General features: G+C 57.1%; 2 protein-coding genes across 6 annotated transcripts; both read left to right on the forward strand.

Annotated features, from left to right (window-relative positions):
• Nucleotides 1-463: 463 nt before the first annotated feature.
• STARD10 (StAR related lipid transfer domain containing 10) lies at nt 464-7,691 on the forward strand. Of its 2 annotated transcripts, none has more exons than XM_041469558.1 (6): nt 464-734; nt 4,646-4,793; nt 5,017-5,120; nt 5,301-5,418; nt 6,194-6,246; nt 6,322-7,691. In XM_041469558.1, the coding sequence occupies exons 1-6, from the start codon at nt 552-554 to the stop codon at nt 6,547-6,549; spliced, it is 834 nt and encodes a 277-aa protein (XP_041325492.1). In that variant the 5' UTR covers nt 464-551; the 3' UTR covers nt 6,550-7,691. The 2 variants fall into 2 exon arrangements, with proteins under 2 accessions (XP_041325492.1, XP_041325493.1); XM_041469559.1 differs by having other exon boundaries at nt 498-768; nt 4,651-4,793.
• Nucleotides 7,692-9,533: 1,842 nt separating this feature from the next.
• Nucleotides 9,534-44,942, forward strand: ARAP1 (ArfGAP with RhoGAP domain, ankyrin repeat and PH domain 1). Of its 4 annotated transcripts, none has more exons than XM_041469543.1 (35): nt 9,534-9,628; nt 16,708-17,459; nt 23,513-23,661; nt 25,193-25,260; nt 26,163-26,266; nt 26,818-26,988; nt 28,586-28,655; nt 28,934-29,054; nt 29,170-29,375; nt 29,733-29,839; nt 29,921-30,120; nt 30,217-30,302; nt 31,428-31,610; nt 32,583-32,757; nt 33,792-33,926; nt 34,189-34,324; nt 34,826-34,928; nt 35,016-35,211; nt 35,539-35,584; nt 35,793-35,956; nt 36,260-36,472; nt 37,435-37,540; nt 37,794-37,941; nt 38,145-38,228; nt 38,387-38,455; nt 38,617-38,734; nt 39,565-39,678; nt 40,081-40,223; nt 40,855-40,887; nt 41,727-41,809; nt 42,290-42,340; nt 42,729-42,792; nt 42,985-43,140; nt 44,081-44,118; nt 44,299-44,942. In XM_041469543.1, the coding sequence occupies exons 2-34, from the start codon at nt 16,786-16,788 to the stop codon at nt 44,096-44,098; spliced, it is 4,494 nt and encodes a 1,497-aa protein (XP_041325477.1). In that variant the 5' UTR covers nt 9,534-9,628; nt 16,708-16,785; the 3' UTR covers nt 44,099-44,118; nt 44,299-44,942. The 4 variants fall into 4 exon arrangements, with proteins under 4 accessions (XP_041325477.1, XP_041325479.1, XP_041325478.1 ...); XM_041469544.1 differs by lacking the exon at nt 9,534-9,628 and adding an exon at nt 13,521-13,615; XM_041469545.1 differs by lacking the exon at nt 40,855-40,887.
• The last annotated feature ends 23,520 nt before the right edge of the window (nt 44,943-68,462 follow it).

Raw genomic sequence — 68,462 nt, forward strand, 5'->3', positions numbered from 1 at the left:
ATGGGGACTCCACCAGTGCCAGGGCTGGACAAACTTTTCAGTGAAGAAATTTTCCCAATATCCAACCTAAACCTTCCTTGGCACACAGTGCAGGTATCCCTGCAAGTGCCACAGCTCTCTGCACCTGCGTCCTCCAGCTGCTCCCGGTACCCCGCCAATCTGGATTGCTCCCCTCTCCCACAGCCTGCCCTTCCTCCCCGTGCTCCCGCTTTCCGCCTGGTCTTCCCGGTTTCAGCTTCGACATTCCCGTTTTGTCCCCGGCTCGTCCCCGCCGCTTCTCCCGGTAAACCTACCCTACCCTACCCTACCCTACCCTACCCCACCCTACCCCACGCACCGAGATCCCCCAACTCCTCCTCCCGGTGCTCCCGGTTCCCCCAGTTTTCCCTTAGGTCTCCCCCGCCCCCGCCCCTCGGTGCTTCCCGCCCCGGCCCCGCCTCTCCCGGCCCCGCCTCTCCCGGTCCCATCGCGCCCCGCGCCCCGCAATGCCGCCCTAGGGGCTGGCGCCTCCCGCGGCACCGGCACCGGCGGGGCGGGGGCGTTCCGGGGCCATGTCGGGTCACGACGGCGGCATGTCGAGTCGCGACAGCGTGCAGATTCCCGACGACCGGGACTTCGGGGCGTTCCGGGCGCAATGCGAGTCGGAGCGCGGCTGGAGCCTCACCTACAGCAAGGGCGGGGTGGGCGTCTGGGTGCAGCTGCTGGAGCCCGAGCGCGCCCTCCACAAGATCAAGGTGAGATCTCCTGCCCGGCACACCCTGGTGCACGGTGAGACATCCCCATCCACCCTGGGCATCCCCAATCCACGGTGACACTCCCTCCCCGGCATCCCCCCGGGACTGGGGTACCCAGCAGCAAGGAGGGGCGCGGGGAGCCCGCGGGGGACCTGGGGGCAGGAGGGGCCCTGGGGCGATGCTGCCCCTTGGGCTTGGAGGGAGGGAGTGGGGACCCCACAGTGAGGGGGAACTCGGGGGTTTAACCACCACCCAGGGGTCAGTGGGAATCCCAGAGAATAGTGGGGTCCCTCAGGTGGTGCAGCACCTTGGGGCGAGTGGGGACTTGGGGAGCTGGCCCCCGATGGCCAGCAGGGACCCCAGGACAGGTGGGGTTCACTGGCACACCAGGACAAATGGGCAGTCTGGGGACCCCATGACAAACTCCAGAGCCGAGCCAGGGACAAGTAGGCACCCCTGAGGGCTGTGCAGGGGCTACTGGGGGCTCAGTCAGGGACAAACAGGAATCCCCCAGGGTGTGGGGGGCCATAGGTCCTGGCTGCTGCTTTCTCCCCACTTCACCCATTGGGAACGTACCTCCCATGCTTGCTGCACACCAGGGCTAGGCTTGAGGACTCCTTGGAGCCTGCAGCCACTGCTCTGCTATCACTGGGGTTGTCCCCCTTGGCCAGAGCTCCCTATGTCCCCACTGTGTTTTTCTGTGGGTCCCTTCCCTCTTGGTGCCAGTGTGCTGGCACAGGCAGGTGCACGCTTATCCTGGCTCTTCTCTCTGGCAAAGTAGGGACACCGGGATACCGGGATTCCAAGAGACAACTTGAGACAGGAGCAGTGTTACAGATGGGGTTACACTGGAGTCTCTGGCTGGTGTCCCTGTCCCTGGTGGCACGTCCATTAAGCTGTCCTGGTATAGTGGGTGGCATCGTCCTTGCCACCCACTGGCAAGGTGGTGGTGTCGAGCCCGGGTGGTGGCGGTGGTGGCAGCAGTGACGACGTGGCCTGCTCACACACTGCTCTGCAGCAGCTGAGCAGTTGGCGCTGGCACTGCTGGGGAAACCTCTCCCTGGGGCACTGGCAGTGGCTGTGCCCGGCTCCTGCCATGGAACCACTGGTTTGCTTCCACTGTAGCATGTTGGAGGAGTTTGGGCTGCTGTGACCCTGGAACAGGTCCCTGTTGTGCCCTGGTGGCAGCAGCGAACCCTGGGAGGGGGGAGGGTGGTCTCTGGGGTGTAGGGAGTCACTGGTGCCACTTGCACCCTGCCCCATCCCCACAGAGGTGGGGACCCGTGGTGGGTGGGATGCGGAGCATCCATCACTGTGGCATCCAGGCATGATGGCATGGGCATGGCTCTGTGTGACAGTGCATCCTGACACCCACGCCCCTGCCCGCTCCCCCCCCCACCCCAGCTCCTCGTGTCCCCAGCCCTGCTGCTGGCTCTTGGGGGTTGCATCCCAAAACATCCCTGGGACTGAGGTGGCGCTTGGGTGCGTCCCCTGCCTGTCCCACAATCCCGGTGTGCCACGTTGGCGTGGCAGGGACCCAGCCCACTCCAGGATGTCCTGGCACAGCTGCTCCCCTCACGTCACGGCACCTGGAGCTGTCTTTTGCCTGTGGGGGTCGCTGAGCCAGGTCCTGCTTCTTTCCACGCCCTCCTGGACAAATCCGGCTTGGAAAGGTCCTGCTGGATGTTCATGTGTTGATTGCATGTGTGTGCCACTGGGTATTGGAGACCCTGTGGGTAACAGTCCTTGTCCCCACCCCGTGGCCTGCAGCAGCACCCAGGCCCACCATCCCACCCAGGATGAAATGCTCCTGCTGGACTTTGAAGAGATGGACACATGTGGCATTGCTGACGTGGCACGGCAAGGTGCAGCCCAGGGGTTTGCCCCTCATGCTGGGGGTCTCTGTGTGAGTGCTGGGGATTCTCTGCAGCTTCCCAAGAGCTGGTTTCCCCCTGAATTCATCCTGGATTCCTTGCCTAATTAAGTGGAACCTGAAGGTCCCACCCTGCTTTGAGGCTGCCGCCCCCTCCTCCCCGCCCCCCTCCATTAGGGATGCAGCTCCCGTCTAACCTGTTTTCTGGAGTCTGGGAACAAGCTGGTGCCATGGCTGATTTCTCAGTGGGACATTTGGTGGCCTTGGGACTGGCTACAGGTTGGGGCAACCCAGCCAGGACACCCCATCCTACCCGGCGGGGCAGCAAGTTTGTACCTGGGCATCTGAGATCTCCCAGGGATGATGGTTTCCCCTCTAAATGGGCTCTTCCCAAAGGATGACCAGGAGCCATCCTGTAGGATGCAGAGGAAGGATCTGGGGTGCTGGTAAAGCTGCCAGTGAGGTTGAGCTTGGGGACTCCCTTGGTGGCTGCAACCCTTGCCACTCCTCCAGGCAGGGGTGGTGGGTCTCCCCTTTGGATCTGCTCCTGTCCCACAATCTGGCACCCTTTCTATGTTCCCTCAGGCACAGCATAACCCCAGCCCTGGGGACTTCATCTCTTTCTCCTCCTCCTCCTCCACCCCCTCTTCGTCCTCCTCCTCCTCCTCCTCACCCCATTAGTCAATATTGACTCAAGGCTGGGGCATGTGTTTCCAAGCACTTCCCAGGTGGCACCATCCCCTCTCCTGCTGCGACCCCCCTGGCACCCCCCCTGGGATGTGAGTCACCCGCAGGGCAGGTTCTGCACTACTGGCTTGACCAGCCTTGCTGCTCTGGGAATAATCCGCCTGAGCATGGTGCTGGGCTGGCCTGGGTGCAGGTGGGAGCAGGGGTTCTTCAAGAAAGTCATCCAGGCAGGCTCTCCCCAAAACTGCCCTGCAGCAGTGGGTGTTCACAGGCAAGTTTTTGGGTGAATGGAGGAGCTGGAGATGGGCTCTGTGGAACAGGGATGGGTCTCTGAGATTGAGGATAAGCACTGTGGGGTTGAGGGCAGACTCCATGGCGCAGGGATTGATCTGTGGGGTTGAGGATGAGCACTGTGGGGGTGGGGCTGGGCTCTGTGGGGCAAGGATGGGATTGAGGATGAGTGCTGTGGGGGAACAGACTTCATGGCTGTGTCCCACCAAGAGGCCATGTGAGGCTGTGCCCCATTGCTGGGTGCTTCTGTGTCCCTTCCCAGGGCTGGAGGGTCTCTAGTACCATGTGCTGGGGTCACAGGGCCAGCCCTAAATCCTGAACTGCAGGGTTTGGGGGCTGGAGGAGCTGATGCCATCCCTGGGGATAAACAGGAGCCAGTGGCATTCCCAGGGACAGGCTGCTGGCTGGTCTCCCTGCCCCACACTTGGCTCCAGCACCCTTGACCTCAGCAGATGGCATCCCTGCTACAGGGGTGGCTGCCCTCACCTTCTCCATTCTCCTTGTCTCCTTGCCTTTCCTGGATCTGGCTGCTGTAGTTATGGAGCAGCTCCCCTCTCTGCCCCGCCCCCAACCCATTCTCTGTGATCCATGCTGCTCCAAGGCACCAGGCACAGCCCTGCAGACTGGCTCCTCTTGGCTCCCCTGTGCAGGGAAGCTATTTTGGGGGGAGCACATCCACAGTGATGGGAGGGCAGGTGGGAAAGAGGGTTCCCTAGTACTCAGGATTCAGCTCCACACTGCCTTGAGGCCCTGAGTGCCAGTGCTAAGGGATGGCTCTGGGTGGCAAATTGAGCTGCTGGTTGGGATCCAGGTCTTCTTGGAGGAGGTTGCATTGATTTTGTTTTTAAAACATCTCAGAGGAGACATCTCCCCCTCACTTGCTGGGGCTTCCCACAGCTGCCTTCCTACCTGGGGGTCCCAGAGGCCATTCTCCCACCATGAGGTCCCCACTGCCATCCTATTGGGAGTCCCCACAGCTGACCTCCTGCCCAGGGGTCCCCATGGCCACTCTCCCACCCTGGGGGCCCCTGGTAGGTCTCTGATGCCCCCTGCCTTGCAGTGCAGGATGGAGTGCAGGGACGTGCCGGCGGAGACGCTGTACGACGTGCTCCATGACATCGAGTACCGCAAGAAGTGGGACACCAACGTCATTGAGACCTTTGACATCGGGAGGCTGACGGCCAACTCCGATGTGGGCTACTATGCCTGTGAGGAGGGGGTGGGGGATCTGGGCGGTCCTGGGGGAGGGCTGAATGCTGGGGCTGCCGCCACTCCACCCTGGGTTTGGCATCTGGGGGATCCATGGTGTCTGGCATTGGAGGGAGGAGCCTGTATACCAACCAGTTTGGGGGGATTTGGAGGGCAGAAGGGGACCCTATTCTTGAAGGTGGGTGTCTCACTCTGGAACATCCCACCCGGTGCTGTCCCTAGGGAGGTGTCCCAAGCCCCTGAAGAACCGGGACGTGGTCACACTCCGCTCCTGGCTGCCCATGGGCTCTGACTACATCATCATGAACTACTCTGTCAAGCATCCTGTGAGTTTAGCGGGGCACCAGGGGTCCTGTGGTGCTGGGTGGAGGCTGGGGCTCGCTCAGAGCTTGGGGAGATAGGTTGGAGAGTTGAGAGGCTCATGACAGCCCTGCTTGTGGCTGGTGCCTGCTGTACTCCACCTGCCCTGTCACTGACTCGTGTTGTCTCCTTGCTCCCCACCACAGAAGTATCCCCCCCGCAAGGACATGGTGCGGGCTGTCTCCATTCAGACAGGCTACCTGATTGAGGGGACAGGAGCCAAGAGCTGCACCATCACCTACCTGGCACAGGTGGACCCCAAAGGTGAGAGGGGGACCCCCAGGTCTGTGCCCTGGGGATCAGCACCCTCAAGTCCTTCCTTCATGTCAGTGTGTGCTTGGGGGACCAGTGGGATCCTGGTGGAACTCAGGGTGGGCTTAGTGGGGGGGTCTCATGGGTTCTCAGTGTGGGCTCATTGGGAGTTCAGGGTAGCCTCTGTTGGGGCTTAATGGGGGCTTTCGGCTCAGTGGGGGCTCAGGAGTAGCTTGGGGGACTCAGTGGGGCTCAGGGTGGGCTGAGGGAAGGCTGAAGGGGCATTCATTTGGACTTAATGGGGGCTCACTGGGAGCTCAGGTTAGACGGGGTGGCTCAGTGTGGATTCATTTGGGGCGCTGGGACTTCAGGGCAGGGTCAGTAGGGCTTCAAGAAGTTTCAGGTTGAGCTCAGTGGACTCGGGGTGGGTTCAGGAGGACCTATGGATATGCTCAAGGTGGGCTTGGAAGGGCTCATCAGCAGGAGCATCTTGGGATGCAGCCAGAGCCAGACATGGAGCATGGAGCAATGTCAGCAGGAAACATCTTGGGCCTGTTCTCTTCAAATCTTTCATTTTTGGGAGTTGAAGAGGAACCCAAAATGCTGAAATCACTGTTTTTGACCTCTGCAAGAGCAGAGGGCAGTATGGATTGAACTCTGTTCCCTCTCTCTAGCCATATGTGCCCAGTGAGAGTGCTCTGGGGGTCACATGTGTGGGGGTCCTGGTTTTTAGGCACCTGAGGGATGCTGGGGGTCCCACTCCCAACCGCCCCTCCCTTCTTTCCAGGTTCTTTACCGAAGTGGGTGGTGAACAAATCCTCCCAGTTCCTGGCCCCTAAGGTGAGTTTGTGGCACGGGGGTGGGTCTGGTGTTGGGGGTAAGGGCTCTCTGTGCCCATCTCACTCTTCCTCCCAGGCAATGAAGAAGATGTACAAGGCATGCCTCAAGTACCCTGAGTGGAAGCAGAAGCATGACCCTCACTTCAAGCCCTGGCTGTTCCCGGAGCAGAGCCGACTCCCAGCCCTGGCACTCTCCGAGCTCTCCCTCCAGCATGCGGATTCCCTGGAAAACATTGATGAGAGCTCCCTGGCTGAGAGCAAGGAGGACCGTGGCGAGGGCAGCGATGAGGACAGCCTGACCTGATTCCCTGGGAGTTCCTCTCCTTGTTTCCCTGGCTAGGACAGCCTGACATGACCCCCCCTGGGGGCTCCTCTCCCTATCCCCCCACTTCCAACATGGTTTGTGTCTCTATCTCACACACCTGTACACATGCACCCCCACTTTGGGTTCAGGGGGACCCCTCCGCCCCCTTGTTGTACCCCTGTCTGGGGACAGCAGGGACATAGTGGGTCCCCCGGGGTGAGAAGTTGGGGGTTGTCTGGTCACTTAGCCCTTGTGGGACACTAGTGTTGTCCCTATAGGTGGTAAACCCAAAGTGACCTTCAGCTTTTGGGGGGGCAGAGGAAAAGGGGGGCCCTGTGCCTGCTCCTCAGCCCTGGAGACCCTTCCACTGCGCTCCCCCTCTGCCCCCCCATTCTTGCTCCCCATCTCTGTTATGGTCCCACAGAACTGCCTTCATCCCATGGGATCCCCATCCCCAGCAGACCACCAGGGGGTGCTTGGGAACCTGCTTGCACCTCTGGGCATGCACAGGGGTTTTGGGGGGCTTCTGGCACCTCCTGGCATGCTGGGAAGGAGGGCCTTTGGGGTTTTTTGGCATCTTCAAGCATGTAGAGGGGAAGCTGCTAGACTCCTGGCACCTCCAGCATGTTGGAGGGGATGTTGGGGTCTTACCTTCAGGCATGTGGGAGGAATTGAGGGGGTCATGGCACCTCCAGATGTGCTGTGGCAGATGTTTTGGGGGCTCCTGGGGGAGAGCCCCCCCATTCATGTTGGGAGGGATCTTATGGGGTCTCAGCATCTTCAGGTTTGTATGGGGGAGGCTTTGGGGTAAGCTCGTGCCTCCAGGTGTGCCCAGTGTCTCTGGGGGCTCCCAGCATCTTCAGGCATGTTGAGAGTACTTGGGGGGGCTCCTGGCACCTCCAGGTGTTCTGCGGGTCTCTGAAGGCTCCTGTCCTCTCCCCCACCTTTCTAGGATGGGAAGCCTTTCCAAGCTGGGTGCCTGGACCCTTCCTCCACTGGAATTTGAGGCCTTGACTGGGGGTTTGGGAGCTGGTCTTTGGCCATGCTCTTGCCCCCTCCTTTTCTGGGGGTGTACAGGGACATGGGAGATTTTGTACCTTGTACCAGAGCTGATTATTTAGGAATAAAATAATTAAAACTGGCATGGGAGGGACTCAGCCTCTGTCCCACCTTGGTCCTTTGGTAGCCATCCCTGTCCCCATAGTGCACTCAGGCAGGGGTTCCCTGCTCATGGTGGTTGCTGGTGGGACCATCAGAGGTTGTGGGACCCTCACCTCCAGGGGGGCTCTGGGTGATGGTGATGCCACCAGAGGGGAACAGAGAAACCCCTAAAATGAATTTGCACTGGACGCTAATTAGGCATGAGGCTACATGGCCCTTGTAGTTGGTTTTCCCACAGTCCCAGCCAAGCCAGTACCACCAGTACATTTCCCCCAAAACCTCCTCTGGGAGAGGAGACATGGGGGGCTGAACTTTGGGGGCACTCCGGGGGATACATCCTGGCTTCTCCAGGAGAATACTGGGGAACAGAGCTGACACTCTCAGGATTGTGGGCCCTTTGTGGAGCCCTGGGACTCTTGTCTCCTCCTGGGGTGCACCCAGGGGCAAAGCTACTTGTGCACCCCAGTTCTGCCCTCCTCGTGCTGTGGCACCCCAACACCCCAGCAGGCCCCAGCCCTCCTCTGTGCCCCAGCAGGGTCTTGGTGGGTGGCGTTGTCCAGCATGTGCCATTCTCTGCGCCTGTATCTCTGTCACCTGTGGGGCTGGGGTGGGCACTAGGGACTTGCTTCCCATTTCTCCTGTTAATTTCCACCCACCACACCCTCCACCCCCTCCCACCCTCTTGCACTGATCCCAATTAAAAATAGAACCCAATTAAAGAGGAACCTGGCCACCACCCGCCTGGCAGGTTGAAAATTGAGCCGAACTGGATACAGGGCACGCTGCAGCGGCTCTGGAGCCAGGGGGACACGTAGCAGGGCAGGTGATGGGGTAAAGCCCCTTGTGGGGAGGGTTTAGGTCTGTCAGCTCTGGGAGTACAGCTGGAGACCCAGAGTTGCAGTGCCAGAGAGAAGATGGCTGCAAAGGGAAGCAGAATATGCTCTGGCACGTGCCTGGTGCCGGGGAGGTTGAGAAGAGCTGGGGCGCAGGTAGGATATATAGAGGGGGGCAGTGATCTAAGGGCTGTGCTGGGGACATCCTCAGCTACTGGCATGGGTCATCCCTGAAATGCTGCTGGGAAGGACTACAAGGCTTCAGCCCTTCAGGGATCAGGCTGGGGCATTGCCGCTGGCCCCTGGGGTCTCAGACAGCACTTTGCTGTATGACACCCCCCGAACTGGGTAAGGCCGTGGCACCCTTGTCCTCTGCCAAAGGCTCTGGGAGGGTATCCCCCCAGATGGATCCGAAGGTCCAGGATGGGAGAGTAGGGGCATGTGATTGGTTCTGGGGAGCAGGATGGGATAACGTGGGGGATGTGATGGCTCCGGGGAGTGGGGTAGGGAGCGGGCGGATGTGGTGGACTGGGGAGTGGGAATTCTGGGAGCCGGGGGGATGCAGGCAGTACAGGAGCTTTTTGGGATATTTCACACTGGCCCCCTGGCTGAGCCCCGCGGAGCACCATCCCCGGACTGTGGGGCTGAGCCTGGCCCCTCCTGCCCCTGGCCTCGCGTGGGCGAGGGGCCGAGCAGGGGGGGCCTTCCCACCCCCGGAGCCGGCAGCCAGCGTGTCCCGGTCCCTGAGCGCCGGGATGAAAGGACCATTGTCCCAGGCTGGGCAGCCGTGAGGGCTGGCTATGGACACCCCACATCCCCTCTGTGTCCCCAAGCCCTCCCACTCTCCTTCTTACCCCCCACTAAGACCTTGGGAATTGTGTGGGGCGGCAAGAACCCCCCACATAAACCCATTTATTATTTTTTTGGGGAAAGTCCTGGCAGTCTTCCCCTTGAATCCTGTTTCCATGAGGCAGCCAAAGCTCCGTGCGGGAACAAGCCCGGGCCTGGCAAGGGGGGCCCTGAGTGCCCCCGCCCCGGGAAGCGCCCCGGCATCCTCTGGGAGCCGCCGCTGGCAGCAGACAGAGGTACTGGGTGCTCCAGGGGGGCTGGAGGGGCAACCCCGGCTTGGGCGGTGGGGAGCGGGCGGCGGAGGGGGCACACTCTGCCTTCTCAGCGCGGTTTCTCTCCTGGGGAGGTCGTGTTTCTTTCCACGTGTTTCTGTGGGTCCCTGGGCACACGGTGCTGGGGGGGCCCGACTGGGGTACTCCTGCCGCAGATTACCCCAGTGTACCCCGCTCAGCCCTGGTACTCCCCAGCCAAATTCCAGTATGCCCCAGCTCGCTCTCAGCATACCTTAACTCGACTGCAATATGCTCCAGTTCACCCCCAGAACCCCCAGCGCAATCCCAGTACATCCCAGCTCAACCTTGGTTCAATTCCAGTATGCTCCAGCTTCCCCCCAGGAGACCCCAGTTCACTCCCGGCAGACTCCAGCTCACCCCCAGCATAGCCGAGTTCAATCCCAGCTCAACCCCAGTACGCTCCAGTTGAACCCTGGTACTCCCCAGGTGTCCCCCAGCTGCCCCAAGCAGACCCCAACTCATTCCCAGCTCACCCCTACTAAATCTCAGTATAACCCTATTCACCTCAGCATATCCCAGCTCAAACCCAGTTCATCCCAGTTTAATCCCAGTATTCCCCAGCTCCCCCAGCTCCTCCCTAGGATATTCCAATTCACCCCAACACTTCCCAGCTCAATACCAGCACATCTCAGCTTAACCCCAGTTTAACCCCAGCCTTCCCAGTTCACTTCCAGTATATCCCAGCTCCCCTGAGCAGACCCCAGTATAACTCAGCTCAGTCCCAGTCTCCAGGGAGCCCTGGCGTTGCTGATAGCTCTCATTCCTGTGCCACTGCAGGGGTCCTACTGCCCGGTTGGGGTGAGTGACATGTTGGGGGATACTGGGTGGTTGTGCTGCTGATGCCAGGGGTGAAGCTGGGAAAAGGGGACCCTGAGGGCCGAGCTGGCAGATTTGTTTTCTGCTGGGGATCTGGCATGTCCCTGTTTATAGCCAAAAAAACAGCGTCAGCTGCGGCTGTGCCAGGGCCCCTGCCAGCAATGCCTGTGCCACACCAACCACCACCAATAACACCCAGATGCCAGATGATGCTGGTCGTGGGCTTCCCTTGCTTTCCTCCTCCTCTTCCTCACTGCTTCCCAGTCTGTCTGGTGAGGCCTGGAGCTTTGCCAGTGCTGTGCAGCTGGAACTGGGATGGTGGTTGTCCTCCAGTAATGGCAAGCTGGTTCCATGGGACACCTTCACACTGCTGGGGCCATTGGGTTGGTTGTTTGGGGTGCCCACGGGCTGCACCTCCATGGGGGGTTCTAGGTCTAGCACCATTGCAGGGACAACAATTTAATCTGTAGGCTCAGCCCCAAAAGCCAATTTTTGGAGGCACAGAGCTGAGTGCTAGGGGTGGGTGGCTATTCTGGGGTGCTGAGAGAAAGGTAGCAAGGAAAGCTCCTCCAAGAGCTTATGGTGGTTTTCTGTGGGTGCTCCAGCAGCTGCTGGGGATGTGTTCTTATGGGCCACAGCCAGGACATCAGGGACAGGGGTATTTAGAGCAATATTGAGGGTGCATTTGCTGCCAGAACTTAGCCTCAGAACAAGGTGAGCCCTTGAGATTTTGGGGGTGTCTTGTGGGAGGCAGGGAGTGATGCAGCTCCTGTGGCAGGACTCTGTGGCTGTGGGGGGTTTGATGCTTGGGGACGCTTTGCCGATGGGTCCCCCGAATCTGCAGATGAGGGAGAGCCTGGCTGTGTAGAAAATTTTTTACAAAGTGGGGGTCGATGCATGTGGTTGGTGGTCCCTGTACTTCTGTCCCTGCTGCAGCATCCCCTGGCTTGGCTTATCTGCAGAGCTGTGGTGGCCAGGGGGATCTAGGGAATGCCCTGGTATGGTGTGACCCTGCTGTTGGGGACAGGGCCTGTGCATGGGCTAGAGTTGCACCTCAATGAGCATGAAGAGGAGGCTGGAGGGCATCAGGGCTGGGAAAGGGTACACCCCATCCACGGTGGGAGGGGTCACCCCTTCCCGATGACACTTTCACTTCCCACTTATGGGAAAGTGAAAGAGGGACCTGTATGGTTTTAGTGCTGCATGTTGGGTGATGGGGCTGATTTCTCACGGAGGAAGGAGGTGCCGTGCTTCCTAGGGGACCCATGAGGGACCCATCCTCTGCAGCCTGGCTGTTGGCACAGCCCCCCCCAGCATCACCAGACCCTGGGACATTGGGGCTCCTCTGGCGTGGCTGTGCACGTGGGGTTTGGCTTCCTGACCTAGTTTGCTGGCAGCTTCCATAAAGTGTGTCAGGAGCTGAGAGCATTCCAGTGGAACTCAGTGGGTAGCGACAGCATTGCCAGATATATTTACCCCTTTTCTGGCTGGATTTTCCCATTTCTGGTTGGATTTACCACTTTTTTGACTGTATTTGCTAATTTCTGGCTATATTAGCCCCTTTTCTGGCTAGATTTGTGAGGCAGGCAGCAACACTTTGGAAGGGAATGCTGTTTGCTGATGCAAACTCATCTGTTTCTTGGCGCCAAACCCTGGGACCTGTTTCACCTTCCCAGGTTTTACTTCCATGGGGGAAGGGGAATGCAGGTGGGACCTTGGGGAAACAAGGAACCCTCAGTTTTCCTGCCCCCTTGTCCCTAACTTCTCGCCCATCTCATCACTGCCCACCTTCCACCTGTATGCATACCCTCCATCTGCACACAGAGGAACCTGGGGCAGTTTCCCTGTCGGGGCACACCCTGATGTGTGTGGGAGCCTTCAGGCCCCCAAACAGGGGGCTGGGCACCCTCTGGCTTCTTCACATGAACCACCTGGAAATGGCAACTCGTGGCAGAGGGAGGAGGCTCCAGAAAAGCAATACCACCTCTGGATTGTGATTCCGCAAGCCTGAACTTGATCCCTGAACAGTGCCTGGGGGGTTTGAATATCATTTGCAATTTCTTTGGCTGAGAAGATCTTGAAAAAGCCTCACCCTCCCAGAAAATATCTTGGGTGCTGCTAAGCAGATGGGCACCCACTGAGGTGGAGTGTGGAGGGATTGGGTGGGAAGGGGTCTGTGGAGTGCTGGGTGTTGTCCCGGGACCCTTCATTTGCTCTGGGATAATCACTGCTTGCTGAGGATTCTGCTTGGGCACATTCAGGGTGAGGATGTGGTGCTTTCGATTCCCAGCTGGGTGGGGAATCTGTGGTAGCCCTGGGAGGTCTGCTGGGGACATCACATTCACCGCCTGGATCCAGCAGGGACACTGGTGACATTGGCCTCATTCTGGCTGGCCGTGGCCCTTTGTCTGAGGATCTCTCCTTAATTTAGGCAGGAAAGGGTAAAAATTGCTGCGGTGTGAGTCTGGTTGCCCAGTGCTGCTGGAGCTTGGTGGCTGAAGAAGCCCCTTCCCACTGTGGCCAGCACTGTTCCCACAGGTCCTTCTGCTACTCAGCTCTGTCCCCGGTGCCCACAGGAACGCTGGTGGGTAACCACTTGCTGCCCTCTCTAAAATCCACAGGAGTCCCGGGGTGTTGGGACATGGCAGCCACCTGCCTCCTTGTCCCTTTCTGTCCAGCAGCCAGAGTTCGGCTTGTCCTGCTGCCCCACAACGCCCTGTCCTCAGTACCTCGTTGCTGCTGCAGTAGTGCTGAGCTCTCACTTCCCAGAGATCACCCTGCCTGGCTCTTCCTTCCTCTCCTGAAAGCCCTGCCCCGTCCTTCTGTCACCCAGGGCTCACACCGCCTCAAGATCCAGCCTTCTTGTCCCTCATGGCAGCTGTGGTCAGCGCATCACCACACTGAGGCCTCACGGTTCTGCTGGGGCCGGGGGTGGCTATTGCACCACATCCTAGCTCACAACTCTGCTCGGCTTTCCGGAAAGTTCCCATTGCTGAGGTGGCGTTTGAGGAAGTACTGGGGCAGGCAGAGACCCCTTGGCAAACCTCCACTGCACCGGCTGGACCACAGGCAGGCTGGCCACCTCCTTCTGCTGAGCCGAAGGACCCTGTGCTGGTAATTAGCTTTCCTTGATTAATGAGCCCACAGACCTGGGGAAGGGGAACATGGCATGCAGGCAGGGTTTGCCTACATTGGAGGAGGAATTGCAGTGAGAACTAGATCAATCAAGTGGGTGCCAGACACCCAGCAGGGCTCCTGTGCTGGATTTTCCTGCCTCATGGCCACTGTTCTGGATGCCATCGAAGGGACAGGCAGGGAAGAGCTGTGGGATGGCCACCACTTTATTACCTGGTGCTTGGGTGCTGAGTGCAGCTCTGTTAGTTATATAGTTAGAAATACTGATGGCCCTGGTCACACTACTCGATTCCTGGCACGTTGTTAGGGGTAACATTGATTACCCAGGAAAGCTGGATCCAGTGAAGGGAGCATGCTTGCCTGTTACTTCCAATCAGAGCCCACAGCTTCCATGGCATACATAGCTCCTTAATTGAACAAGTCCAGCCCTCATTAGCACCCTACCTAAGGCTGGGAAGCCCATGGCCCTGAGAGAGTGGTGGGTTGCAGTGGGAGGAAGGTGGGCACACCCCTCCATCACGGGGGGCTACTCCCTGGGCCAGGATGCTCAGCTCTGCTGGGGGAAGAGGTGCATCCCAAATGCTCTCTTGAGTTGAGGGTATCTGAGGTGGCTGGGGTAGCTGCAGAAGCCCCCAGAAAAGCAGCCAATATCCAAGTTTGGGGATGGAGGGACTTGCTGAGCCCCTTGGTCCAGAAAAAGGGAACCAGCACCAGGCACCCCCAGATCCTTCATCCCCAGCACTGGGAGAGTGATGGTTGTGTGGGTTTGGGATGGGGCTGAAGGGTCTGCTCCTCATTTATTCTGGCATCCTGACTTATCCCTCCAGAGCACCAGCCACAGTGCCAGGGTGCTGGCAGCCCTTGCCATTCCCTCCTCACACCATTTGCCCAGCCTTTAAGTATCTTACAAAACAGCCCCTGTAGTGTTGCCTAATCCCAGGGAGGAATGCAGTGGGTCAGCACTGGGAGGATTTGTGCTTGGCAGGGGCCACAACCAGGGTTAGCCCCCGAACTCCAGCAGCCAGCTGGGTTATGGCATCTCCCTGTCTTGGTTTTGCTTCTGGAATATCCTCATCTTATTTAGCACAGAGGTTAAATGATTAATGACTGAAGGAGGGAACCTAGCAAAGGCCTGATGAATTATTTACTTGGTGAGGGCAAAGGGCCCGAAGCAACGGGGAGCTGCCAGCCTGGCACACTGGGGACCCTGCACTTCCCTCGCTGGAGTTGTGTCCCCCTCCCTGTCCCCGGTGAGCAGCAAGGAGGGCCCTCAGCCACCCCAGAGAGTGCTGGGACAGCGCCAGTGGTGAGTGCTGGTGCAGCTGTCCCTTCCTGATAGGTCTGTCCCACCACTGCATCAATGTCCTGGCGCAGCAGGGGATGTTGGCACTGGTGTCAGTGGGTGACACTGATGGTGATTCCTTGGCTCTAGCCAGGACGGGGAGCATTTGTGGGAGCCCCATACTGGTGTCACTGTGTTTCCCTCTGCTCCTCCAGAGCCTGTGCCCAGCTGGGCTTGAGCCTACCTGTGCTGGTGTCACTGGGATGTGGTGACAGCAATGTCACCCAGCACCATCACTTATCCATTTTCAGTAAGAGATGAGGGCTTTCTAGGTGTGGAGGTGGAAGAGAGAATTTTATTCTGATTCAGGGATTTTTGTGGTGCTGGTTGGTATTTGGGATTGGGATTGCTGGGACCAGTGCTGGGTCCTAGGTGCTGCTGATTTCTCTGGTGCTGCCAGCAAGGAGCCACAGGAGTCAGCCAGCCCTACATCCCTGTTGCTCCTTCCTTGGACACTTGGTCCTTGGAGCCTGAAGCAAAGCCAAACTGTACCTGGAAGGGCCAGGGAAGTGGCACTGTGGCCACATCCCAGCAGCACCACTGGGATGCTGGTGTCTCGAGGTGCAGGGGTCACTGGCTGTGGGGACCCTGTGGTGCCTCAGGCTTGGCAGGGTCCAGTTAGTGCCGGGCTGAGAACGAGCCTTGCTCAGCTGTGCACTTTGCACCGAAACCGCAAGTGCTGCTGAGGACCTGCCTGAGTCACAGCAAATGTGACTCTGACAGCAGATCAGACTGGCCTATTTACAGCTCCAGGAAATCCTCTGGCTCCTTCTTAGCAGGTCTAGAAAAACCTCCAGCAAACACAAAATAAGATGGTGCCGGGGTCACGAGCAGTGCTGTGTGTGCCAGCATGACGGGATCTGCCTCCTGCCTGGAGCCTGCCGAGGCCATGATGCTGGTGGGTGGGAAGGGCAGGGTATCCCATCTGCTGCTTGTTGGAGTAACAGGGATTTGCCCTGCCAACAGCTGTCGGATGTGTGGGATGGGTGTTCTGCTGCAGGAGCTGGGACACCAAGTGAGCCCCATGTCCCAAGCTCTGGATGCCACAAGGGCACTCTGCTAGGTGTGTGCGCCAAGGGTGCTGCACAGGTGGTCTGCCAGCACTCCAGGGTGTGGTGCCACGCTAGAGCAATGCGAAGGACAGACAGGGCTCTGGAGCTGGGAGCAATGCCATGGTAGGCATATGGTCTGTGAGGAGGGGTTTGGTGCGGTTTGGGGTGGGGGCTCCAGTGACAGCACCCTGCCAGTGGCTGTGATAGGGACAGCCTGGGAGAGGGGACAGCCTTCTGGATCCAACTGTCCATGTGACTCTATCCTGGCTTGCTGCTGTAAACCAGAGGAGCTGCATCCTGGAGGGTGACAGCCCTGAGGTGCAGCCAACAGCTCCCCTGCCCTTGAATCTTGCATAGTCAGGCATATTCCTTGATTATCCACAATGTGGATAATCCCCTACTGCTCTGTCCCACAGCCTAAATGTCACTCCTGGGGACCAAGCTGGGGCCCCATGGTGCCTTCAACTCTAAAGGGATGGCCTCTATGTTTCAATGTCTAAACTGGAACCCTCCAGCACTGCCACACCCTGCAGCCCCCCAGTTCAGGACTGGGTGATCTTGGGGACACAGCCGTAGGAAAACCAGGTTGCTTCATTGAGAATGTTGGTTTTGGGACTCCAGGCTTCACCTGGTGTGTGTTTTGGGACTGATCCTGATCCTGTTGTCTCCATTCCCAGGCCCTGATGTCATCCTGAGCCTTGCTGGCAACAGAAGATGCACTGAGTGGTGCAGGTTTCTGTGGCCAGCCCCCTGCCATGGAGGAGGAGGGATCTCTGCCGGTGGCCGCCTGGCTGTCTGCCTTCCACCTCGACCAGTATGTGGAGAACTTCCAGCAAAGTGGGCTGTGGTCAGTGTGGGACTGCCGGGCTCTGACGGACGAGGGGCTCATCCGCCTTGGGGTGCTGCTGCCCGGCCACCGCCGCCGCATCCTCCTGGGGTTACAGAAAGCCTTCGCTGAGGTCCCGCTGCCCGCCGGGACTCACCAGCTGCCTGCCGCCAAACCTGTCCCCATGAAACGCCACATCTTCCGCCTGAACACTGCAACAGGGCCAGAGCAGCTGGAGCCCCGGGGCCTGCCAGAGCCCGGTGGGACCCCACTGCTGGAGCCAGACAGGGGTGCAAGCTTCACCCCGCTGCCCCCACCCATCCCACCGAGGGTGGGCTGCCGCCCTCCCCTCAAATTCTCACCATCACAACTGGGGGACAGCCCTGAGCCCCACCCTGCATCCTGCAGTCATCTCCCAGCCCTGGAGGACCCCTCTCCACCGGCCCTTGGGGAGAAGCCCCCTGCCGACAGTAGGGCGAGACTCCCATTGCCGCCACTGCCAGCCAAGCGACACCAACTGGAAACCAAGTGCCAGAGCCTGAAGAGCCCCCCACTGCCTGACCGTCCCCCCGTGCTGCCCCCCAGGGCTGTGTCCCAGAGGAGGTAAGGGGGGTGCTGGGGGCATGGGCTTGGGGATGCCCCAAGGTGACTGGGTCTGTGTGGGGGTCTACTGTGATGTGGGTGGGACCCTCGGGGTCACGACATGGGTTGCCTGGGGTACCTATGCTCTCCCCAGACCTTAGCACATCTCCTGGGGGTACCCCCAGCCCCAGCATGTCCCATGGGGGTACTAACCCTTCCCCCAACCCCAGCACAACCCCTGGGGGCACCCCTGCCCCAGGCCACAGCACATTTCCCTGGGCTACCAGCACCGGGGCGGGAGGTGCTGAAATATTTATTTTGGATCTATCTGGATGTATCCACCCTGATCATCCCAGTCACCCAGGTCACCCCCGCCTGACAGGGGCTGGGGTGCAATCCCTGCAACAATGTAGAGCCCTGCCTTCCCCCCACCTGCAATGTAGGCAGTGCTGAAGCCTGAGGAACTCTTAACACCAGTGGGTGCAAGACAGTGAACCACCGGGCACAGGGAGCATGGGGCAAAGGTACTGCCAGCTGCTGTGGCCAGATGACATGGGAGCAGGCTGGAATTTCAGGACAGCAGCACTTGCAGCCCCACCTTTCATGTCCCACCACTCAGCGCACTCACAAATCCTGCAGAGCACAAGCAGATGTGGAGTGAGGACTGGGAGTACAGTTTGCAGGGGGCAGAGAAGCCCCTGGGTGCCAGCACCCCCCCAGAGTGAGGTGGGTGAATGTCACCAAGCTTGTGTGCGCCCCCCACCCCAGGAGTCCTTCCCTGCAACCTCCCCAGGACCCACTGACTCTTAAGGGATATACTCCTGGAGCTGGGGTGTCTAGCTGGTCCCCTGAGGAGGGTCCTGGGAGTGAGGCTGGGTTTGTCCTGACTGATGGTGCTGGATGGGACCATCCAGCTGGGCTGATGGTGCTGGATGTGTGTAGTTAGGATGAGAATGGGAGCATGGTGGCTGGGTTTCCCCTTCAGCTTCCCATCTCTCTGTCCCAATGGGCTTTTTGTGGTAAGGTGGGTGGGGGTGATCCCTCTGCCCCTGCTCTGACCCCTACCTGCAGGGACTGGGCTGGGATGCTGAGCTCGGGAGGGGGCTCAGACAGCTGATGTAGGGGGTTGGCATGCCATGGGATGGGCAGCACCTGTCCCTGGGGCTCCTTAGACTTCAGATCAACAGTGTCCTGGCACCCCAGGAACTGTTCCCACCGCTGCATTTCTGCAGCGAGATAGTCACCCAAATCCTCCTGGAGCCACTCTCCATCCTGCCCTGGCCAGAAAGCTGCCCAGGCACGATGAGGCCGATGGCTGCCACTTTGGTGCAAGCTGTGCTGGTTTGGTGCTGGACGTGCCATCGGTTTGGTACTTGCCACGCTGGTTTGGTGCCAGCTGTGCCGTGGGTTTAGTGCCGTCCGTGCTGGGTGTTTGATGCCAGCCATGCCAGCGTCCTGGTACTGGTCGTGCCGCGGGTTCTTCCTGGCCATGCTGAGGACTTGGTGTTAGACATGCCGCTGCTTCGGCCATCTCAGGAAGTCTTGCCGTTTTAGCCAGTTCAGAGGAAGTGCCGGGGTGAGAAGCTCCGCTCCCCGCCGGCCTCCCCAGCCCTCCCCGCGGTGCCGATCGGTCCCACCGTGGTTCCCGTCATCTGCCCAGGTAGGGGGGCACGGCTGGCACAGTGCCGCACAGGAGCAGCCAGCGGGGGCCGGGCGGAGGGATTTTTGAGATGGGATCGAGCGCTGCCGGCGCTACCGGGTGCGCCTGTCGCTCTGGCGGTTCCAGCGGCGTTTCCTGCCCTGGCCTGCGTGTCCGCAGGCGGTGTTGGTGTCCCGGTTCCTGCTGCCCCGGGCTCTGGCATTCTGCCGCGGAACCGACGCTGCCCGTCCTGGCACGGCACCCCGAAGGCCGGGATTGCCCCCTGGAGCTGCCCCACGGGATCTGGGGGTGCATAAGGGTCCTTTTGGAGCTGCATGCAGGACCGTGAGACTCGGAACGGGATGGGCGTATGGTCTTGCCCGGCGGCGGTGGCTGTACAGCATCCCTGGACACAAGGGTGCTCCAGAGGCTTGGGGGACTCTGGGGTCACCGTGGCAGAGCCCCGGGGGCTGTGCCAGTGTGGGACAGGTGGGTGGCCCCAGGGCCCTGGCACCTGGTGTGCCATCATGCACTCATAACATATAGATTACATGTATGTGTTGGTGCTTGGTAGTGACAAAAGGGAATATGTATGGGTGTGTGTGTGTGTGTGTATTTCTCACATAGATCTTGGTACTGTAGTGAATATATACAAGAGAATCCATATGCATCCATATGTATATGTGTATTATGTGGATATATTGGGGAGTTCAGAACTAACCAGCTGAACCCCAAAACTCTGATTTCAAAATTCACTTTACTTGTATGACCAGGAATATATTGGCTATAGGTGGGTTCTTCTTTTGAGAACATTTTGAAAATAAAGAGCTATCATTTCCTAAGAAATTCTCTCTGAGGGTGGTGAGGCCCTGGCACAGGCTGCCCAGAGAAGTTGGGTCTGCCCCATCCCTGGAAGTGTTCAAAGCTGGATGGGATGGGGCTTGGAGTAACCTGGGGTTGTAGGTGTTCCTGCCCATGGCATGAGATAAGCTTTAAAGTCTTTTCCCAACCAAACCATTCCATAGTTCTATGGCTCTTTGGCCAGTGCACGGACAGGGGGTGCATTCAGGAGGGGCAGGGTATGAGTCACCCTGTGATGGGTGTTGGGTCCAGGCTCTATGTGTGGGGCAGCATCTGCTGGGAGCTTGGGGAGCTATCTACACTTGGGCTCCCTGGAGTGATGGGTGACAGGCCAAAGGGCCCTGTGCTGGGTCCAAGGGAGCTCCACAGCCCTGGGGTGCTGCTGTTGGCCCCAAACCCATCTCCTGCCCCCTGGGGGGACCTGACCTGGGTGCCTGCAGCCCGTGAACATGAAAGGCCTGGGGTTGGGGGCAATACTGCTGGGCTGCCCAAGGACCAACAACAGTGGGAGATGCTTGCCCACGTTGGGGCTGATGGTTGCTCATGTCTGGATAATCCTTGCCCATGCTGAGCTGATGCCCACATCAGGGTGATGTTTGCCCAGGTCTGGATGGTACTTGCCCCCATCAGGGTGATGCTCACTGCATCCAGGCTGGGACTGGGGCTCTTTGCCAGCAGCTGTGAGGCAGCTGCATTGGTCTGGCCCTGTCTCTGGGTGGGAATGAGACCCCACCATAACCCCTTGTGGAGGTGGAAGTGCCCATAGGGAAGGGATCTCTGAAAATGAGGGCTGAGGAAGAGCTGGAGCACTCCTGTGTATGCAGACAGCCTGGGAGCAGAGCAAGTGACCTGGGCATTTCTGGGGTGACACCATCCCCCCATCTCCCCTCACTTCCGGCTGTGCTGCCGTGGTCCCTGGCGCTTCCTCCTAGCTGCTTGCAGAGCCCTATTGTGGTTTCCTCCAGGCCATGATCAACTCTGAGTTCTCACCATCCCCCCAAACCCTGGGCCACCCCAAGCATTTCTGTGCTAGGAGGTGATAGGAGCATCCCAACCCTGCTGGGTATGGGATGTTTGAGATACTACCTCCTACGGGTGGATGGCAGCAACTGTGTTCAACACTGGGAGCTCTCTCTCATCAGTTCTAGACTTCATGCCACCCTCCCAATGCCAGCAGTGGGACTGTGAGCCCGCCAGTTTGGCCACTGATGGCTCAGACCTAGACACCCCATAGAGGATCCCATGAGCATGTCTGCATCCTGATTGTGGGATGAGGCTGACAGTGAGGGGGGGCACACCCTCTACCTGCCCAGGAGATGGTCTAGGGATTAGAGCAGCCCTCTGAGCAGCTGGTAGGGGGAGGGGGTTGTAGAAAGTGATGTCCAAGGAAGTGATGACAGAAGACTCCTTTTCAGAGGCTGGGTGAGCTGGGCAGGGGTGGTGGCCTGGGCAGAGATTTGGCTTTGGGGTGGTGGCTGTGGGAGAGCAGCCCTCTCTGCCCCCCTTAGAAGAGAGGCCTAGATAAAGCCTAGATAAAGGGTAGCATTTAAGGTGCTGATCAGATAAGGGACAGCACATATGGCACTGGTATGCCACTTCTCTAATGGCAGAGGTGGGACCAGCCAGACCCTGCCTGGAATAGGACTGGCATCCTTTGGGCATGGCTGCATAGGGGTCCAGGAAGTGCAGGGGGTGATAGGGCATCCACGCTACCCCATGGAGCCATGGAGGGACATGAAGCCCAGGGATGCTACAGCAGCAGATGATGATCGGTGGAGCAGGCAGACCAGTGGGGAGGGTGTTTTGTGAAACTGGGGTGTTATTTGTACCTGAGCTCTGTGGGTGCCCATCCTGCTAGTCCCTGGGATGGTGCGGCTAGGGGCTGCACAGGACTGGGGCTGAGCCAGAAATCCTCCTGAGAAGTCCCTATTCAGGAGATGGGGTTGTCCTGGCCTGAGGCTTGTCATCTCACTGCTGGCCATGGGACTTGTGTTGCAGCCCCCCAACCACACCCCAGGGGCAAACACCATCCTGGGTGGTTGCACAGATGCAGACCCCAGCCAGGCTCTTGCTGGAGGCTCTGTGGCTTGTGCACTGTCACCTCTATGTCTCTGGGTCTCTGCACACCTGGGTGCTCTGGCAGCTCCTGCCTGGTGGTGTTGGGAGCAGTGCTGCTCTTCTGCCCACACTCCCCTGCCCATGCTCCCCTCCTTCCCTGACAGCATTCCCTAATGTATGGATGGTTGTGGCTGGTTCCCATGGAAATAGCTGCTGAGAAATGAGGTCAGGCTGACCCCAGGAGAGCCAGCACTCCCGTCCTCCCCTGCTTCCTGCTCCAGCCAGGGAGAAGTTTCTTCTTCCAAACTAAGGGAAAGCTCTTGCGCACAAGCCATGTGCTGGGAGGCACATCCCCAGAAACCATGGTGTGCTGATGGCATTCTTGGCCATGGAATCATGGGATCACAGAATGGTTTGGATTGGATGGGACCTTAAAGCTCGTTTAGTTCCACCCTCCTTGCCAAGGGGAGGGGCACCTCCCACTAGACCAGGTTGCTCCAAGCCCCATCCCACCTGGACTTGAACATTTGCAGGCACGGGGCAGTCACAGCATCTCTGGGCAACCTGTGCCAGGGCCTCACACCCTCAGAGGGAAGAACTTCTTCCCAATATCCAGTCTAACTAGCTGTTCCTTTTTGTGGCTGCAGTGGGAGATAGCTGGGGCAAGGTTAGGGATGGTGCCAGCATGCAGGTCCCCTGGGGCTCACCTACCTGGGGCTTGGGGTGGAAATTCTGCCCCCTGCCTCTCCCCTCTCCCTGGATTCAGGTAGGCTTCAAAGGTACCTTGTATTTTTATACCCTCGAGAAACTTCTTAATTTCCTGCCCTTGAAAAACACCATTACCCCAGAGGTTTCTATTGATTGCTTGTCACCTTTCAGGCTCAGGAAGGCAGGAAGGAAGGAACAGGAGGTAGGAGTGGCTGAGCCTAGCTGCTCGGGCTCTGTGGAGAGGAGGACAGTCCCCATGGTCCCTCTCTCCTGGTCAAGGTTTTGGGGCTGGGGGCATTCCTCACTAGCCAGGAGAAGCTCCATTTCCAGGATTTCTTGCTACCATAGCAGCCACCCTGGATCTCCAGTGTCCACTCCACCATAAGGAAGCTGGTGGTACAGAGCATCCCTAAGACCCCTGTCATGCTCAAGGCCACTTGCAAAACAGCTAAGGAAGCAATTCTGCCATTGTTTAGACTGGAGGAAAGAAAACAACCTGCTCTGGGATGTGGCTTCAAGGATGTGGGTGGCTTGAGGTGTCCCAGAGCCAGATAAGGATCCTGAGCTGTGAAGCAAACAGGGGAGTTTGGTTGGATGCCAGAAAAACATTTCCAGGCTAGAAGAGTAGTCATATAACCCAAGCACAGGAAAGGCTTTACCATGGGGTCTTAGGAATAGGTTTGTGGGTCTGGGTCTGCTGGGGTTTGGTCCCTTTTGGGGGTCCTCTGTGACCCCTCTGCAGGTGTATCAGGGTTGGGAAGTGAGGTAGGGGCTGGCATAAGGCAATTCTTGCTCCTCTCTCCCACAGCATCCCTGTGAAGGAGGAGGTGCCCATCCCTGAAAGAGCCCCCGGTGTCACCCTGCCCTCCCAGCTTCCCCCGCCTCGCACCAAGGCGCCAGCACCGCTGCCACCGCCGCTGCCCTGCAAGGCCACCCTTCCCTTCGTGCCAGAGTTTGGTGAGTACAAGGGGGGCCTCTCCAGGCTTCCCGTGTCACAAATCTTGCCTTGGGATATCTGGCTGCCAATCCATCAGCACCCATCCAATGGGTGCTGTGCCTTCCTTCTAGTCAGTTTCTTCCTCTGTCCTTGCTGCAGTCTCTTTCTTCTCTATCCCCTTTCTTGCCTTCTGGGCTGGGGAGGTCAGGAGTGCAAGACCTGGGCTTGGGGATTTAGGGTGTGTGAGGTCTGAGCAGGGGACTTCAGGGAAGGGGTGTAAGACCTGGGTTGGTAGTTTCAGGGGATGCGACATGTGGACTGGGGGTTTGGGTGCAGCCTCTCCTAGGGCAGAGCAAAGGTTTCTGTGGGTGCTGGAAGCACCCACACTCACAGAGGAAAAGTTAACCTATTAGGGGGGTGAAATGCAGATGTCCCTGATTCTGGGGTCCCAGGATGCCTTTGCATCCCCCAGCCCCATCCTCAGGGTGTCCCTGGGGCTCAGCCAACTGCAGGGAGCAATGCTGAGCTGGGGACCCCCATGGAGAGGCGAAGGTTTGGTCTCAGGGTGCAGTCCTGCTTGGACTATACTTCAGCTGGAATGGCTCTGCTGGAAGGAAGAGGAAGGGCTGAGTTGTGTGGGGTGCTGGGTGGCTCTCAAGGCCAGCAGCCCTGCAGGAAGCAGCACTGGTTTAACTGGGATCTGGGGTGTGTTTCAGAAGCTGGGAGAAGCCGTGGACAGGTTATCAGGACAGAGCTTATCTGTGTGTTGGGGGGTGCAGAGAGGAAAGCTGCTCCCACCCTGATGGGTTTGGGATGCAGAGTTTGCAGGGGGTTTCCGTGGTGCCAAGGTGAGCATCTACCTGTACCCCTCAACCCCCTGCACCCTGAGAGCATCCTCGCCTGCTGCCAGGGCCCAAACACCATCATCTGGGTTGTGGTTTTGGGAGGAATCTGATCCAGATTCTCAGTGGGATTTGGGAGTGGGTGTCTGCCAGGGCCAGGCTGTCTGAGGCCACTTGCTCCCTGTGGAATTTCAATCCTGACCAGGATTCCTGCTGATGTGGGTGCTGGGTGAAGAGGAACCATCTCTTGCTCCCATCATCATCTGGGATCTCATTTCCACGGTGCACAAGCTTGGGAGCTGATAAGGAATGGGAGAGGAGGGAGGGGAATCCACCCTGGAAAACAAGCTGTGGAAAAAGCCCCTGGGAACCCCCAGCAGCAGGAGCTCCCAGGCAGAGACACAAGAGCCTGGATGGAGCCATGGTGCTGGGGCTGGTGTCACCAAGGCCCCTTCTGGCGAGGCCAGGAGAGTCATGACAGTGCTGGGAAGTGCCACTAGCAGGACTTTGCCCTTTCCCAGCTCTTCCGCAAACTCCTTGATAAAACCTTTGTTATTGCAGGAATGGGGTGGTTATTTGTCAAGGGCAAAGCAAGGGGAAGCCAGCCATGTCTGCATCACCCTCCCCACAGGCTCTGGGGTAGCAGGGGGAATTGGGACCCCTTGCTCCATCCCAGCTGATTCCCAGCATCTTCCCTCTCCTTTGTCAGATGACTCAGACTACGAGGACTCGGCGTGGGAGGAGGAACTAGCCAGACCGACGGGGGAGATGGCCAAGGTTGGTCCCACCATGGGGCTGGAGGTGGGCAGGAGCTAGCAGGGTGACTGACCCTAAGGACAGGTACTTTGGGATGATCCAGAGATACTTACTAGGGCTGGAGGAGCATGTTGGCAGTGGCTAGAGAGGGCTTCTGCTTCACTGAGCACCCACTGGGTCTCCCACATGTTGCTACGGGGTACTCCCTGGGTCTCCCATGGGGGCTGGAACCCCAGGGTTTCCAGGGAGCACCCACTGTGTCTCCCATGGGGGTTGGAACCCCAGAGATGGAACTCGGTTCTTCAATGTCCTTTGGAAGTATCTATCAGGTCTTTCAGTGGTGCTGGGACTCAAGGGTCCCTGGGGAGCACCCACCAGGTCTCACCCAAGTGCCCCCAAGCAGCCACTGGGTCCTCTGGAGTCTCCGGGGGACACCTACAGCTGTGCAGCACACCACACATGCTCAGAGTGTGTGCTAGTAGACATCTCCAGCACTGCATCTTGAATGTAATCCCTGGATTGTGAATTTCTACATGCCTCCCTTGCTCTCTGGGATGGGAATGGATGGATTTGAGGAGTCCCAGAAGCTGCAGAACTCCCTGAACACCTGAAGCCCCCATCTACCTTGGCTTGGGAACACCAGAGCCAAGGAGGCAATGCCAGATTTCTCATGAAGCTCCGACATTTTTAGCTGCTACAAATAACCATCCTGGTGTTCAGCTCCTCCCTTGGCTACACTTTCTTCTCTCTGTGAGCCTCAGCATGCCTCTTCCTGGGCACCCTGGCACTGTGGGCACCAATTGAGCTGGGGATGGGCTGGTGACATGGCATCGTGTTCCCTCTCCTTCCATCCACCCTGCACCCTTACGGTGTGGTGGCAGCACCAAGGAGACCCCAGGTGTGACCCGTGTGTGTCTCTGCAGGAGGATGCTGAGCCTAGGATGGGACGACCACGGTCTGTGCGTTTCAACAGCCTCTTCAGTGAAGATGAGTTTGGCGAGGACCACCCCAGTGCATCCCCTGCCAGGTATGAGCTTGGCTGTAGTGCTGTGTGCAGGGCACCTGTGTGTGGTGCTGGTGACGTGCTGTGTGCGCTTATAGGCAAGGGATATGTGTGTGTGTACCAGGGGGTGTTTTTGTTTGTGGGGGGGGGTGTGAGCACAGGCAGAGAGCTCTTGTGCATGGCAGGGCAGGTGAGTGCACAGGTCAGAGCTTTTTGTGTCTGCACAGCTCCAGTGTGCACGCAGATGGGCACGCACAGGACCTGTGCGTGGGAGCATGTGTGATGTGTGTGAGCAGACAGCAGCTCTGCACATCACTGGGTTGGGGCTGCAGTCCTAGGGGTGCCCCTGTCCCCCCACCTAGAGCTGGGACTCAGGCCTGGACTGTCCCTGAGACTGGGGGACATGCTGGGACTCCACCGAGGGGACTGTCCCCAGTGTCCCCGCTTGCATACAGCTGGCCTGCATTGCCTGCGCCTCAGGGAAGGTCACAGGAAGGCTGAAGCATGCCGGGGAACCTCAGCCCCTCCCAGGACCTGCCAGCTCTTAACCCCCTCCCTCGGCTCCTCATCCGCAGTGGTGGCAGCAGCTGGAGTGACAGGGCCCCCAGCCTGCACCCGCCTGCACCCGACGCCTTCCCTGGCAGCAGCCCCGGGACACTTAGTGACAGCATGGAGGGCACCGCTGCCACCAGCCTGCTGTCACCCACCATCAGAGCGGGGTGGCTGGACAAGAACCCGCCACAGGGGTGAGTGATGTACTGGGGGTCCCTGTGTGCCATAGAAGCGTAATTGTCCCCTCCTTTTCTCACCTGTTATTCCTGCTCATGGGGGTGTACTTTTGCTTTGGTGAAAATACATTGCTAGGGGTTCCTTCTACTCCCTTCTAACCTATGATTTAGGCTAGAAACACCCTTTTTTTGTGAAAGAGCCTTTCTCAGAGCACGTGCCACCAGTTGTTGTACTGACTTTGCTGAGAAGGGGAGGCTGCAGCTCAACCTTCCTCTCAGACCCTGCATCATTGGGAAGAGAGCTGCTTTTCCTCTGGGGGAGCCCTGGAATAGCAGTGACCACAAGAGAAGCTGTCAGGGATGAGGTGGGGTGTGTGGGCTGAGCTGTGCATTTGGAACCGCTGGGTTTGCTGCAAGAGGAGGTGGTGATAGCCCCTGTCCCATGGCATAGCAGCCCCAAATCCTGGGCTCATGGTGGATAGACAGAGTGGTGCAACAGTAGAACAGGGGAAGTGCTGGGCTTGTGTCTGTGTGCTCCATGGTGAGTGAGCCAGGGAATCATGGGGAGCCAGTGATCCCCCAGGGAGTCTAGTGAACCAAGTGAGAACAACCAATGCAGTGTGCACAGGGAGCCCACTCTAAGAGCCCCTGCACTAGCTGGGAGGCAACAGTCAAGCAGGAGATGCGATGGATGTTTGGGAGCTTCTTAATCTGGGCTCCGAGTAACCCCTGAGGCAGCAGTTCCACTGAGGAGGAGGAGGAAGCTCAGCTGTTTGCAACAGAGCAGCCGTGCTGCTGGGGAAGTGAGAGCAGCTGGAAGGTCCCTGGGAAACTGCTCCAGCAAACCTTTCCTGAGTAAATAAGTCCTTGAGCAACCATGTCCCTGCAACACCAGACCCCAGCCCCACCAGCAGTGGGGGACCTGGATGTTCAGTGCTGGTAGGGGGCTGCATGGCAGGGCTTCCTGGAGCTGTGTTGGAAAGGACTTGGCTCCTTCTGCAGCCCTAATGCTAAAGCTATGGGCTGAAGAGTGTTCTCCCTTTTCCTGTGGTGTGTGGTTGCCTTGCCTTCTCAGCTGGGGAGGGCAAAGGGGTCTCTGGTGGGCTGTCTTCCAGCCCCCAGAGGATCCTGCCTCTCATCTATATCCTCATCCTGACAGAGATGCACGGCTTCTCCCCCTGCTCTGGTGCCACTGACCCCTCCTGGAATGTGTCTCTTGGATTGAATCCTGCCTAGCTGTTAGGGGCAGCCCTTGTTCTCAGCTCCATGTTTTAATTGGTGCCTGGAGGAAAGCATGAAGTCCCCATTGCTATCCCCAACAGCAACATGAGGGCACAGGGAGAGGGAACAGGATCAAGGGCTGGGGACTTCAAGGGCTGGATGGGACAGGCCTCTTATCCCTGTGCAGGATAGAGGACTGAGAATATAGCACCAGATCAAGGGTTGGGGACACAAGGCAGAATGGCGGGCTGGGGACATCAAGGGCTGGGAATACAGGGCAGGATCAATGCCGAGGTGGCCCCGGGCTTTTGGCAACTGGGGCGTGAACACGCAAGCAGAATCATCCTGAGTTCAAGGGCATCCCCTCCAATGGGTCCCTCCGGTCCCCTCCCAGGTCCTACATCTACCAGAAGCGCTGGGTGAAGCTTGACACTGACTACCTCCGCTATTTTGACAGTGAAAAGGTGGGTGGAGAAGATGGATCTGAGGGTTTGGGATGACAAAGTGGCAGAGGAGCTGCCCCAGCAGGGCCACCTCCCTCTGGGCATCCCAACTCGGAGATGTGGCTGTACCAAGGGTCACTATCCCAGGGAGCAGCCATGGCTGGGGGCTGGGGATGGGATGTGGGAGGCTCAGAGCCTCCTGGCCATTGGAGCTGGAGCACTGGGAGCCTGGGGCACTAACTGCCCCATTTCCCCGAGGCCACAGACATGAGCAGCGTGTCTCCCACTCCTTGACCCAGGATACCTACTCCAAGCGGCTCATTCCTGTCTCCTCCATCTCCCGCGTCTCCAGTGTTGGGGACCAGAAATTTGAGGTTGTCACCAACAACCGCAACTTTGTGTTCCGGGCTGAGAATGATGGTGAGTGACAGGGGTCCCTGTTCCCCAGCTCCTCTCCCTTCCTAGCCCAAGGGATGAGTCCCATTGGCTCCTGGGCTCAGGTTGATCCTGACCTGTCTCACCTTTGGCCCCACAGCAGACCGCAATGAGTGGATACGGACCCTGCAGCAGATTGCAGAGGAGCGGAAGAGCAAAGCTGGAGTGAGGACATCCATGTCCTTAGCTGCTGACAGTGCCACTGAGCTGGCCGATAAGAGTGGCTTCCTGGAGCTGCGGGGCTTTAAGCACAAGCTCTTTGTGGTGGTGGCTGGGGACAAAGTGTTCCTTTACAAGAATGCGGAGGTGGGTTGCTGGGGGGGCTGTGGCACTATGGGGAACCCTGATGCCATTTCAAGGGGGACCCCTTCTCTTTGCTCTCCCAGCCTGAGCAGAGCAGCAGTGAGCCAGGGCACCTAGCCTGCCACCATCCCTCAAATAGGGACAGCACAGAAGCCACAGGGTGCTGCCCTCTGAGCCCTCCCTCTCTGCTGGCTCTGAGGCTTGGGATCTCCCAGGAGCATGACATCCACTGTAGCTGCATCCAGAGTCTGTACACCTAGGATGAGAGCTGGGCAGTGAAGGGACAGTTACCCCAGCCCCCAGGCACTGGATCCCATCATCCATCCCCCACTTCATCCCTTGCCCACCCTCCCCCACCAGGACTATCGGCTGGGGATTGGCATCACCTACATTGAGATGAATGTGGGAAATGTCAAGGAGGTGGATCGCCGGGGCTTTGACCTCACCACACCATACAGGATCTTCAGGTGAGTGCAGGGTGGGAATGGGTGCTGAGGGTGCTGCCCACCCCAAGCCATGGTATATCTCACCCCCATCCCTCCTGGCAGCTTCTCTGCTGACTCGGAGCAGGAGAAGGAGGAATGGGTGGAGGCCATGCAGCAGTCCATCACTGAGGCACTCTCCAACTCAGAGGTGGCCGAGAGGATCTGGGCAGTGGAGTCCAACCGCTTCTGTGCCGACTGCGGCTCCCCCAAACCCGACTGGGCCTCCATCAACCTCTGTGTTGTCATCTGCAAGAGATGTGCAGGTACCCATATCCAGAGGGGCACAAATGGGGATCCCTGGGAACCCCCAGACCTTTCCCACACCCAAATGGGTCCCTAATGGCTCATCTCACTGGCAGGGGAACACCGTGGGTTGGGCCCCGGCATCACCAAAGTCCGGAGCTTGAAGATGGACAGGAAGGTGTGGACTGAGGAGCTGATCGAGGTAGTGGCACAGACCAGTCCCAAAAAGCCCTTTTGCGGGGAAACACCCTACTCCTTCTGCATTAGGGAAATGCTGGCTGTGGGCTGGGGGGGTGCTGGAGCACAGCAGGGCTCTTCCAGGCTGATTCCAGGCCTTTGGGGGGACACCATGGTGTGGCTTGGCTGGGGAGAGGACCCCCAGCAGCCTTTCATTCTGTCCCTGTGGACCCCTGGCAGCCAGTTCAGCATGCCGGTAAAGACAAGCGGCATTTCGTGTGCCATAGACGGTGTCTCCTTGGCCGTGGGGCCGTGGCTGTGGGGCTGGAGTAGGGCCGAGGGCAGGGCAGTCCCCCGGAGCGGTATGGCTGCCGGCGCGCAGGAATGTGTCGGCGCAGCCAGGGCCGGGAATGGGTGGGCGGGGGCAGCTGGCATTCGTTTCAAGACCTAACCTGGCAGCCATTTCCCGCCGGCAGAGCCTGCCTGGCTCCGTTCTTCCCATCTGTCCTGCTCAGATCCTGCATTCCTGCTTGGCGTCCCACCCGCGCAGCCCCCGCCTCCAACGCTGCCTGCAGCCCGAGCTCCCAAACGCTTCCAGCTGCTGCCTGCGGCTGCTCCCTTTCCCCTCCCCTCTCTGGGAACCCTGCCTGAAACCACCCCGGCATCCCCAGGGCCCGATTCGCACCGCCCCTTCTCCACTCTCGCATGCGCCCATTCCACCCCTAAGAACTGCGGGGTGCTGGCAGTGTCCCGTGGGTATTGAGGAGATGTGTGTCTCCCTGAGAAATCTCTTAATGGCATTGCTCAGCTGTGGCTAGCGGGATGGCAAAGGGCCACCAAAAGCACTTTGAATGTCCCCATGAGTACCGAGCACCACCCCACCTCCCACAGCTGGGTGCTGCTTTCCAGATGTGGTTCTCCGGGGCAGGAAGGGGAGTTGGCGGCTATGGGGGCTATCAGATGCTGCGTGCTTGCAGTGGGTGGGCGGATGGGTGCACCTGCACCCTGCCCACCCCCACTCCCCTTCACCATCCATGCTCTTCCTGCACCCCACTCTTCCTCCGGGGCAGCACCCTGCCCCCCAGCAAAGCCTCCCCACATGCCCCCGCAGTATGGTCGCACTGGTGTCTCCTTGTCATTGTTTCCACAGCTCTTCCAGCAGTTTGGCAACATAATGGCCAACCAGTTTTGGGCTGCAAATGTTCCTCCCAGTGAGGCCATCAGCCCCACCAGCGGCAGCCAGGAGAGGAGGCGCTTCCTCATCGCCAAATACCGGGAGGGCAAGTACCGTCAGTACCACCCACTCTTCGGCAACCAGGAGGAGCTGGACAGGGTCAGTGGACCCCGGGGATGGGCACCCTCTTGGGGGTTCTGCCTGAGCTGGGGTCCTGAGGCTCTTTGGGGAGTGAAGTCTGTGTCCAAGCAGACTGCCCACCATACCTCCCTGCCTGTATCCCCCTAGGCCCCACTGCACACCCTGTGTCCTCACTGTGCACCCCAGGCCAAAGTCTGGGGTCTCCAGGAAGGATGAGCCAGCTGTGGGGACAGGGTAACATCTCTGGTGTGGGGTGTAACCAGCTTCATGTCCAGGGTGGAGAGCCTTGTCCGAGATGGGATCTCCCTACCACAGCCAGGTAGCCCCAGGGTTGGGGGCTCCAGGTTTACCTCTCCCTGGCCTGGAAATTGTTTTGGGTTCAAGCTCTGGGCTGGATGGGGTTTAGGGGAGCTGGTGCTGGGGCACATCCCAGTTGAGGCAGTTTGATATCCCTCCCCAGGAGTACCTGGCCAGCACTCCTAATCACCACCTATGGCACTCATTCCCAGTGCTGGCTGTTGGCAGGGTGCCAGACTAGAGCGGTCACACAAGGAACATGACCCATGGAATGCCATCCTGGCACTCTGGCTGCTGACCTTCGCCTCCTGCTCTGCCATGGCTTTGCTCCTGCTGTGGTTTTTCCAGTGTTTTTACAAGCGGTGGGGGTGCATGGGGGGCCAAGTCAGCCGAGGGAATTCACATGTGGGCTTGTTTGTTTTCCTGCTCTGGCTTGGCCGGCCCGCCCCGCTGCCGTATGACTTCACCCCGGCTCCTTAAGGGAGGGATTCGCTGCCGACTCCAAACTTTTTCTCCCAGTTTGAGCCTCCTTTGTTCTGACCAGGCGGCTGGGAGGCGGCCGGGAGGCGGCTGTGGGTCCGGCAGCTCACTGAACTCACCCGGCTCCTTTTGCCGGGGGTCTGCTCCTCCTCCTCCTCCTCCTCCTCGGTTGGAGCCATCCGCTTCACCACTGGCCTCCCGGCTCTGCTGCAGGCTCTGTGTGCGGCCGTCACCACCAGTGACCTGGCAGAGACGCAGGCTCTGCTGTTCTGTGGGGCATCGGTGACCTGTGACACGGGGGACCCCCGGTGCCCAACGCCCCTGGCTCTGGCTGAGAGAAGTGGGCAGCGGCTGCAGATGGAGTTCCTGCTCCACAACAAAACCTCAGGTAAGTGCTGACCCCCTTGAAGCTCCACCATGAGCTCACACCCACTGACAACATTCCTGGAGTTGCTGCTGGGGTGTTCTGGGGGACGCAGCTATGTTTTGAGCTGGTCCCAGCTCTGTGTCCTGCCCCGCAGCTTCCTGGCAGGAGGCTCTCCATCTGCTGGCACTGTTGTGGGTCTGTGTACCCCGCGAGAGGGAAGAGAGGCTTTGGGGAACCCCTGCACCCGTGGGGGCTCAATCCCAGCTGGGAACACAGGTCTGGAGCCCAGCTGGGGATGCAGGCTGGTGTTGCAGGTACCAGAAGAGATAGGAGAGAGTATTCCCACACTATCCTGGTGTGCTGTGGGCATTCCAGACAGCTTCAAGGGACATTCCTTTGTCAGATGGGCAGCCCCCACCTCCAACATGTCCCTGGGGCAGGAGGGCTGGCCCCCTAATGACCAGTCCCATTCTGCTGTATGTGCACCCCAGCCCCTGTACTTGACTCCAGAAGGGCTGACGGCGCCCATGGGATCTGCACCCTAATACAGGTGTTGGGCAAGTGGGCAGGAGCACTTGGGCAGGTGGAACAGAGGTGTGGGGGGGCTGGCCAACACCTGCCAGAACTGTCACCTCCCTCCTTGCCTTGGCAAGTCTGTCCTGCATTCCTGCGGAAGTTGGAATTTGCCCAGGTCTGGGGCTGGCCCAACTCTTCCTGACGTGTCAGCACTAAAGGTGTCTGGGAGAGCTGTGAGGCCTCTCAGACCACCCCAGTGAGCCAGAGAAATCCAAAGCTTGGGCTCACATTGTTCCCATCCAGTCCCAGCTCAATGCTTAGGGAGTGGCTTTGTGGAGGACTCAGGATGTGGAATGACTCCCAGGCAGCCCTGGATTTGGATACCAGCACTGTTCCTTGCACCCCAGCTGTGCTGTGGTGGGAGCTCGGGCTGCAGCCTGTGAGATGCTCCTTGTGCTGAGATGGGGGGAACCCAGCTACCTTGTGGGGCTGGGGGAGGAGGGCAGCTTCCCATGACAGACTCATCTCCCTGCTTGCAGAGCCGCCACGCCTGGAGATGGTGTGCAGTGAGGAGAAACCCTACTCTGTACACCTGCCCTCCATTACCCACAATGGCTTCCTCTACAAGACCCCCTCCATGGTCAAGCCCATCAGTGAGCGCAAGGGCCCAGAAGGTACATGTGTGAGACAGGGAAAAGAGAGCTGGGAGGTTGATAGCAATTTCCCCTGTGAGGGGAAATTGCACCCTGCCGTGTTCTCTCAGGCATTGAAAAGGTAGTGGGGAAGTGCAGCACTCCTTGGTAGCCTGGTTTGGTGGGTGGTCACATCAGATGGGCACCCAGTGGGCGCTGCTGGAGTGCTCAGGCTGGTTTGGTGGGTGCCGTGGGGCGGGCCAGAGCTCAGGGAGGCTGCTCAGTGCTCTCCTGTGCTGTGCAGAGTTCAGCAGGCGGTGGTGCACGCTGCAGGACGGCGTGCTCAGCTACTATGAGAATGACCGTAACACTGTGCCCAATGGCGAGATCAGGGTGGAGGAAATTGTCTGCCTGGTGAACAACCCACTCCATGCCCATGGGTAAGGCTGAACTCCCCTGGAGCACCCCAACAGCCCCTCCATTCCAGCATGGCCTGGCACAGCTGCAGTGGCCCCCTTGAGGGGTGTCACGAGGGGACTGTAGTCCCCAAACCCACCAATGGCCCCTGAACCGATGGCTTTGCAAGGATTCTGTATAAATCGTTTGCAGCCCCTTTGCAGCATCTTTCCAATACTTCTGTAACACCTTTGCAACCTCTTTGCATCTGCTTTGTAATCCCTTTAGAGCCCCAGTCCAGCTCCTCTGTAACCATTTTGTGGCCCCTGTGCGGTCCCTATGTCTCTGTTGGAACGCATCTGGCAGCACAGGGATGCTGGAGTGCCCGGGGCCATTGTGGGGGGATCCCACATTAGGTCAGTCATTGTCAGAGCCATCAGCAGCCATGCAGCAGGATGCTCCCACCCCTGGAACACCCCTATCAACCACCCAGCTCTATCCCACACCTGTGGGTACCCAGGCTCTGCTTTTCCTCCCTCCTGAAGGATCGAGAGCACGTTTGAGGTGTACACCGAGGCAGATCGACTCTACCTCTTTGGGCTGGAGAGCCCTGACTCTGCTCGAGAGTGGATCAAGTCTATTGCCAAGGTGGGATGCAGGGGCCTGGGGTGGCCCTAGGTGCTGGTGGCAACTGGACGCAGTGATGCTGATGGATTCCTCTCCTCCCTGGCTCAGTCCTTTGTCCACCCCTGTGCCGAGGAGCTGCTGGCACTAGACTTTGAGCGGCTTGGCCGACTGCACTACAAAGGGGGTCTCACCCTGGAGCATGCCCAGGAGGGCTGGTTTGCCCTGGTCGGCTCCACTCTCCATGTCTGCTCTGAGGATGGCCATCGGCAGGAGCCTCTCCAGCTGCGCAAGCTGCAGGAGCTCTGTGAGTACCTCTGCCCTGCTGGCAGGACCCTCCAGGCTAGGGGGGAGGGCGTGTCCCCCAAATCCTGCTCTAGGGTACACCTAGCTTTTGGTGGGAGTCTGGTGGATATCGCTCCTGTGGAGCTCAGGGTCCCTTGAAAGACAGGGAATGCAGCTGCTCTTTTTCCTCTCCATCCTCTTCCCCCTCTCCATCCTCTTCCCCATCTCTGCTTGTCCCATTTGGACTGGAGCCAGACCTGTTGGCAGAGCCTTCCACAGCATGTGGGTCTAGGGGAGCTGTGGCACCCCATGTTCCCGTGGGTGATGGGCTCCCTGCCTTCCTTTCCAGCCATCCAGGGGGACCATGAGGTTCTGGTGTTGGTGGAGAGGCGGAGGTAAGAAGGTGGGGGAAAACCTCCCCCTCAGCCAAATACCCCTCCTCGTTCTGGAGTGTCTTTACCCTCCCTGCCATGACTATAGACCTCTAAAACTGAGTTGGGTTCACCTGCAGGCCCCCAGGGCCAGCCTTTCTGGGGGTTGCAGACATGCAGTGGGGTGTGGGGGGAACATGTAGCCCCCTGCTGAGCCTAGGCATGCTGGCAGGACGCTGTACATCCAAGGGGAGCGGAAGCTAGATTTCCTGGGCTGGGTCCATGCCATCCAGAAGGCTGCAAGCAGCTCGGGGGACACCTTGTCGGAGCAGCAGCTGACGGAGTCGGACGTCCCACTGCTGGTGGACCGCTGCATCGACTACATCACTCAGTGCGGTATGGATCGAGTCCTGGGATGCTGGCAGGGACCAGAGCATGGCATTCAGGTCGCCCCACTGGTGTGGTGTGGCAGGCTGAGGACCCTACATGCTTGTGATACATGATTCCCTCCCTCCCTGAACATCTGCTCCAGCTCTGTGGGAGGGCTTAATCTCTAGCAGGGCTTTGTCTCCAGTCACAGGAGCACCTGCAGGGTGGGATGCTCTGTGGCACCTGGCAGTGTTTGATGGAAAGCTGGTGGGCCAGGAGTGGGGTCTGTCTCCTGCAGATGGGGCCTCATTCCCACTGGTTCCATCACAGGGCTGACGTCTGAGGGAATCTACCGCAAGAGCGGGCAGAACTCCAAGACCACCAGCCTTCTAGAGGTGCTGCACCGGGATGCACGCTGTGTCTGCCTGAAAGAGGGCGAGCACCAGGTGGACGATGTTGCCAACACCCTCAAACGCTTCTTCCGTGACCTTGGGGATGGGCTGTTCACTCGGCAGTGGGCTCCGCACTGGCTGTGGGCAACGGGTGAGCCCTGGGGGCTGCTTGGGGGTGGCAGGAGGAGGGGCATGGGCCACCCAGTTCTGTGCAGCCAGTTTGTCCCCTTCATGGGTTGGAGAAACATGTCTGGGCTCCACATGTTCCCCTGTGCTGGGGTCTCAAGTAGTGGTGGGTGGGGAGTGGAGTGTGTTCATGCTGCCTCTGTACAGACTCATGCTCTGGCAAGGGTGGGGCTGAGCCAGGGGAGACAGCCAGATCCCCCTTCCCTTCTGGATCTGCTCACTGGACTCTTGGGATAGATGCACCCAGCAGAAAAACAGACACAAGCTATGGCCCCATGGAGCTGGGATGCTCTGGCTTCAGAGAGCTGGGATGCTCCAGCCTTGTGATGCTCCAGCTCTGTGGAGCTGGGGTGCTCTGGCCCCATGATGCTGGGATGCTCCAGTTCCATTATGCTGAGATGCTCTGTTCCCATGAATCTGGGGTCATCTAGCCCTGCAGAGCTGGGATGCCATAGCCCCATGGAGCTGGGGTGCCCTTGCCTCACAGGTCTGGGATGATTCAGCCCCATAAAGCATAAATCCCCATGGACCTGGGATTCTCCAAGCCTAGGATGCTCTGGCACCTTGGAACTGGCAGGTTCCAGCCCCATGGAGCTTAGATGGTCCTTCCCCATTCAGCTAGGGTGCTCCAGCCCCATGGAGCTGGGACAGTCTAACCACATGGAACTGGAGTGCTTTTGCTCCATGATGCTGGGATGCTCCAGGCAATGATGCTGGGTTACTCTGGTCCCATGATTCTGGAATGCTTCAACTCTGGCATGCTCTGGCTCTGCAGACCTGCGATGTTCTCTGGCCTCATGGATTTGGGATGCTCCATCCCCACGCTGGGACAGGAGAGGGGAAGTGAAGTGTGTAGAGGGGATGGTGTGGCCCTGTACCTTAATCTCCACTTTGTGCTCCTCCATGTTCATTCTCTCCCTCCTGCAGCACTGGAGGATGAGGGGGCAAAGGTTGGCGAGTACCGGCAGCTCTTGGCTGCCCTCCCTCCAGTGAACCGGGCCACACTGAAGGCGCTCATCAATCACCTCTTCCGGTATGGCATCGACCCGTTGGGCATCAACCTCTCCACTGTGGGGTCCTTGGTGGCTCTGGGGTGTGGGAGAGCCCTTATCCTTTTGCTCATGTCCCCAGCAAGGAAAGGACAGGCGTTTGGGGTCAAACTGCGCCTGATGCCTGATGCTTGGGGTCAAGCAGGCCTGATGTGCCTGATCATGTCCTGCATGGGGGTTGAAGGGAGGGGTCCAGGGAGGGCTCTGGGGCAGGAATCTTAACAGAGTTTCCCACAGGGTCCAGTGCTTCTCTGGGGAGAACCAGATGAACACACACAACCTGGCCATTGTCTTTGGGCCCACACTCTTCCAGACGGATGGGAAGGACTACAAGGCAGGACGTGTGGTGGAGGACCTGATCAGTCACTATGTGGAGATCTTTAACGTAGGTTCGCCCCTGGGTCCCAGTAAGCAGACATTAACAGGGCATGGAGAGGTGGAAGGAAGAGGAAGTCAGGTCTGCTCTGTCTGTAGACATCTTGCTTTGGAGGCAAGGGGAGAGAGGACCATGTCTTTTCAAACCTTGGAAACCAGAAGCCTGGAGCCAGAACGGTCTAGTCAGCCCTGATGGCTTCTCTTCCCTGGCAGGTCAATGACCGAGAGATGAAGAAGCAGCAGGATGAAATCACAGCCATCATGAAGATGCGGGAGGCATCATCCAGTGGAACACAGGTGGGTCCTGGACATGAGGACGTCTCCTCCTGGGGCTCTCAGTGTCTACTGTAGCATCTCTTGGACATGCCCTGGGCAAGGGATGTCCACACTGGTGGGGGGAATTTCACCCACACATGGGAAGCTGCAGGTTGAAGCCCTTTGCTGTTGCCCTCCAGCAAGCTGGGGACTTCATCTGTACTGTCTATCTGGAGGAGAAGAAGACAGAGACAGAGCAGCATGTCAAGGTGAGTGGTTGGGCAGAGGGTGAAGAGGGGACAGGGGTCCCTTCATTGTATGTCCAAGCCTCTGTGGTGGCATGGGGACTCATGCTGAGCTGGTCATCTCTGGTGTGAGGATGGAAGTGCCCTGGACTCTGACTGATGGATTCTTGCCCCCTCCCTCTCAGATCCCAGCCACGATGACGGCTGAGGAGCTCACTTTTGAGATCCTGGACCGGCGGAAAATTGTCATGAAGGAGAAGGACTACTGGAGCTGCTTCGAAGTGAATGAGAGAGAAGAGGCAGGTTGGTGCAGAGGCATGAGGGTGGTGATGAGGAGTAGAGAGATGGAGGTGGAGATGGGGATGCAGATGGGGATGAAGTTAGAGATGGGAATGAAGTAGGGATGAGGACGGAAAAGATGATGGACATGGTGATGCAGATGGAGTAAGGATGGGTATGGGGCTAGAGATGCAGATGGAAATGGGATTGGATATAGGGATGGGTATGAAAAATCTCCCCTTGTGATTGCACCATGGAGCAGTCTGGGATGGGCTCCAGATGCTCAGGGAAGGACAGTTGCTTAACTCATCCAGCTTTGCACATGGCCGAATACTGCAGATGGGCTGAAGTTTGGGCCAGGGTATCTGTCTGTATCCTTAGGAGTTCAAGTGCCTTTGAAGCTTTGATGGGGGGAGGTGTCCAGGTTCTCTGGCCACCAAAGTGAGCAGCCCTATGTTGGCCATTGGCAGCAGCAAGGGAGAGATCAACAGAAACAGAATGAGAGCCTGGTCCTGCCTGCTGGTGACTTGAGCTCCTGCTGCCAATGGGTGGGGGTCAGACTTTTCTAAGTAGCAAGTGACAAGACAAGAGGAAATGGCCTCAAGTTATGCCAGGGGAGGTTTAGGCTGGATATTTGAGAAAATTCTTTCAACTAAAGAGTTGTCCAGCCCTGGCACAGGCTGCCCAGGGCAGTGGTGGGATGTCCCTGGAGAAATTGACAAGACCTGCAGGCACTTGGGAACATAGTTTAGTGGCAAGACCATGTCAGACCCTCAGGACACAAGTGTGACACTCTCTGGATGGGAGCTGGCCCTGGTGCACTTTCTGAGACCTGACTGTCCCCTGACTTACAGAGCGGCCCTTGCATTACTCGGAGAAAGTTCTGCCCATCCTGCACTGCCTGGGGACAGAGAGTTACCTGGTGGTGAAGAAGCAGATGTCCATGGAGAACATGCTCATCTACCTTGGTGAGAGGCAGGGGCCATGGTCTGGGCAGGGAGAGAAGGAAGGGGATGGGATGGGATGGGATGGGATGGGATGGGATGAGGATTGAACACTGATGGGGATGCAAAGTGGAAGGGAGGGGATGGAGAAGGGGTTGGGAATGGGAAAGAGGATGATATGAGATCCAGGTAGGCATCAGCCCAGTTAGCATGTGACTTGGAGTCTCCTGATACGGTGTCATGGCCAAATGCTGTGCCCAGAGCAGAAGGGAAGCTGGTCCTGCCTGGCCTGGGATTTGAGGGGCAATGCCAGGACTCGGCAGCAGCTGTAAGGCTGCTGTTATACAGGGTGAGGGTGTGTCTGTGCCCTCCTTGGGGGGTCTGTGCCCCCTGGGGGGCTGGAGTCCCTCAGGCATATGCCTCCAGCCAGCAGAGTGGGTGACTGCAAGCATGGCATGATGAAATTCCGGGAGGAGAGGAACCTGCTGGGGCTTGGGCTGAGCACTGGCTTCCATGATCGCTACTTCATCCTCAACCAGTCCTGGCTGCGCCTCTACAAAGAAGTGCGGGTGAGCCTTGCCTTCTTCTCCTTCTCCTTCTCCTTCTCCTTCTCCTTCTCCTTCTCCTTCTCCTTCTCCTTCTCCTTCTCCTTCTCCTTCTCCTCCTCCTCCTCCTCCTCCTCCTTCCCCTTCCCCTTCCCCTTCCCCTTCTCCTCCTTCCCCTTCTCCTTCCCCATCTCCTTCCCTTGCCTTTCCCTTCCCTGGCCCTTCCCCATCCTGCCCTGCCTTGCCTTGCCGCACTGTGACTTTCTGGGGATTCCCTGAGGACAGGAACTTGTGTGGGCTGACATCTCTCAGGCAGTTCAGGCAGCAATCGGGTTGCTATGGCACAGGCAGTGCAGTCAGCCATGGGCAGTGTGGGCAGTGCCAGAACTGGCCCCTGAGGTGCTGTCACCCAGACCTGGAGCAGATTCCGGAGCAGATCCCGGAGCTCCTGTCAGTGTCAGGGCTGAGGGGGGACATGCTGGCATAGTGGCTGTGCAGTGACAGCCCCTCTGTGCCCCCCAGTTCCTGGTTGCCCTGATGTAACACTGCAGCCTAGCACATTACCACTCCATCCCTATGCCCTGCCCGTGGGCACAGGGGGGCTGCAGGGAGGGGTCCCCCACCTCTGTGTTAACCCTTCTCCTCTGTTGAACAGAGCCTGAGGCAGCGGAGCCCCCCCTTGGAGAGCGTGAGTAGGGAGGGGAACGGGACTCAGCTGGGGTGCAGGGGCTCCCATGCCCTCTGCCCTTACAAGTGTGCCCAGGATTGACCTCAGATCCATTCCAGGGTCAGTCTCAAATCCAATCCTGCAGCACACATGTGCCAATCACTGGAACTGTCCCTGGTGCTACCAGCTCTCCCCATTTGGCCCTTCTGGCTTGTGGGTCCCGCTGCCCTTCAGTCCAGGCAGCCAGAGCTGGGTCTGGGGAAGGGACCAGAGAGGATAGGGATGGGCTGAGCTGCTTCCCCATCCCTCAGGCATTGGATCGGGCTCTTGTAAGTCAACACTGCTTGCATGTGAACATGGATGGGTCCACAGTGTGGCACCTGCTTCTGGGTCATGGCAAGGCACAGCCAGCACTGGAAGGGTCCTCATGCTGTGCCACAATGGCAATGGGATGCTTAGGAATGTGCTCTGGGCAGAGTGGGTCCGAGTCCACCACTGCCGTGGCTGTGGCCATGATGCTGAGGAGGGGTATGAGGTGGGATCCTATGGGGAATGTCCATTGCCAGACTCTCGAGACCCTGTCACAATGTGCAAGTGCTGGTCCCAGCTCAGAAGGCAATTGGCACCGTCTAGGGGAGACAGGCCACCTGTGTCCCTTTCCTGCTACCTGTGGCCCTAGCCATGGGTGACAGACACATGCTCTGCTCCATGCTGGGCTTCACCCTCCTCCCTATCACCACATCACTACAGCTTTTCCTCCCTGCTGGGGGGTGGACTCTATCCCAGCGACGGTGGGGACTGTGATGGGTGGGGATAGGTCTGGCAGCCACCAACATAGTGTTGGCACCCTGTTCCCCCAGAGTCACAAGCCAGAGAAGGAATGGCCTGTCCGAAACCTGAAGGTCTACCTGGGTGTTAAAAAGAAGCTTCGACCTCCAACGTGGTGAGCAGCAAAGGGGTGGCCTGTGGTGCTGAAGGATGAGGATAGGAGTGGAGATGGGGACAGGGAAAAGGACAGGGACAGTTTTGACTGCTGGACCTGTCCTCTGCTGGCCAGGCCTCCTGCCACCAGGTGTCAGAGCAGCCCTGTAGCACGCTTCTGCAGCCCGGTCCAACCAGCAGGGACTGGGCTGTCCCCAGCCCTGTCCCCAGCCTTGTCCCCAGCCCTGTATTCGGTGCTGTCCCTGCCCTGTCTTTCTCCTGAGCCCTGTTCCTGGCACTGTCCCGGCGTGTGTTTGTCTGGCTGAGGGGATTTGCAGAACTGGGGGAGGGTTTGTGGGGCTGGAGTGGGCAGTTGCAGGGACAGTGCGGGGTTTGCAGAGATGGGGCTTGGAAGGGATGAGAGGAGTTTGCTGGGGTACTTGGCCAGCAGAGGACGGCTGTGTGGGCTGTTGGAGTTCATGTTTTCACTCCTCTCTTCTAGCTGGGGTTTTACAGTATTCTACGAGAACGAGAAGCATGAGAAGCAGCAATGGTGAGGGAAGGCAACACGGGATACTAAGGTTCTCCCTGGGATAGACAGACACATGGCAGCTCTCTGGAGCCTTTGCCATGGGAGGGGGAGATGGGGAATCACAGAAATCGTTAAAGCATTTGGATGGGAAATGACCTTGAAGATCATCCAGTTGCACCCTCCTGACACTGGCAGGGACATTATATGTGTGGAGACAGCCTGGCTGAGCACTCAGGCCCCATGCAGGTTCCCCCTGAGGAACCCCTGTGGCTGTCCCCTTCAGTCCTCTGGGGTCTCATGCAGAGCAGCAGCTGAGGTCTCTGGAGCAGGCAGGTGTCCCTGGAGTGGGCAGAGGGGACACCCTACTTGCCTCCACCACCTCCTCTGGCTGCTGACACTGTTTCCGCAGGTACCTATGCTGTGACACCCAGGCTGATCTGCGGGAGTGGTTTGCCACCTTCCTTCAGGTGCAGGTAGGGAGTGGGCTGGATGATCACTCCCTGTGAAAGTGGGGCACCCCATGGGGGACAGTCCCAGAAGGATGCTTGGCCAGCAGAAATCCTTTGGGGTGTCCAAGCATCCCTAAACAGCAGCACCCCAGGTCAAAAGAGAGGTCCTGGGGTGGATGAGTCTCTGGTCTCCATCACCGTCCCTTCTGTCTGCAGAACGGGGGTGCCCTGTGGCCCTCGGAGCGTCCCAGGATGCGGGTGGCGCGGCCGCAGCAGGATGCCAGGTTGGGTAACATCTCCCTCATCCCGCTGCGGGGCAATGAGAGCGAGATGCGGAACAGTGTGGCTGCTTTTGCTACTGACCCCTTAACTGTGAGTGCTCTGGGGGCACTGGATGGTCCTCCATCCTCCATGCTGCATCCCCCCTGCATCACATGATGGGTGGGTCCTGGTCTCCAAGCCTGGGTGGGGGATGTCCTGGCTCCCACTCCTGCTCCCGTTACTTATGTACTGCATCATCTCCAGTGATGGATCTGGGGGGGCCTAGCTGATCCTTTGGGGGCTGGTGGAGTCTCCTGGGTCCAGGGGGTCCCAAATCATGTGATGCAAAAAGAGGAGATGCTGCCATGGTCCTGATTTTTCCTCTAACAGAGCTGGGTTTTCTGTCCTGGTCATAGATCACCTCCCCATCCTGCTGTCTTGTCTGTCTGCAACAGCTGTCCTGCCTGGGGGCTGTCACCCATCGAGTGTCCCTCAACCATGGGGGGGCTCGTGCTGGACTCTTGCCCAGCCACGGGGCTGGTGGTGGGACAGAGATGATCCCACTGCCTCCAAGCCAATCACTTGGGCCCTCGTTGCTGTTATAAACTGGGGGACAGGGCTGTGCCAGGGAAATCCCCCACCAGCACCAGTTGGGCATCACCCAGTGAGTGCTCAGGGATGCCCCAAGGGCAGAGAGCAGCATCTTTGCTGCCCTGGAACACCTGCACAGGCTCAGGTTTATAGCGGAGGGCAGTGGGGAAGTGTCCAGGGGCTTTGCTGTGGGCTATGCTTCACAGTGTGCTTGTGGTGGTGTGGTCTGGTACAGGGGACCAGCACACCAGGGCTCCCAGGGGACAGTGGGTGAGTGTCCCCTGCCACAGGACCAGCATGGGAAGAGGTTCTGGGACTGCAGTGACCCTGGGGGAACCATAGTTTCTCTTGCTGGGCATTTTCCCTGTGTCCCCCTCGGTGCCATACTGCCAGTGATGTGCAGACACGGAGGAGGGGGAGGCTGAGGATGAAAAGTGAACTGTGTGCCCTTTGTCCACAGCTTCTGCGGAACGTCTGAGCTGGAAAACTGACATGCCAGTGAGTTTCTCCCCTCCTGCATGCCCTGTCCTGTTCTGATGACAGTGGGAGCCAATGGTTCCATCTGTCCTATTGCCATCCTGGCTTGGAGACATGGCACGTGTCCACAAAGGTGAAAAGGGGTTGGAAGTGCCTGCTCTGTCCATTTCGTTGACACTTTGCCCTCCACTTGTGCCACAGGTTCATCTCCAAGTGGGGCAGCCCTCGGGGTCTTGTGCCAGCCCCGTACTCCGGCACCTGCCAGGGTCCTGTTGCCTCCAGAGCCTCCACTGGGCCTTCTCATCTTCCACTGTGGGGACCACAGGCAGCCAGGAGGGGAGATGGCAGCAAGGCCACCCCCCAACCCCAGCAGAGCTGGGCTTGGGAGTCACTGCCAGACAGTCCACAGGATGTCAGCCCCCTGACTCTGTGCCTCAGCTGCCTTTGGCCACCACTTCTTTTCCCAGCTCTGGGAGGAGAAGCAGAGCCTGACTGGGAGCTGCAGTCGAGGGCTTTTACGTTTCCTGTTCCATCCCCTATTTTTAAGTCTTTGTCCTCTAAAATGATAAGGCAGGTGCGAGCTGCCCTTCCTGTGGAATGCCGCACTAGCCCTTCTCATGGGATACATGCCTGGCTCCAGGCACCACCATCATCATACTCCCATCACTCCTGGGGAAGGGTCCCCTCTGTGCTGGGTGGGGCAGGATGACAAGAGCCTCAGTATTCACCCAACACTGGGAAGGGGGTGCCCCTGGTCTCTGTCCTCTATCCATCAGGATGGAGATGGCAGGAGCAGCCCCTGCGTCCCACTGCCGCCTCTTGACAATATTAAAGGTCTTAAGAAATGAAGTGAGAGTGTTCAGGTCTCTGCCAGCCACACAGGGCAGGGGACACCAAGAGCTGGAAGTGCAGAGGGACAGTCCTGGATGATGAGCCACCTGCTGGGTGGTTGCCAGAGAATGGGTGCCATGGAGAAGGCAGGGAGCTGCCCTTTTGGGGACAGAGCAGTGGCACCCCAGTCCAATAATCCTCTGCTGTGATTGCTGAGCCTTGCCCGTGCAGCCAGAACGCCGTGCCAGTGCCAGAGTTGGTGTCTGTGCTGGACTGCCACTGTAGATCACCAGGAGTGGGTGGGATCTACCAAGAAACACGTGTGCAGGTGTATTTCAGGGCCTGGGCCCTTGCAGTGTGAGGCACAATGGGTATTTCAAAACCAGAGGTTGGGAGCTGTCTGTTTAGATCAGGGCAGCCATAGGAACTCCTCCCCATAGCCCATGGCTGATCCTGTGTGCTGCTGCTGCCTGCCAGTGCTTGTGACCTTGGAACTTGCCATGGAAACCCTTTGAGCTTCATCTCACAGCCATTGTGGTGGGGAACATCATTGGAGCTCAGCCTGAGTGGCAGAAGGTAGCTGGGACTCTGCTTTCCCTGGTTTCCAGGGATGTGGGGATACACACAGATGTGGGGATGCAGGGCTGATGCTGGTCCCCGGGGATGGAGGGATGCAAGGGGCTGGGTGTAACTGCAGGGCTGGGAGCATCACTCCCCGCTGAGTTGTCTGTGGCAGCCCTGGGTGGGGGTGTCCCACCGCCCCCTCCTCACGCTGAGCCACCACAGGGGCTGTCGGTGAGTCATGCGTGGGAGCAGGAGGGCTGTCAATCACCTGTGGGCGCTGCCAGGGTGCAGGATGGTGGCAACAGTGCTGGCAGTGTCACCTGAAGTGCTGGAAGGGGTGGAGGGGCCACTAAGAGGGAGACGGAGGGAGGGCACCTGTGTCTCCACCTCCCCCTGAAAACAGCACCCCACAAGCCTCAATTATACTAGTGTGTGGTTCAGGCCCCTCATTGTTGTGGCAGGGTGAGGACCCAGGTGTTGGGATGAGCAGGAGAGCCTTCACCACCCCTGCTTTCATGACGTCTCCCATTCTGCTGTGCCAGGTTGCTCCATGGGCCTTCTAGTGCCCAGGACTCTCTGGGCCAGGAGCGGATGCCTGGCACCAACCCCAGGGATGTGCCAAGAAATACCATTAGTGCTCAACATTGTTAGATATCCACTCACTCACTCACTCACTCATTCACTCATCCATCTGTCAATCTGTCCCTCCATCCATCCCTTTCTCCCTACCTCCTTCCCCACTTCTGTCTCTCCCCTGCCCTACCACCATTCCCTCAATCCACTCCCTCCTTCAGCAGCCTACCTGTCTCTCTGGCCATGCAAGTGTTCCTCTTATCCTCCTTCCCAGTTTTTCACCACTAGGACATCCAGCCTCTTCATCTTGCCCTGCTCCAGGAGCCGGACAAACTCTTTGCAGCTCCCAACCAGCCAAGCTTCCAGCCTAGGCTGGGTCTGTCCTCCCTGCACCCCTCAACAGACCAGGAGCAGAGTGTGGGGCAGCAGGAGGATGCGGGGGGCCCTTCTGGATCCCATGAACATGAGATTTGGGGTTCCCTTCATCTCTAACCACATTTTTTGGGGAAGGGATCCATAGGGATCTGCTGGTGGCCCACTTGCGGAAAACTGGGAGTGGGCAGGAGGGATACAGTTGTGGTGCTGGGAACCTCTGGGTCCCATAAGCATGAAGTTTGGGGTTCCCCTTACCTTCATACTGTTTTCTGGGGGAAGAGATGGCCAGTGAGCTCCTGACAGCCCATCTGAGGGCGGCCAGGATGCAGTGATGATTACTGGGGACCTCCTGCCCTGATGTCCTCGAGCCCAGTGAAGACAGGAGGGGCCAGGACACTGTGCAGTAGCACTGCTGCACTGAGCTGGTACAGCATTGCCCTGTGGAGAGATGGATCCATCCAGGAGCCCATCACCCAGAGCAGGATGGATCAGGCCTCTCTCCAGCTCTCACTATTCATAGTGCTGCGGAGGCGAGTGCCATGTGACTCCGCACATTGGCAAGTGATTAATTGCAGAGACATTTACAAACAACTTAATAAACTGACATTGGTGGGGGTTGGGCATGTGAGGGTGTCTTCTGGCTTCTCCATAGGCACAGGCTGAGACTCAGCTGGGACGTGGCTGAGACCCACAGCCTCTTCCTGGAGTGCCGGAGCCCTTGGCACTGTCCCTGTTCTTGCCTGTGGTCTGGTGGCGGTGGTAGCATCAGTGACCTTGTGCACCAGACGTGCAGATTAGTTGAATGCCAGACTTGAGTCATGGTCATGGTGCCACCAAGGACGATGCTGCCATTCCTGAATACTGCCATTCCTGAGGCGCTGCCTGCCCTGAGTTCTGCCTTTCCTGGGTATTGTGTCTTGTGGTGGGGACACCCCACATTCACTGTCCTCATCTCGGGTACTCTGAGGAGGAGCCAGGTGGTGGGTGGACAGCCCAGCATAATGCCACAATCACCCCATGGCACCAGTAGAGGTTGTCTGCAGGGGTTCTCTGCATCCCACACCCACAGCAGCTCTGTGTCCCACTGAATGGCTCCTACCCCGGCACTCCCCCTCCCCCCTCAGTAATGAACTCAGCAGATTATCAGGTCCTGGGTTATTAGGGAGCAGCCACACTCCAGCAGACTTTAAACTAGTCATTATTTGATCAACAGCCCAATTAAACTGTCACTGGCTTTTTCCAGCCTTTTTCCCATCACTTTTCCTTTTTCCTTGCCTCCTGCCTTTTCTCCATCTATGCTTTTTTTATCAGAGCATGTGGCTGCCAACACACTCAGGATGCTCCCAAGGGGTTCACCTGACCCCTCAGCTATCAGTTTACCCATCCAGAAAATGGGATCAGGCTGGGGAAGGATTTGAGGAAATCTACCACTCCCCAAACTGACACAGGAACCCCCCCTCCCCCTGCTCCATTCCACTTTCAGCCTGGCCCAGTGATGGAAAAGGTCTCTGCATGTTGGGGAAGGGAGAGAAGAGCCAATGGGAGGGTTTTAAAAGCAGAAAGTGAAGGGGCAGAGGAAAGGCCCGGCTTGCTTGAAGCTTTTTATCCTTCACAGTGCTCTCCCCTCTCCCTCTGCTCTGTCCACTCCCAACTTCCTCCCTGGCAGTCACCCTCTCGCCAGAAGGCTTAATAAGAAAAATGAAGGAAATTTAAATAGCTAGGTAAATGTTGGGCTGGTATGGGGGAAGGGAAGGCTGCAGAGGTGGGTTGTGCCTAGGAGGGTCCCATGGGATGGGGGATCTGCCTCTCCCAACTCCAATGGGGTGCTGGCAGTGCCAGGGACTCAATTGCAGGTGATAGGTGTTGGGAGCTCGGTGTCTTGGGAGAATGGAGAAGGTGTTTAGGAAGGGATGTTTGCCCTTGGCTTTGCATGGCCAGAGCTGGTCAAGGAGACATGAGTAAAGCAAGATGGTGATGGGTGGCAGAGATGAGAGCCAGACTGGGATTTTCCCTGTCAGGGGGGGACCTTCCCAGTGGGCATAGGGACCAGTGAGCACAGCCAGCTGACAGCCTTCTTCCCAGCAGAGGCCAGTGGTGCCATTGCATTCCAGAGCATATTGGTCTGGCACCTGAACAAGGATGCTCTGGCTGATGCCTGTTTATCCATCACTGTCACAGCACTGGCTCAGATGAGGATCTGGGTTTGTCTTTCTCCATTAAGTAGATGTTAATTTGCATTTATTTAAAAATAACAGAGCTTTCAATCTCTTTATTAACATCGGAGCAGCAATGCTTCTGGGTTGTCAGCCCAGAGATATTCCTGATGCGTCCCTGTCCAGGGCTGGGCACAGAGCCCAGCTAGTATCCCCTGGAGCCAGGATCCCCAGGGAGATGTGTGCAATGTGGGACAGGCAGATACATGTAATTGCTGAGTTGTCAGCATCCTGGCTGCTGTGTGTCCCCTGGGTGACAGCCCTGCTCCTCTGTGTGCTCCAAGACTTCTGGAGTGGGGAGAAACAGGGATCAGTTTTTCAGGGGTGGTGGGGGGACTCAGTGTCCCTGTGGGCTGTAGAAGGGTCACGAAGGGATCTGAAGCATCTCTGGAGCCTCCTTGGGGTATCCTTCCCCAGGTGAAGGCTCAGAGCTGCTCCCTGAGCTACAGACAAGACCCCAGCAGGTTCTGCAGGTTAAGGCAGTGAATTCCCTACGGAATCAATCTTTTGGAGCCCTGTGGCTAATGACAACAGTGCTCCAAGCAGCTACATGGATGTGCTGCATGCCCTGCAGGCTGGGCATGCATCCCCTACCCAGCCCTGCACCTGGTGGCACCAGACATGGGTGCAGCTGCAGAGCAGCAGACACAGCTCTGCCCATCCGCTCATGGATGACACCTGTCTGGTTCACCAGGACTCCAAAATCTCAGTTTGCCCTTGTTCCACCTGCTGGGAGATTCCCAAGGAGCCCATTTTGGGCTGTGACACCAGATGTGTGTGTGAGCATGCCGTATGCTTTCACTGACATGGCGTGCCTGGATCTGCAATTCCGTGCATGACTATGCATCCAAACACATGCACACATGCCCAGGTGCACACATGTGTATTTATACGTACCCAGGTGAGCAGCAGCTCCATGGACATGTGGCCCTGAACGGTGTCACCCCACTTCCATGTGGGCTGCCACTGAAACAGCAATGACCTTTGGCTTATTGAAGACAAGGGAGATGGCAAACCTCTGTCTTGAGTGTTCATGGAGGACAGGCCTTGAATCAAAGGAAAAAATAATAAAAAATAACAACAACAAAACCCCAACCAAAACAAAACAAATGACAAAAGAAAGAAAAATAATAAAATAAAGGGAAGCAATAAAATAAGCAAAGGTAAATCTAAAAAATCCCTGAGACTTTTTATATATATTAAAAAAAAAATACACAGGGAAAAAAGCTCTTTGAGAAGAATCACTTCAAATTGGCTATTTATTGGTGCAGCATCCCGCCGGGAGGTTTCCATGGCTACCTGGCAGCCAGCAGCCAGGGCAGCAGCGTGCCAGCCCCATGTGTCTCCCAGCGGGTTCCCTCGGTCCCCCCAGCCACGGACCTTTGTGCTGCACTGGCGGCGCCTGATGCTGCTGGTGTTGAGCCAACACCACCGTCCTCAGCCCCGCCATCAGGTGCTGCCCCTGAAGGCCACATCCTGAGGATTGGTACCCACCTGGTGGGATGCTCAAGGGACTAGAGGCTGACATTGGAGGCACGGTGGGAATGGGGTGCCCTTGCAGAATCCCCTGTGCAAGTCGGGAGCAGAGCTGAGCCCCCGTCTGGGGGGGACAGATGCCTCAAGGCACTTCTGCTCCCCAGAGGAGCACTGAAGCTTTACTTCTGGACACCTCATCACTGCTTCTCCCCACCCCAAGGAGCCCTGGAGCATGATGGGGAGCAGGGCTGTCATCCAGAGGATGTTCTGTCACCACCTGGACGAGCTGAGCTCTCCCCTTCCCTCTCACCAGCCATGGTTTGAGACAGGTGGTAGGGAAACCTTTGGGAAGAGTCTTTTGAAACCTCGTGCTATCCCTTGGGGAGGATGCTGCTAGATTTGGAGGGATAATGTGCAGGAGCTGGAGAGTTGCCATGATGGTCAGCACTCGCATGGATCCCTTCCATGACCCTGAAGGATCATCTCAAAGGCAGCCTCTCTCCATGGGGCCCCCATTTCCCCTTGTGGGTGCACCCATGGGCCATGACAAGGGGACACTGATTGACCCTGACCCCTACTGAAGGTGCAGGGAAACTTCTCAGCTGCCCCAGCGCTGTTGGAAGGCAGAACACTGGGACATCTCTTCGCAGGAACAAGGAGCTCCATCCTGCTCTTCCTGTGTCACCAAGGCTGCCTGGTTCCTGCCCTGTCCCCTGTCTTGCAGCTCATCTGCCAGCCACCCTGAGGGCATGGGAGTGTTGGGTGCAAAGGAAAAGCCCCTCCACTCCTCCTATCATCTCCAAAGCAGGGATAGACCCCTGCCTCTGGGTGATGGAAAGGGGGAGAGGGGATTTGGGACTTCTGGGCTCAGTCTGCACCCCAGTGCCACCCTGGGACTGGATGCCTTGGTACCCCGATGCCCGCTTCCACAGGTAGCACTGTGAGGGCTGGGAAGGGCTCAGGGGTGGCAACAAGGGTCTCCAAAACCTTGAGCATCTTTGGAATGAGGAATCAATGGAGGGGGTCAGGTCTGGGTTCCTGGTATGAGGGAGGACTGTGGGGATAGTACCTGGGCTGAGGTACCTGGTAAAGCCCTGGGAGCATCCTTATGACTCCTGACAGTTCCCAGGACCAGAGTCAGATCCTGCAGCTCTGCTTAAATCCCTGTTTCCCACTGCCTGTGTGCCAGGTATCCCCCCTGGCATAGCCCAGGTACAGAAGCTTCCACCTGGAGAATGGCGCCGCAGGGATATTTTCCCATACTTTGGGCTCAGGGACACATCATACTATGGGAGGACGGAAAAATTTGAGGTGCAATGAAGAGTGAGGCTGGAAACTGAGGTCAAAGTGTCCCCCCATGCGCCTTAGTGTCCATGAGCACCTCATTCTCCTGGCTCAGGACTGGGGAAGGTCACCTGCATGATGTCCTGAGTGTGATAGAGCCAGCGGGTCCCTGTTCCCTCCTGCACCGAGCTGACAGATGTGACCAGGCAGGGGACACTGGCAGAGGCTGGAGGGCATCTTCAGTGGCAAGTGCAGAACTGGGCTGCAGGAGCTGGCCCCAGCTGCCCTCCCAATACCTTGTCAATCCCAGGGGCCTGCAGGCTCAGAGAGCTGTGCATGTGGGGGCTATAGGCTGGGGGGCTGCTGAGACCAGCTTGTGATGGTGTGAAACACCTGGAGAAGGTGGCTGATTCAGATCTATTCCTCTTCCTTCTCCTTTTTCCCTTCCCCTTCTGCTTCCTCTTTTCTTTCCTCCTTCTCTTTCCTTTTCCCTTCCCCCTCTCCCCTTCACCTTCTTTCCCTTTCTTTGCCCTTCCCCCCCTTCTTCCTCCCCCTTTTCCCTTTTTCCTTCCCCTTTCCCTTCTTTTCCCTTCATCATCCTTCCTTTTCCTTTTTTTCCCCTTTCCCTCTCCAAATCCCATTTCCAAAGCCAAGGAAAGCCCTTGCCTCCTCAGGCTACCCTAGCTCCTTCCTTTGATGTGCAGAAGCTCCATCCCAGCTCCAGCACCTTCCTAGCCAGTAGCACCAAACCTGGATGGCTCCATGGGATGGGCTGGCACTGGTGACAGCATTGCCCCAGTGTGGGATGTAGTGGATATGTTGCACCACAACAGGCTCCAAACAGCTCCCTGGGACACCCATCCCTACCCCAAAATACACATAGGGTGTTTCTCTCTGTTCTGCCCCAATCAAGGGTGAGCTGTTGGACCTGTGGACACAGAGAATAATTTTCTGGTTCACTGTGAATTTATTTCCTTTTCTTTTTTTTCATTGAGAACATCTTGTACCGACGTTGCAATAAAAACAAAGCTCCAGGTTCCTCTGTGTGGTTTTTTCTGCTCTTTATCTGTTCCCAGGATAAATGTCAATGGAAATGGAAAAGCTTTTCTCTGTTTTGCTATTTTTTTCCCTCTCTGAAAGATTCCTCAGGTTTATGAGGGAAAATGGTGGAAAATCAGAAAGGAAAAAAAAATCCCCAAGACTTGCTGAAATTGAACTTTCTCATGGGTATGCCTATGTATGTGACAGGACCAGGAGGGATTAAACAGATATGTAGATGTGGCACTTGTGGATGTATTTTAGTGGTGGGCTTGGCAGTGGTGGGGAGCTGTTGGACTTGATGGTCTTTGAGGGCTTTTCCAACCTTAATGATTCCGTGATTCCATAATTCAAAGTAGGAAAGTGTACCATGGCTAGACCATCCCAGGAGGCTGGACTGGGTGTCTTCATAGGAAAGAAAATGTCTCCTCGCATGCACAGCAAGAGAGCTCACAGCTCTGAGTGTGATGTAGAGCCCATTTGTAGGGAAAGTATTCAAGGTGCAAATTGCTTTGTATCAGCAAATACATCTCCATTAGCGCTGGAATTGGTATCCTGCACAATACGTGCTCGAGGACAAAGCCTGCCTATTCAGCGCCCACACGATTCAATCATGTTGCTGAGGAGTATCAGCAGAAAGCAAAGCAAGGCTTGTTTCGTATTCACGCCACAAATATCGGCATGAGAGCACAGAGATGGAACACTGCCTACGGAGCACTGGCATCACTTCGCTTTCCCAGCACTAAATAAAGACATGCAGCCCATGTTGGTGCCCAGTGCAGGATCCCCAGCAGCTCCAGCAAAGAGAAACAAGAGATTTGTAGGAGATACTTTGTCAGGACTTCTGACTGTTGTCATGTCTCCCAGGGCCCTCTCCCTCCAGCCAGGTCAGGCTAAGGTGCCCCTCTCAGGTGCACCTGGAGAAAGTTTCTTGGAAGGTCTCAGTGGCCATCATTGGGGCCTCACTCCTGTGAGATGGATCAATGAAGCCCTGGTTTGACCAGCTTTGTAGCAAGAGACTGGACCAGGAATGTCCATGCTTTATAGCAACCCTGCTAGACAAGGAACATTACAGGGAGGGGACAGGCTACCACAGACAGCATACCTCTACCAGGCACATCCCTTCACCTCCCCACAGCATGGAGGGGGCTACCCAGAGATGCCCACCCAGCAATATCCACGCAGCAATGCCCACCCAGAAATGCCTTGTGTGCTTCCAAGCAAGAGTTAGCAGGCATTTATTTAAAAACAAACAAACAAACACAAAAACAAAAACCAAAACCAAAACAAAACAAAACAACAACAAACAAACAACAACAACAACAAAAAAAAAAAAAACAAAAAAACCCACCTCAAACAGAGCATTTTAAACTAAACACACCAAAACATTCCAGGAGCGTTTTTCCAATTCTTAGCCTCCATGATGCTCCTGGGACTTCACACACTGTGCTGCCATTTGCAGAAGGACTCTAAGAAGCTTCTTGGATATGGGGCAGAGTTTTCTCTTGAGGAGAAAATAGTACAGACAGATGTGGAGCTGAGAGAAACATATCTCTAAAATACCAGGAATGACAATTGGAGAGAGGAATAAGAAGGGAGAGAGATAGGCATCGCACTGACCACATGGAAGGAGTCCCAGGGGGGTTTGGAGCACGTGGGATGGTGGGGATACATGTGGAGGTGGCACTTGGGTCCATAGTGTAGTGGAGAGCTTGTCAGTGGTGGGGGAATGCTTGGACTTGATGGTCTCAAACAGCTTTTCCCACACAAAAATTCCATGATTCCATGGTAATCTGCAGACATGATGGTCTTTGCCTGACATCTGGAGATGGATGGTTCCTTCTGGTGGTCTTTGCACCCAAATCTGCTCTGATCTTCTCAGCTGCTTCTGTCTGGGGACAACAGCAAGACAAAAACATCCCTTGGGGAATAAGAGAGGCTGGGATAAACAAGCATGGGAATCAGCTTTTCTGGAAAGGAGGGTACTCCTTGTAGGTTACAAGATGATGGGGCTTAGCAGGGTGTGGGATGGCCCATACATGGCTGCCACCCTACTCCCACCATCCACTACTGCCACTGCAGAGTGATGGGACCAACGTGGCCACCAGCCACTTTGGTGGGAGAAGATGAATGAGTGCTGGAATGGCTCCCAGTCTTCAGGGCACCCCATGGTCCCCACAGCAGATTCTCCCCCTAAAGGAGTGCAGGATATGAGCTCAGCCAAATGATGAAAACCTAAATCATTAAATCTAAAGCTCAGGGTGGAAATAGGGATTAGATTAAAGTGATGGTCCTTAAAATAATCTCAAATTAGTCCCAGCTCTACTCTCAGCTCTTGGGGGAAAATTTGGGCAAGTAATTGCAGGTCTGGGCCTCAGTTTACCCTTGCAGATAACAAAGGATCTTGTGTAACTGATACAATCCACTACCTATATGTGTAGACCATGGGGATATTAATCCTGATTAATTTGACAGGAACTGATGTGATTTGAGTGCTAATCCCTTAATGTCTGTTGCTGCTCTAACGTCTCAGCTGGTGGATCCACAATGACATTAAAGCACATTCCTCCCTTCTCCCCACAAATGGTGCTGGAGAGATGAAGGTCTGCAAGGCTACTGAAGGGCAACCTAAATAGCTCTTTTTGGTACAAAATCTTAATACACTAAGCCAAGTTCCCTGTTTGGGAGTGTGGGTTGGGCCTGTGGTGTAGCACACAGCATGAGGAGAGAGTGCAGAGGATGCAAGTACCTGCAGAGGGATGCAGTGGAGCCTGCAGAGCCCAGACATGCTCCTAGATTAACCTGTGTGGCTGTGCTGGCTGAGAACAAAGGTCCACGGCTCCATGCTGCCAGTGGCCCAGAGATGTCAAGGGTGAGGGAGAGAGCAGGGCAAAGACATGCATCTTTGTTGGCAGCACAGGCAGTGGATCCAGGGTACCCTGGCATGGTTACTGGCAACACCAAGCTCTGCCGTGTGATCACCATGCTGTAGGGAAGGGATGGAATTGAGGGGGACCTGGACAGGCTGAAGAGGGGATACTCTTACATGAATTTCAACAAGGTTAAGCCAAGGTCTTGTACGTGCGTTGGAGTATTCTCAAGCACAAACACAGAATGGGTGGAGAATGGATTGAGACCAGCCCTGGGGAGAAAGACTTGACAGGTGAAAAGCTCAGGATGCCCTGGCCACGTGCCCTGACAGCCCAGATACCCTGTGTGTTCTGGGCTGATCCCCAGGACTGGGGGCAGCAGGTAAGGAAGGGATTCTTCTGCTCTGCTCTGCTCTGCTCTGCTCTGCTCTGCTGAGACCCCTCCTGCAGTGCTGCTTCCAGCTCTGGGGCCCCAGTATCAGAAGGACATGAAGCTGATGGAGGGAGTCCAGAGGATGCCATGGAGATGCTCTGAGGACTGGAACTGGATGCTATGGACATCCCTCCTATGGCTGAGAGAGTTGGGAGTGTTAAGCCTGAAGAAGAGAAGGTTCTGGGGAAACATTAGAGCCCCTTTCATTGCCTCACAGAGCTCCAAGGGAGTTGAAGAGGGATGTTGGATAATGGCCTGGAGTGACAGGACAATGGAGATGGCTTTAGTATGATAGACTTAGATAGGGTTAGATAGGATACTGGGAAGAAATTCTTGGCTGTGAGGGTGGTGAGACCCTGGCACAGGTTGCCCAGAAAAGCAGTGGCTGCTCCATCCCTGGAAACATTCAAGGCCAGACTGGATGGGGCTTGCAGAAACCTGGTCTAGTGGAAAATGTCCCTGCCCATGGCAGCAGAGTGGAACTGGTGGAGCTTCAAATGTCTGTTCCAACCCAAACCATTCAGTGGCTCTATGATCCTGAGTCAAGACCTTCATCAGCTGGATGATCTCTCTGCAGTCTTTGTCCAGGACCTGGTCCCTAGCAGCTTCCCTTTTTGTCTCTAGTGCTTGCACTGGAAGAAGCTGAAATGTTTAAATATCTTTGAAAACTCAGGTTGCTGTTGCTCCTTCTGTATTCCCTCCCCTTGTACCAGGAGGTGTGAGGTTTCATAGAGACCTCTGACCTGAATTCAGTGTAGGATGGGTGTCCCTCCCCAGGGTCCCTCTTGGGAGTGTAGGGTCTTTGGCTGGAGAGCACAGGCAGTGCTGGCACTGCAGCAGCTTTTACCCTTCTCCAGCCACTCTCTGGCACTGTCCCACCCTCTGACAGCTCACACTGCCAGACCTCTGCCCACGGGGCCCAGGACAGAAGATCAGCAGGTTCAAGCTGGGGACCACTCATGTGGTGGGACTGTTTACAGGGTGTCCACTCTCTGGCAGGGACGTGTTTGTGGTCCAGTCCTATATTATAGAATCACAAAACCATGATTTGGAAAAGCCCTCTGAGACCACTGAATCCAACCATTTCCCAGCACTGCCAAGCCCACCACTAAACCATGTCACCAAGTATCACATTTACATGGCTTTTAAATCCCCCCAGACGTGGTGCCTGCAGTGTTTGACACCAGTATTGGGGAAGAAATTGTCCCGTATACCAAATCCAAACCTCTCCTGAAAAACTTGAGGCCATTTCCCTTACAAAAGGGAAAATATATTGCCCAGTGCTGCTTAGTGCCCTTAGGAAAGCAACCCACCAGTGGTCCAAGTGTTGCCTAGCGCAGCTCATTACCCTCGGGACAGGAACCAGTGGGACCAGCGCTGTTCAGTACCTCTGGAACAGGGATAGGTGGGAACAGCGCTGCCCAGTAGCGCTTTTTCCTGCCGATGCCACCGGGGCAGTAACAGCACACGGTAGACGGGGCTTGCGGTCCCAGCAGGGCCAGAGGCGCCGGGTGGGACGGCTGGCCCCGCGGGGAGCACGGCGAGGGCAGGACCCGCGGGCAGTGTGAGACAAAGGCAGGCGCTCCGCGGCGCGGCGCGGCGCACGGGCGAGGCCGGGCGCGGCCCGGGGTGGGCGGTGGCGGGCGGCAGGTGCGGCCCCTCCGGCCCCTCCGGTCCTCGGCGGAGCGGCTCGGCCCCCGCCCAGCCCCGCGGAGCCGCAGCAGCGCCGTCAATCAGCGACGCCCCCGCTCCGTCCTCCCCTCCCGCACGCCTCGGCGCTCTGCATCGGGCTCGGTGACAGCAGCGAGCTGAGCGCGCCGGGAGCCTCCGCTCCCAGCCGGCACCGAGAATCGGGCGCGGCGGCGGCGGGGCTGGGAGGGCTGCCGAAGCATGCGGAGCCATGGGCCAGGGCTGCGGACACTCCATTCTCTGCCGGAGCCAGCCGTACCAGGCGGCCGCATCTGACATGTGAGTTCCCTCCCGCCGGCACCGGGGATGGGGGACCACGCCAAGAGGGAGGGATGCTCTGGGAGTAATGCTGGGCAAAGGAGCAAAGGAGACGTCAGGGACGCAGGAAAAAGTTCCTCCTGCCTGACAGCTGTCAGGCAAGGAAATGACAAGAGGCTTCGACCCCTCCCTGTTGCCCACTCCCCACCTATGTTAGCCCTGGGGCAGGTCATCACTGGTGTTTCTGTGCCAGAGAGCTGGTGTGAACTGGATCTCCCTGTCTCCCCATCACCCTCATCCCATAATGATTTCCTGTAAGGGCAGAAGGCTCCTGGCCCAGTGGTGGGCCACAGGGGGGCCCGGGTGACTTTGTGAAATTCAGGTCAGGCTTCTGAATTGTGGTTTCGGCAGCTTCACACAGGGCAAGAGAAGGCAGCCCCTGCACACCCACCCACTCACCAAACCGATTTGGGGGTCCCGGTGTCACAGTGCCTGTCTGTGTATGGCGAGGTGGGAACAGGGCTCCAGGGGTCATGGTGGTCTCATGCTGCAGCAGACACAACAGGCTTTGTGTGAGAGCGCGGGTGACCTTGCTGAGGGATGACAGTGCTCCCTGGAAGCAGGGAAGGGTGATGCTCTGGAGAGCCCACGTGGGAAGAGGGGCTGAGCTGCCTAACGGGAAGCTTGCAGTATCTCAATTCCCACTGCCCACAGGCTTGGCTGGCGCTGGCAGAGACCCCCTCTGTGTCTGTGCACACGCATGTGCAGCGCTCACGAGGCTCCACAGCTGCTGGGAAGCAGGCTGTGCACGGACGGTTCACAGTACGTGGGTGCTCTGGCTCCTGGCTACCAAGAGATCTGGGGTGCTTCCAATCCCTTCTCCCCCTACTCCAGTGAGAGCAGATCCCACATTTCGAAAATGTCTTCTGGGAGGGTGAGCTGAACCACAGGAAAGAAATGCAAGTCTAGGGCAAAAAGGAGGAAGGCTTCTCAGTGCTTGGATTCCTTTGTCTGACAGTGCCAGCTTCACATGCTCAGGCTCTGGCCGAACTGCCTGGCTCAGCTGCTCACACCAGGACCACCAGAACTAGGAGGCACCTTGCTGCACTGGAATGTGCCCAGGAGCATCCTTGGGTCTCCTGGAGCAGGTGCTTTAGGTGATGACAGGACTAATTGGGGTGCAGGGAAGCTTCCATCCACTCCTGGCCCAGCACTACACATTTCCCTCACTGGGTTTTCGCACCTTCGTGAGTTGACCTTTGGGTGAGAACTTTCTCCCTCTCCATAGAAAATACCCTCCAGCATCTCTCTTGCCTACATGCAATGTGTGCCTTGGATCTGTTTTCTCAAGGCCCCAATAGGTGCTGATCCTCCTACGCTTCCGTGGGTGCTGGGTCTGTCTCTGCAGGCAGCATCCTTCCCTCAGCTCTCCTGGCTCACTCCCTAGTGCTCTGCGTGCTTTGTTCCCTGCAGAGATCCTTCCCTGGTGCTGCCTGAACACGTGCACGTGTCCTTTTCTTTAAGCAAAACACACAAAGGTCTTGAAATGCCATGCGATCCCCATGTTCCCTCCTGCCTCTGCTGCTGTTTAAAGGCTTTTTAAAAAAAGTAAATGACAGAAAAGCTTGGTGTAGCTGGGTTGGCTGTGCCCAGGTAAGAATTGGCAGGCGAGGTAGGAGTGGTGAGTCCAGCTGCTTTACCCTTTTACCCAGAATATGTCCTTCACAGATATATGTCCCTGTTCCTGTAAACCCCAAGAGCTATATAGAGGTGGAAAAGCTTCCCGAGAGTTGTCAGAGGATGATGCCCTTGGCCCTGCAGTGCTCCCTAGAGGAGTTGCAGTGGTGAGGTCAGCGCTGTGGGGAGGGGTGCTGCCTGCTCCTGCCTCCCCTCCAGCCCTGCGGTGCTCGACGCTGGCTAGCAATGCTGCGTGGGGCTGGGATCCAGTGGTGGCCCAGCTCTCCCATGTGCATGGTGCATTTTTTGCAAGGGGATGCAGGTGCAGCATTATCCAGGTCACGTTTTAACCCATTTCCTCCTTTTCTCCTGCTGGGGAGTGTGTTCCTGGGTGGGTGGATGCTGACCTGGTTAGAGGTGGGTGGGGTGTCAGGGTGGCTGGAGCTGCTGCTTTCACAGCATCTGACAGCAGCCAGGGCTGGGGAAGAAGCTACTGAGCTCTGCGGATGGAAAACACAGAGGAGGAGATGCAGCTCTGAGCATCCCTGCGGGAAGGATCCAGCTCAGCGGAGGCTGGGAGGGGTCAGGGCTTCCTTCAGGGCACAACACTGTCTGGGACGCAGGGCTCAGCCACCCTTTGGAAGCCTCGGAGTACCTGCAAGGATGAGGGCAGGCTGTCAAACCCCTTGGAGAACCCCCCAGACCCTTCATGGTTATTGCTAGTCCCTGGGCTGCATGTGTAGAATGTCATGGAAAACACCCACTCCATCACTCCTCTGTCCTGGCACTTTGGTCTGGATGGCTCTGCTCCCCCTCCAGGCACTTCCTTGTCAGGGAAGGGGTTCAGTGGAATGAGGTTAACCTGGTCCCCCATTGTTGGGGTTCTTAAGTGATGTTCTCCAGGTTTTTCAAAGCCTCAGGCTCTTCCTGCACTTGTAACTGGGGCTCTTCAGGATCACTCACCTGCCTGTGCACCCAGCCCTGGAGCCTGGAGGTGCCTGGAGATTTCCTGGCAGGGAAAATAGAGGGAATACTCCTGGTTGCAAGCTTCCTGCATTCCGCATATGCCAGGAGCTTCCCAGCACCCTGCACCTGTCCATGGGAGGTCTCCAGGGTGAGCGAGGAATTTCCCCTCCATTACCCCAGGGCATCTCCCTGAGCATCTTCAGCTTCAGAATAGCCAGTTGTTTGGAAGTGTTGGGAATTGGGCCAGATTCTGGCTCTGTTAGTGAGGACCCTCACGAAGTGTGCCCTGGCCATCTTCTGCAGCAGAGCCCTGCTCACCCCCTGCGAGCTGTGCTGCTTTGGGGGCTCTGGGAGGCTAAGCATTCATCTAGGTCTGAATACAGGATTCCCTGGGGGCAACGGTGGATGCAGCAGCAATTTCTGGGAATCCTTCTTTCCTCCTGCTCCCCTCTGACCCTGGTACTTGCTTTTGCTTTTGTCTCATTCCCAGCTCCCATGTGGCTCAGCGGGAGCTGTGCTGGGCTGCAAACAGAAATGCCAGCAGGGTCCGGAGCTGCCTGGGACTTTCTGCCTGTCCAGCTTTCTCCTGTTCTCCTTAATGGATGGGCCTCTCTGGAGGGGGGAGTGAGTTGGATAGTGAGTGTTGGGAGATGCTTTGTTTGCTATCATGGCTCCATCTGCACAGCAGCAGCAGCAGCAGCAGCAGCAGCAGCGGGCTCAGGAAGTGGAGAGGCTGCTGAGTGTGGGCAACAGGCAGCCTGGAGCTCAGTTTCCCCCAGCTGAGGTGTCAGGAGTGGGTGGGGGGGGGTCTTACCTGCCTTGCAGCAGTGGGCAATGACAGCAAGATTTGATGTTTCAGGGGTTGGAGCCTGAATTGTGGGATGATAGGTTTGGGTTGGAAAGAGCCATGAAGCTCATCCACTTCTGTCCCCGCCATGGGTAGGGACACCTTTCAGTACACCAGGTCGTTCCTCATCCAATCTGGCCTTGTAGGAAGGTCTATGAATGTGTGTAGGAAGGTGTTTGGAAACACCTTGTAGGAAGCTGTCCCCAAACCTTGTCATCCACACAGAATCCCTGGGGAGTGGGCCACTATGGCAGCCTATGGGACTTGCTGAGTGTTGGCTCAGGAATGTCCCTAAGGCTGGTTATTTGGCAGCAGCAGCCCTTGGTCCCCTCCTGTCCCCAGATCCTGCTCCCATAGCAAATCCTGATCCTGGACCCATGTTCTGAGCCCTGTCTGCATCATTGGTGTGTGGAGTCAGAGGGGAGGAAGGACATGGGGGAATCTTGGATGGGTTCAAGCCTTTTGGGCCTTTGTCAGTTTGTATATTCTGTGATAAATCAAATAGAACAAAGAGAGGGATTTGGAAGTGGGATGGGGTGCATTTCACACTGAAAATATTAAACCCTGACTTTTTTGGCTGGGGCTGGGTTAGGGCTCAGCCTGAGCATTGCAGCCATTGAGAGCAGCCTCGCTATGTGTTTCAGCATCCCCTGAGCCCTCTGCTCTCCACCCAAAGAGGGAAAAGCAGACAGCAGTGCTGCCAGTGCAGCTCTGGAACAAAGTGCTGACTTAGCCGGAAGCCTCCTCTGGCTTCCAGTTGCTTCTCAGCCCCTTCCCAGGCTGTTAATAACTTGCACGTTTCAGCTGGGTGACTCAGAAGACAGTGAGAAGATATTTATAAGGAGCATTTGAAAGGCAGACACTGGTGGAGGGTTTTCTTCCCCCTTTTCTTCTCTTGAGCTGGTGCCAGCTGAATGTGCCTGTGCTTTGCTTGGCTGTGGAGTGAGGTCTGGAGGGTGACCTGTCCATGTCCCCTGAAGTTCAGTGTCTGCTTGCTACGGCATGAGGATGCTGATGCTCCAATGAAAACCTCCATGCACTCTTAATCTCACCCCACTGCAGCAGAGCCCTAATGCTAGTGCCTGCGAGGGTAAAAGCTGGCAGGGCAGCCAGAATTTAGGAGTGCAGGGATTTGCAGCCCCTGCTTGGTCTGATGGTCCCCAGCCTGGCTCTGACGCATGGAACCCTGCCAAGCCATGGCATAGATCAGCCTGGTGAGGATGTTGCTGCTTGGTGGTGATGCTGTGGGACGTCTGTGCAGCTTCTTGGTGGTTTGGGGTTTATCCTCACAGCAGAGCTGCCCTGTGTACTTACTCCTGCAGCAAGGATGTCTCCACAGCCCTGTCCTCAAGCCAATACTTGGCTTGAGCCTGGCTGGGAGGACACATGCTGTGAGTGTTGCTGTGTTTTCCCTTGTCCTCCTCAGAATCTTTCCTCATGTTTTTTACTAGTGAGATCACAGAAAGGTGGATGGCAGCATCCTTCCTGCATGGAAAAAGCAGTCAGAAGCCATGAAGGCTTTAAGTAAGAAATTGGGGTCAAGGAAGGTGGTGCTAATGATGGGGAACAGTGCCAGAGTCCCTAACCTCCTGACTCAAGCAGGCTGATGGCAATTTTCAAGAATTTGATTGTCAGCTGCTCAAGCCAGGAACTCCTGCAATGGGATGGAACTCCTGCTCTCCTCCTGAGAGGAGGGTGTTGGATCCTAAGCATGAATATCCTCAGGAGCTGCAGGATGTGGGGACTCCCTTGGTCCTTCTGCAGTACCTCAGGGGTAGAGCTGGGCCTCCCTTCAGCTGCTGAGGGGCTGAAGCTGGGCCTGAGGTTAGGATTAGGGTCAGGGTCAGAGCTAAGGTTAGGGGTAGATCTAAGATTAGGGTTAGAGTTAGGGTCAGAGCTATGCTAAAGTTGGACTAAATTTAAGTCTGGGTTTAGGGCTATGATCAAGTTTAGGGCTAGTGTTTGGATTAGGGATAGGTTTAAGGTTAAGGCTAAAGCTAAGTTTAGGGCCTGGTTAGAGCTTGGGTTAAATCTAGGGCTGGCATTTGGTCTGTGGCTAAGTTTAAGGTTCAGATTAGTATTAGGAGTAGTACTAATTTTAGATTTATGCTTAGGTTTAGATTTAAACTTAGGTTTAGGGTTATTGTTAGCCTAGGATTAGATTTAGGGCTAGGGTTAGACTTATGCTTCAGGTTAGTTTACCCTCTGTGTTAGAGCTAGATTTAAGGCTTAGTTTAGTGTTAGGATTATAGTTAGGTTTAGATTTAGAGCTAGGCTAAGTTTAGGGTTACAGCTATGCTGATGTGTAGGTTTATGGTTAGGTCTGTGACTAGCGTTACAGTTAGTGCTCAACTAGAGCTAGTGTCAGGTCTGCTAGGACAAAGGCTGCAGTGCTCCATTCTCCCTCAGCAGAATATGCTCCATTTTCCCCACCAGCACAGCCTTGTGGCCTTCCCATCCATGTTTTTCCCCCTTTGGCTGAGCCAAAGGCTCTCTGGGACCTGTCATGTGGTTTGGTTTTGTCTTGCACCTGTCCTGGCCTCACGGGGGAGTGGGACAGATGCTGAGTCAGCAACACTGCTGGATGAAACCCCCAAAACTGGAGTGTTTTGCTAAAGCTCAAGTGAGGAAAAACAGTGCTGGCTGTGGACAAAGCAGGTCTTGAGGCATGAGAAGTGTCCATGTGGAAATGCCAGCAAAACTTCAGAGGGCCAAGCATTCCCCAAAATGAGCCCAAGGGCTCTAAGGTGCTAAGGTGCCCTTTGGGTGCTGGTTTCCTTTGCTCACAACCAGGTGCAGGCGCATGCAGCAGCAGAGCTGGGTGAGCTCTTGCTCCAGAGGATGCCGCAAGAAACAAGCTGCTCCCGGTGGGAGCTGGGTATAATGAACCCTGCGAGGCCTAGGAAGAGGTTGAGGGGGCTGCTGTTGGGTCTGACTGTCTCCAGCGAAATTATGCTCCTGGGAATGGCTGTGGGTCCCAGTCAGGCCTCTGTGGCTGGTGCTGCACCTACCAGATCAGCAGGACACAGCTGGAACTGCTCGGGGTAGGATTTGTGCTGTGCTGTGCCATGCTGCAGACTAGGCAGAGGGGCCGCCAGTGCCAGTAGCTCCACGTGGTTTGGGAACCCAGAGTTCAGGGTAATGTCCTTGGGGCCCCACAGACCCAGCTGTGACCATCTCCTTTACTTCAAGGAGATGAAGCAACCTGTCCCACTGTGTTGCTGCTGTGGGGATGCAGGGATGCAAAGAAGGTGTCATTCCCCCAGTAACAGTGTGGGAGCTGGCTCCTGGGGTGGGTGGGTATGCAGTTTTGGTGAAGATGGAGGGCTCTGTGAAGGTGGGGGCTCGGTGCTGTTGGAGAAGCCCCTCTCCCCCTCTGGGTGGGCAGGGACAGGGACAGCAGGTCCGTGGGCTGGCGAGAAGTGCAGAGTCAGGCACGGTGTGTGCTGCCGTGCACAGAGCCTGCAGGGAGCTCCACGTGCCAGCTGAGCGCACGGAGAGCTGGAGCATGGGCAGGGGGACCCCAGTTATGTCCCTGTCGCCTCCCTCCTGCAACCCCCAATCAGCAGGCACAGCAGAGAACCACTGTGCTCCCAGGAGGGACCGTGGTGATGCTCTGGGAACCCTGCTTCCATCGTTACCTGTGCAGCTCAGTTGGATCACAGCTCCTCAACCAGCCCTGTCATGAAGACTGTGACACAGGGAGGAGAACAAGGCTGGGGACTCTTTTCAGGTGGCACCTGGCTACCAGTCATCCCCCCGTGCTCTGTCCAGGCACAGTGTGGCAGGGAAGCTGGAGCCAGCAGTTCAACCACAGAAAAGCCATTTATTAATGGAAAGCATGACCGAGGATTAAAAGCCTGACATGTTCCGGCACTGGTCCCAGTATCAGTGGGATCTTGGCTGTGCCAGGGACCAGCCCAGAAGGGTGCACCAGAGGAGATTTAGTTCGGATATTAGGGAAAATTCCTTCCCTGAAGGGGTGCAGCACAGGCTGCCCAGAGCAGTGGTGGTGTCCCCATCCCTGGAGGGATTTAGAAGTTTTGTGGATGTGGCATTTGGGGACATGGGTTAGTGGTGGGCTTGGCAGTGCTGGGGGAATGGTTGTACTTGATGGTCTCAGAGGGCTTTTACAACCTCAATAATTCTGTTTCCATATTCCATATGGCATCTCCATGCCTGTCCCAGGGCTGAACTACATCTCTCTGCCAGTTCCATCTCTCCCCCAGTACCCACACCAGCCACACCACTGGCAGTCCGTACAGCCAATCCCCATCCCCAGTTGCACCCTCCCCTCCTCTCAGGGAAAGCTGAGGCTTCCGAATCTAAAAGCTCAACTCAGCTCTGGGAAATGGATGGAAGGTGTCAGACTCTTGCCCTGATGAGCCCCCAAGGCATGAGTGGCTTTGAGCTGTGTCATCTCTTGTCCCTCCACGGATGGTCCCCACTCCCTGCACTAACTCTGGCTCATGGGAATATTTGAATCATTTGAGTAGAAGTCCTGGCCCAGTTAGTGGCTTCCACTTGTGCCATGTTCACGGATGGACGATCCAGTTAGAACCTGTGGTGTTGTTTGGGACATGATCCCTGCTCCTACAGTGCTGTTTTTCATGGAAAGCATGGGGCATGGAAAGCACAGGCAAGATCCTGGCTCCTGCTCTTTTCCCACTAATTTTTAAGGGACAACAGTGCTGGAAATGAAAACAAAAAAAAAAAAAAAAAGCAAAGGGTAGGTGATGAACACATGCTGAACCACGATCAACTGCAGCTTTCTTTCCCCCTCTAGTTATCAACTAAATGGACTAATTGAAAGATGAGTTGGCAGCATCTGTAGGGTTGCATTTTTCCAAGGATAATTCCCCAGGGATTCAGGGTAAATGTGTGTTTTCTCTCTCACCTTGCTATGCTCCTGCCTGGTTTGGCTCCCTTGGGGTGTGCTGGTGGCTGTGCTTGGAGGTCCCCATGGTGGTGGGATTTGCAAGGATGCCGTGCAGCAGGGATGAAGATTTGCAGGGCTGCCATGCAGTAGGGACAGGGATTTGCGGCCTTGCAGGGCTGCCAGGCTTTCCGGCCCTATCACTGAGACCAGCTGCATCCCTGTGGCTCCTGACACCCCTAGGGGTTTGCACGGATGCTGTGGAGTGGGATAGGGATTTGCAGGGATGCTGTACAACAGGAATGGATTTACAGGAATGCCATACAACGGGGATCTGCAGGGTTGCCATGCAATGTGAACAGGGATTTGCAGCCTTGCAGGGCTGCCAGGCTTTCTAGCCCCATCACCAGGGCCAGCTGCATTCCTGTGGCTCCTGGCAGCCCCGGGAGCTGCTCTCCCAGCCTGGCAGTGGGGGCAGCTGCTTGCACAGGACCTGATGCTCCAGGGCGGAGCACCCGAAGCAGTGTGTTTGCCAAGCAAACAGGGCTCAGCCTTCTGCAGCCGGATCAACAGCCTCCACACGTTTGCTCAGCAAATAAATCCCACCCGGCAAAGCTTTGGTGCCGCTGGTCCCCTTCCTGCCAGCCCCTGCCAGCTGCTCTGTCACTGCCCGTGCAGCACCTGTCCATTATTGTGCAGGTCTGGAATTGTGCAGGGCTCATGATGGCTTCAAGTTAAACATGGCAGTTCAGCAGCCCTCCCTGCTTTTCTTGCCTGGAGATGCCAGGGCGTTACTTAACTGTGTGTGCCCATGCTGGGATCTGTCCTGTGTATGTGCAGGGTGAAATCCTTCGGCTCCGGTGAAATGGTTTTGCTCTGGACTGAGCAATTGCAGGAATTTTCTGTCACTGCTGGAGGCTGGGGAAGATGGAAGCTGCACTGGCAGGTGTTGGCCTGGAGGCTGGCTGCTCTGGTGATGGAGGAAAGGTGTCTGGGTGTGTGGGGATCCTGGAGCACCACGCCAGAGCCCCATGCCATGCCATTGCTGCTTTCCTTGCTCCAGGCTCTCCTGTGCCCCAGATCATGTTCCCTCTGGGGTCCTTGTCCTCCCCCTAACACACTGTCCACAGTCAGGGTTCTACTGAGGTGGGGACAGATGCCACCTCCCCTCTTCCCTTTGCCTGGAGACTGTGGGATGTGATCCCAGCCATTTCACGGGCTGGTTGGCTGCTGCTCCAGCTGCCATCGTTCTCTGCTTCCCGTTTCTTTTCCTCTCACAGATACACTGTTTCGCCCCTGCTGCCTGCAGAAATGGAAAAACTCCCTTTCCCAGGCACTGTTGTCTACCTCAGGGACCCATTTTCTTCCTCTTCCCTCTTCCTTGAGGTGCTGGAGGCATATTCTTCTTTCTATCTTCACTCCCAGAGCAGCAGGACAGGTGGCTGGGTCAGGGTGTGGCTGTGGGTACTGAGCATCCCATCTCACTGCACCATCCCTGGCACAGTGGACAGGCACTGGGGTCACCACTGTCACCCCACGGGGACACTGCTGCTTTCCCTTCCACAGAGCTCTCTGGCGCTGGGGCCAAGCCACCCTCCAGCCTTCCAGCTTCTCTAAAGTCACCAGAGTCACTTGTGCTCTTATAGGCCACTAAGTGCTGTAATTACAGATATCTTTAATTAACATAATTGTGTTTCTACGCAAATAAAACATTTGGCACAGTTAATTCTAAGGCTGCAGCTCCAAACACAAGGCTTCCTGACCCCCCTGCGGAGGTGGCAGGGGGGCTGGCAGAGAGTGGGGTTCTCACCTCCCTGCCAGAAGATCATCCCAGTCCCAGTCAGGGCCTGAGCCAGAGCCCCCCCTTCCCCACTGGAGTGTCCTGCCCTATTTGGTGGAGACAGCTGTGCTGGCAGACACTTGGATTGCTGGGAGATGGCACTGGGCTTGCTGGAACACTGTATTGGGCTCAGTGGACCAGAGCACTGGGATTTCTGGGATGCAGCAAACCCAGTGGTTTGTTGGGAGACAGAACTGGACTTGCTGGGATGCAGCCCCAGGATTGCTAAGACATAGCACTGGGTTTGCTGGGCCATGGTGCTCACATTGCTGGAGTACCATGCTGGGCTTGCTGGGATGCAGCCCCGGGTTTGCTGGGACACAGCTGGAGCCCAGCTGTGCCCTGGCAGCAGTGCCAGGGGGCGTTCACCCTGGCCAGGCAATGGGCACAGTGGGTGGATCCGGCCCCCCCATCCCATCCCATCCCATCCCATCCCATCCCATCCCATCCCCTCCCATTGAGCTGCCCCCAGGGTATTTTGCCCTCCCAGCACCCAGAGACCTCTCACTCCCCATTCCCTCTTTAGCAGACCCCAGAGCTCACCATGCTCTTAGG

The sequence above is a fragment of the Pyrgilauda ruficollis genome, unplaced genomic scaffold, assembly GCF_017590135.1.
Source record: "Pyrgilauda ruficollis isolate IOZ18807 unplaced genomic scaffold, ASM1759013v1 scaffold236, whole genome shotgun sequence".
Classification (NCBI taxonomy): Eukaryota; Metazoa; Chordata; class Aves; order Passeriformes; family Passeridae; genus Pyrgilauda; species Pyrgilauda ruficollis.

What these genes read in the sequence shown, in the direction of transcription:
- ARAP1 (XM_041469543.1), top strand. Translation starts at nt 16,786, where the DNA reads ATGGAGGAGGAGGGATCTCTGCCGGTGGCCGCCTGGCTGTCTGCCTTC. An exon ending in TCCCTTCGTGCCAGAGTTTG is followed by an intron (nt 23,662 to 25,192) that starts GTGAGTACAAGG and finishes CTCCTTTGTCAG; the next exon opens with ATGACTCAGACTACGAGGAC. An exon ending in GCTATTTTGACAGTGAAAAG is followed by an intron (nt 28,656 to 28,933) that starts GTGGGTGGAGAA and finishes TCCTTGACCCAG; the next exon opens with GATACCTACTCCAAGCGGCT.
- STARD10 (XM_041469558.1), top strand. Translation starts at nt 552, where the DNA reads ATGTCGGGTCACGACGGCGGCATGTCGAGTCGCGACAGCGTGCAGATT. An exon ending in ACTACTCTGTCAAGCATCCT is followed by an intron (nt 5,121 to 5,300) that starts GTGAGTTTAGCG and finishes TCCCCACCACAG; the next exon opens with AAGTATCCCCCCCGCAAGGA. An exon ending in GGCACAGGTGGACCCCAAAG is followed by an intron (nt 5,419 to 6,193) that starts GTGAGAGGGGGA and finishes CCTTCTTTCCAG; the next exon opens with GTTCTTTACCGAAGTGGGTG.